The following is a 72089-nucleotide window of genomic DNA, read 5'->3' on the forward strand; positions in this document are numbered from 1 at the left end:
CCTTTGAAAACCGAATAGGAAAGCAATTGGAAAAAGAGACAGGGGTTCTTCTTTACTTTCCTCTCATCCTTCCTGTTTGATATCTTTCCCTCATGACTTAGATTTATTTTGGTCTTGGTTTGTGATCACACACTAATTTGCACAGCTCAATTCACCCAGATGGAAAATATAGCTACCTATGGGGTAACAGGACATTTTAGACATCACTTTTTTCAAGGTCTAATGGTTTATATATCCCCAGGACTAACTTTCTTAAACAGCAGGCACTCAGTATCTTCCCTGATTGACAAGTAGTAAAAGTGTTTTCTAAACTCTTTGTCTTAACATCTTGTACCCCTTATTGTATGCCCTAATAATTTCTAGTAATATCATTAGAGAACAAAAACTCACAAAAATCACTTTTTAGAGGAGAATATATTTGTGCAGAAGTTTGTAGAATGTATGGCACTTATGTATTCTGCACATCTCAGGTTCTGTGTGTAGTCTAATATTCATCTATCTTGTTGACAAAAGGTTAGCTACTTTGGGAACTAGTTTTTGATTAATAACTTCTGGAAAGATAAAAATTTCCTTTTACATGAACTGAATGTGTTTATGAGTGTATCTAATACTGCATTCATTCCCTCTCCCCCATGTTTGCAAGTAAATGCAAAAGAAAAATCAGTTTGCAACAAAAATCATTTAAACTTTAATTTAGGAGGAAGGGATATTCATTTAGGGAAAATATATTTTAATTTATTATTAGAGATAAATTTTGCAAGAATATACTGAATAGTTCTGTCAGCATAAGCAGGTCTATATCCTTTCAATGAACGAGAATTCATTTATGGTGGGGAAAGCTTTACAGTTTCACTCTGCAATCTCACTTACTTCAGTGGAAGTACTTTAGCACCTTTACTCTCATCAGCCCCCACCCCATGTTATAACATACTCACCTAGATCAAAAGCAGAAATAGAAACATCAAAGTTACCCAGGGTCATCTGATTTTGTATTGGGAAATCACACTTTGAAATGTCTTTTGTATTTTATCTTTATTGTTAGTTGCTACCTTAACAGAAACTAGTATAAATGCAATTAAAAAAATAGAAAATGCTATCTTCCTCATGTAGGTAGCTGAATTCATGTGCTGTCTTTTCCATTTTTCCATCATGTTTCAGACAATTACACATTTTTTTCCTCTGGGATCTTAGAAAATAGTGATTTGCGTGATTTGTTGCCAAATGCATTAACTAGCAGGGGGTAGAACACAATGATATGATTCTTTGATGTTAGGCTCTCTTTATGTACTACCTCTAAGGCTTCATTTCTTACTCAGTGAGATCTTCGTATTCATAGGAACATCTGGAGTAGGTTTTTATATAAAGTGAAGCTTCACAAGAAATATTAGCTGTTTTAAGTAATGGTCAATCATTTAATGATTAAAGAAACTTGATCAACTGTGAAACTATTTTCTCAAGATTTCACATTAAGAAAGTGAAAAAACCTGGACTAGATAATAGTTTTGCTGATACGCACTATCGATGTTTTTTTTCCTATACATGCTACTTTGATCACTTTATCTGCCACTGAAAATCTACATTCATATGATATAGTATTTTACACACTGCAATTAAATGATAATTTTATTCTAATGTCTTCCCCTATAGGTTGTACTAGTACTAAAAAAAAAAAAAAAGAGATAACATGTCATTCATTTTACAATCTTTAGTGCTTATCACATGATCACAGTTCTCAAACGTCACTCAGTAAATATTTGGTGATCTGAATGAAAGTGCTATATTATATTAATGCTTTTTATAGAATGCAGGTATTGAAATGAAATAAATGAAATAATTTAATTAAATTCCACATGTAATCAGAGTATATTAATCTGGAGTCTCACAAAAAATATTGTAATTTAAATCATGCGAATTCTGTTCCTCCCACTACTTAACATTTGTTATTTTTATAACAGTAATGCTACTCTAAAAAACAATAACACATTCTCAAAGCCTCCATTCTAAAGGCCATCTTACAGGCAAAATCTCACCATAATTATTTTTTTATTCTTGTATTAGAAACCAAAAAACACTCATTCTTTATTAAATTCTGTTCTGTGGAGATCTATGGTGTATTGACTTAGAGGTTATCGTGTTTACAGTTCAGACATATAGGGAACAACCAGTGAATGATACTTCAGGTAAAACACTGTTCATAAATAAAATGCTTAGGTAAAAGTTTTCCCATAATTCAATTCCCAGCATCATATCCAGTAAAAATTTAAACTTAGGGATATAGAAGTTTACTTCAGTAGAGAGAGCATTGTTTATCTTTGAGCTGGGAGCTGAGAAAGCTAGTTATATTTTGGGCTAAACATTTGAGTTCAAGCAACTTTACTGGATGTGGTGCAATATGGTGGGCAGGAGACAGTTTCCTGTGGACAGTAGGAAGTAGGATTTTGGACATACAGTCACAGCGTAAGAATTACCTCTAAAACTTTCTGTTTTTAACATCAATATATGTCAATCTTTTCAGATGTTTTAAAATGGAGATAAGTATAAATTTATAAAACTAACTATAATTTTGGAAAATTGTATTTAAATCCATATCTACATATTTTACTAAAGTGAATTTATTTACAATTGATTTTCAATTGCTTTAATATGAAAGCATAATAAATTTACTTTTATTTTTTTAACTTTTACAGCATTATATTCATTTTTAAATTTATGAGCATGTTATTACCTATTTTGTGTTGGCTATAGGATACAGAAAGAAATTCATATGCTTCAGAATTATTATTATTATTTTAAAGGACTTTTAAAAATCAGTTTTAGATTCACAGCAAAATTGAGAGGAAAATGCAGAGATTTCCCACATATCCCCTGTCTCCACACATGTATAGTCCCCCCCATTACCAACTTCCCCCACCAGAGTGGTACATTTATTACAATTTATATACTTACCTTGACACACCATAATTACCCAAAGTCCATAGTTTACATTAGGGTTCACTCTTGATGTACATGCTATGGGTTTGGACCAACGTATACTGACATGTATTCATCATTCTAACATCATACAGTGTATTTTCACTGCCCTAAATATGATCTGTGCTCAGCCCATTCATCCTTTATCACTCCCTGCCCCCCACTCTTGACAAGCACTGATCTTTTTCTGGCTTCATAATTTTGCTTTTACAGAATGTCATATAGTATGTAGTTTTTTTAGATTGGCTTCTTTAGATCAGTAATATGCATTTAAGGTTCCTCCTTGACTTTTCATGGTTTGAAAGCTCATTCCTTTTTAGCACTGAATAATATTCCTTTGTCTATATGTACCACAATTTATTTTTACATTCACCACTGAAGGACACCTTGGTTGCTTCTAGATTTTGGCAATTGTGAATAAAGCTGTTGTAAACATCCATATGCAGGTTTTACGTGGACATAAGTTTTCACATCCTTTGGATAAATACCAAAGAGCACAATTGCTGAATCGTATGATAAGAGTGTGTTTACTTTTGTAAGAAACTGTCAAACTCTCTTCCAAAGTGGCTGTACCATTTTGCATTCCCATGAGCAATGAGTTCCTGTTTCTTCACATCCTCCCCAGCATTTGCTTTTGCCAGCGTTCCAGATTTTAGCCATTTTAATAAATGTTGTTTAATTTACATTTCCCTGATGACAAAGGATGTGGAGCATCTTTTCATATGCTTATTTGACATCTCTATATCATCTTAGGTGAGATGTCTGTTAAGGTCTTTGGGTCATTATCTTTGATTGTTTATGATTTGAAAATTGCATGCCTACATGTAGGTTTTTTTGGCATTTATCATGCTTGATGTTCTCAGAGCTTTCTGAATCTATGGTTTAGTATTTGACATTATATTACAGAAATTATTGGTCATTATTCTTTTAAATATCTATTATTTCTCTCTTTTTCTGTCCTGACATTTCCATCATGCATATGTTATACGTTTTATTATTGTCCCACAGTACTTGAATATTCTGTTCTATTTTTTTAAGTCTTTATTCTCTTTGCTTTCCAGTTTGGGAGGTTTATATTGAGATACCCTGAGCTCAGAGATTCTTTCCTCAACCATGACCAGTCTACTAGTAAGCTCATCAAAGGCCTTTCTCATTTCTATTATACTGAGTTTTATTTCTAACATTTCTTTTTGGTTCATTCTTAGGATTTCCATCTCTCTGTTTACCTTGCCCATCTATTCTTTTTTTTTTTTTTTTTTTTTTTTGTATCCACACAAGGTTTATTGAATTGTGTCTCTAAGTTGTTATGGCTCAGATATCTAGAGTTCCAGGTATTTTATTTTTATTTTTTATTTTTTTCCTTTTTTTTTTTTTCACACACACACACTGTATTTTATTTTTACAAGAGATAAATAGACTGACACCAAGCATTGTACATGGATGACCACAACAAAAGCAACAATGATTGCAATTACCAAACATGAAACACACTCATACTATGTCATAATATTGACATTCAGTCCAGTAATCCTCCACTGTAACAGCTCCTTTACTTTGCAGTGAAAATTGATTTCTATATTCTTTGCCTCTGAGTCCTTGTGGGATTTTTTTTTTTTTTAATTCAGACAGAAAGTCACAAAAATTATACTCATCCTCATCAGTTCACTCAGTCCCGTGTAATTAATTTTTTTTTCATCTTGATCTTTTGTTAGCACTTTTATGAGTTCATCAGTTTTTCATTAGAGTTCTGAAAATGCTTATTCATTCAGTTCAGCAGTACAGTCAGTTACCAGAAACCTGTACTTGTCAGAGTCTTTTCCATGAATTTCTTGAAGATGAAAGCCTTTTATAGGAACATATTTGCAAAAGCATCAGAGTACACCCAGAACTGTCTGTACATGACAAAAGACTTAAAAATGACCACTGTTAAAGATTTGATGAAAGTTCATAATAATGCAGTTGACAAGAAAATTAGTTATTTTTGAGATATACATTTTAAAGTAATAACTAGGATTATTACTTATAACATTATACCAGAACATATAAGATTTTTAGAAATTTCATGTAATGTCTGAAACATTTATATTAACATATTTCCATACATATTTCCATACAAATACAAATATAAGATTTTTAGAAATTTCATATAATGTCTGAAACTTTTATATTAACATATTTCCATACATATTTCCATACAAATACAAATATAAGATTTTTAGAAATTTCATGTAATGTCTGAAACATTTATATTAACATATTTCCATACAAATAACCCAATGAAAGTTTAGTATTAGTTGTTTTGTTTGTTTGTTTTTTTATACTGCAGGTTCTTATTAGGCATCAATTTTATACACATCAGTGTATACATGTCAATCCCAATCGCCCAATTCAGCACACCACCATCCCCACGCACCGCAGTTTTCCCCCCTTGGTGTCCATATGTCAATTCCCTACATCTGTGTCTCAACTTCTGCCCTGCAAACTGGCTCATCTGTACCATTTTTCTAGGTTCCACATACATGCATTAATATGCGATATTTGTTTTTCTCTTTCTGACTTACTTCACTCTGTATGACAGTCTCTAGATCCATCCACTTCTCAACAAATGACTCAATTTCTTTCCTTTTCATGGCTAATATTCCATTGTATATATGTACCACAACTTCTTTATCCATTCGTCTGTTGATGGGCATTTAGGTTGCTTCCATGACCTGGCTATTGTAAATAGTGCTGCAATGAACATTCGGGTGCATGTGTCTTTTTGAATTACGGTTTTCTCTGGGTATATGCCCAGTAGAGGGATTGCTGGGTCATATGGTAAATCTATTTTTAGTTTTTTAAGGAACCTCCATATTGTTCTCCATAGTGGCTGTATCAATTTACATTCCCACCAACAGTGCAAGAGGGTTCCCTTTTCTCCACACCCTCTCCAGCATCATCTACTCTTGTATGACATCTATTTTATCCATGAGAGCCCTTAGCATATTAATCATAGTTGTCTTAAATTCTCCTTCTCATAATTCCAACATCCTTGCCATGTCTGGTTCTGACTTGCTCTGTCCCTTCAAGTTGTGTTTTTCACCTTTTGATATACCATATAATTTTTCTTGATAGCCAGACAGGATGGACTGGATAAAGGAACTGATGTAAATTGTCCTTCGCTAATGTGGTGTTGAGGGCTCAGGGGAAACATTTTTATTCCTGTGATTAGGGCTCAGTATTTTAGTGAGCCTATGCCTGCCTCTGGACTGTGATATTCACAAGTGTTTAAATTTTTTTCTACTCCCCTTAGGTGGGAGAGGTTGGCTACAGTGGTCTTGGGTGTTTCTTTGTTTTTTGGAGTTTTTTTCCCCTTCTCCCAGTCAGTTAGGATTTGATAACATGCCAGCAGGTTAGGTTCCACTGAACTAGTTTCTGCTCAGGGCAGGCTTTGCTAAAACAGAGTGCTCTGGTGTATTTCCAAATGATTTGTTTTCCCCAGCCTCTGCCTGTTGTAGGAGGGGATTTTCCTCTGATATTTAGGGTGGGGACCTGGTTGAACTCCTGGAGGTAAATATCACGTTGTGCTCCCCAAGCCAGGACTCATTCCCTATGGAGTTTTAACTCTCAGAATTGCCCACATTGAACCTCCAGCAATTTGACAATTGCAGTTCTGGTTTTCCTACTTGGGCACTGGCTCCCATGGCAGTTTCTGCTTATGTCTCTGCTTTGGTTAAGTTGTTATTCTCTGTATTTTTTTGTCCATCCGATCTCTTTTGGGAGCAGTGATTTGCCTTCTGTCCTCACCTCTATTGGGGATTCTAGAAGAATTGAAGAAGATTTTTCAGTCTTTCAGCTTTCACTTGTGTTGGGACAAAGTGGTGGCTTCTATACTTCTTACATGCAGAACTGGAAACCTCACAATTATTATTTATTTAGTAAATGTTCATTGAAATTTTACTGTGTGCCAGAAATCTACTAGAAAGGGATTCAACACAAATAAGACAGACAAAATTTATTTATTTTCTAGGTGTTTATGATTTACTAATGGACAATTAAAAAGACTTTTAATATTAACTGATTCAATTTTAGAGCTAAAAAAGGAAGCACACATTGTTAAAGAGAGACAAAACCTGATCTTGCTGTAGAAGAATACATTCTTTCTATATGGCTGAAATTCTGGTGCTTATATAATCTAACTGATCTCATAACAACCTTGCCATAAAAAATTTATTGTAGTATACTAGGTTAAGATACTGAAAAGAAAATCAAAGAAGTAGAACGACTTTCCTATAGGCAACCAAGTATAAGACAAATGAGAATTCAAATCACCAAACTTCTAGCTGTTTTAAGTATAAATAGATGCTATGGTCTGAATGTTTATGTGCCACAAAAATTCATCTGTTGAAGTCTTAACCCCTAAGGTGATGGTATTAGGCCCTCTAGGAGGTGCTTAAGTCATTATTGTGGAACTCTGGTGAATGGAATTAGAGCCTTATAAAAGAGGTTGTGAAGAGATCCTGGGACATTTCTGCCATGTGAGGACACAAGAAAAGTTTCACTTGACACGCTGTCCCCCTGATCTCAGACTTCCAGCCTCCATAACTGTGAGAAATAAATATTTATTTTGTATAAGCTACCTAGTCTGTGGTATTTTGTTATAGCACCGAATGGACTTAGAGAGTATATAACCTACATAAACTTCAGTAAATTGTCTTAATAATATGTTTTTTTTTTTCAGGCTGGCATATAATTCATGAATACTGAGAATCTAAAACAATTGTTTATCAATATTAAAGGAAAGTGAGTGCTTAACAGAAAGGTTAGAAAATAAATATAATTCTTAATACATTTGCAACTGGCATTCAGACTTTCTGGCTGACATCAGACAAGTTATTAGCATGTTAAAATTGTGAGTTCACTAACTGTATAATAAATTGGATATTAATACTGACTCCACTGTGTAGACAGTTTATGTGATTCAGCCAATACATTTCTGTTAACTGCTCATAAGACAGAAAAATCACATAAAGGTAGTAGAAATAATACTTAAATTTTATTTTCTCACCAAGAATAGGGATTTTGTGGTGTATATGCTATAAGAATCTATTATAAAGACACTAAATGGTCATCAGAGCTCAAATGTCAAAGATTTTTATTATGAAGACAAATTTATTATCATATCACTACTGGCAAAAAGAAGAAAGAGGAAGAAAGGAAGGAGAGAGGGAAGGAGGGAAGGAAGGAAGGAAAGAAGGAAGGAATTAAAGACCAAACAATGTGACAGCAGATTACCTCACTTTATAGAAATATAGAAATAAATGAAAAGATTAACAAGGCAGCCAAGTTAAGGGAGGTGTCTATGATGTAACAGACTTATAGTCAGAAAGTCTGGAGCTAAACCCTCATCTAGGATTTATTGTGTTTTACTTTGACCACCACTCTTTATTTCTCTAAATTTCAAATTCTTCACTTTAAATGTTGGATGATTACACAGTCCATGGAACTGATGTTTGGAAAAGCCATTGACATATTGTGTAGCACACAGTTGAGGCTCTATAAATGCTTGATCATTTCTTAATCAATCAAACAGTTAGTGACCGTCAAAGGAGCTAGAACTTGAAAAAAAATGAAAAGGATGACAAGAACAAGGAGATATAGAAATGAAGAGAAAACTTAAAACCCTACATCACTTTATTGTTTTTGACAACTAAACTCAATGAAACTCACTGAATATTATAGCTCAGAGTGGGAGTCAACTGATGGATGTGACTGTGCCCTGGGTAAGATACTTGCTGGAATCACTTATGTTGAGGAGTTCTTCAGCATAGATGAATCTGTTATATCTTAATAATGTTAATATAATAATCATCATCTTCATAATAATAATAATAATAATCTAAGTAACTCTGTAAAGTCATTATCTAAGAAATCAGATAGTTTCCTTTTATTTATCTGTGGGAGGGACAAATTAAAGGGATTGAAAAATTATTATTAAAAAATATGGATCTAGTGGCATAGCTTTCAATCCTGGGGCTGTGAAGAAAATATTTTTAACAGTTTGTCAATATGCAGATTTTTACAAGACTTCCTCACTGATCCACCTCCACCTCAGTGATAATATGGGGACGAGTTACCTAATTATCCATTAGATTAGAAACACAAGTATTTGTAGACATATATTGTCTCTGCTAATTTTTTTTACGGCTAGTATAGGGAATAGCTTAGCTTGTTTGGGGAATATTATAATTTAAATAATAAAAGATTGAGGACCTATAAATAAATTTAATCTTTCTCAGTTTAGGAGAACGAACTAGTCAATTCAAGAGACCAAGGGAACACTAATCTCTTCCAAATAAACCCCACACTATACAGCTTTGAGAATGTTTGCTATCCATTTAAATAACCATAAAGATGAATGTTTTGATATTTCACTTGGGGGCTTAGGGTTCAGAATGCAAACTTAAGCTAAAGTATATATTGAAGGTTATCTCATTTGAGCTTCTCTCCTAAAATTATATAAATATAGTTTGTTAATCTACCAATTTCTGTAGTTACCAATTAGGGTACATTTTTCTTTTCTTCTTTTTTAATTTGACCTAGTGGTCATCATGGATTCCCGATAATCTCTTTGGCATTCTTTTTTTTTTTTTTTAATTAATTAATTAATTAATTAATTTATGGCTGTGTTGAGTCTTCGTTTCTGCACGAGGGCTTTCTCTAGTTGTGGCAAGCGGAGGCCACTCTTCATCGCGGTGCGTGGGTTTCTCACTATCACGGCCTCTCTTGTTGCGGTACACAGGCTCCAGACGCGCAGGCTCAGCAATTGTGGCTCACGGGCCCAGCCGCTCCACGGCATGTGGGATCTTCCCAGACCAGGGCTCGAACCAGGGTTCGAGCAGGGTTCCCTGCATTGGCAGGCAGATTCTCAACCACTGCGCCACCAGGGAAGCCCGGGTACATTTTTCTTATTCAAATATTTTGATTATTTATTTTTAATCATGCTGTAATCATGCTGTATTGAAGCATATATAAAATCAGAAAAAAATAGTCTCTCTAGCATGTACCACCATATTTACTTCACTTTATTTTTTTAAATTAATTTTTATTGAAGTATAGGTGGTTTACAATGTTGTGATAGTTTCTGCTGTACAGCAAAGTGAATCCTTTATACATATACATATATCCACTCTTTTTTTAGATTCTATTCCCATGTGGGTCATTACAGAGTTTTGAATAGAGTTCCCTGTACTATAGAGCAGGTTCTTATTAGTTATCTGTTTTATATATAGTAGTCTGGATATGTCAATCCCAATCTCCCAATTTATCTCTCCCCCTACTTTTCCCCTTGGTAACCATAAATTTGGTTACCAAGGGGAAACCAAACTGTATCCTACATCTGTGACTCTATTTCTGTCTTGTAAATAGGTTCATTTGTACCATATTTTAAGATTCCACATATAAGCAATATTATATGATATTTGTCTTTGTCTGTCTGACATACTTCACTCAGCATGACAATCTCTAGGTCCATCCATGTATGCTGCAAATGTCATTATTTCATTCTTTTTTTATGGCTGAGTAATATTCCATTGCATATATGTACCACATCTTCTTTATCTATTCTTCCATCGATGGACATTTAAGTTGTTCGATGTCCTGGCTATTGTAAATAGTGCTGCAATGAATATCCGGGTGCATCTATCCTTTCAAATTATGGTTTTCTCCAGATATATGTCCAGGAGTGGGATTGCTGGATTATATGGTAGCTCTATTTTCAGTTTTTTGAGGAACCTCCATACTGTTCTCCATAGTGGCTGTAACAATTTACATTCCCACCAAAAGTGTAGGAGCGTTGCCTTTTCTCCACACCTTGTCCAACATTTATTGCTTGTAGATTTTTTGATGATGGTCATTCTGAACAGTGTGAGGTGATACCACATTGTAGTTTTGATTTGCATTTCTCTAATAATTAGTGATATTGAGCATCTTTTCATATGCCTCTTGTACATCTTCCTTGGAGAAATGATTTTTTAGATCTTCCACCCATTTTTTGATTGGGTTGTTTGTTTATTTGATATTGAGCTGCATGAGCTATTTGTATATTTTAGAGATTAATCCCTTGTTGGTCACTTCATTCTCAAATATTTTGTCCCATTTTGTGAGTTTTCTTTTCATGGTTTCCGTTGCTATTGAAAAGCTTTTAAGTTCAATTAGGTCCCATTTGTTTATTTATTTTTTTTATTTTCATTACTCTCGGAGGTGGATCAAAACAGATCTTGCTGTGATTTATGTCAGAGAGTGTTCTGCCTATGTTTTCCTCTAAGAGTTTTATAGTATCTGGTCTTACATTTAGGTCTTTAATCCATTTTGAGTTTATTTTTGTGTCCGCATGAAATTAGGACATTCTCTAACACCATACGGATTATAATTTTAAAACTAGGGAAAAAGAAAAGAAGGAAGAGAAAGAAAGCAGGAGGGTTTGGGAGAGGGAGAAAAAGAAGGAAGGACAGAAAGAGCTTCATGTATAGAACTAAAACTTGATCTTCCTTGTCCCCTCCAGTTCTACTTCCTCAGAGGAAATCTGTATGTTGAAATAGTGTATATCATTCCCATACTTAAACATTCTTTACCAAGAATGCTTAAATTCCTGTCAAACACAAAATTTCTCAGCATATGGCTTATATTCTCCTGGAGATTTTTGTTGTAATTATTTCTGGGAAATTTCTGAATACCTGGGAAAGAGAAGAAATTCATGTTGTTATTCATTGGGTTTTGGTAGAGGTAGAAAATTTCACATAAGGTGGAGTTTGGGAAAACTGTGTACTCAGAATAAAAAGAAGAAATCTGATAGTTATTTTTCCAGTTAATCCAGAAGGCATGATCACTGTAAAGCAGAGAAGGCTGCATTAAAGGAATAATAGTATCTATGTAAAACATCCATTTATTATGCATTAGTGTTAATTTAAAAGGAAGGGTGGCATCTCGTACAGAATATTTCATTGACAAAGTAATCAAGTATCTTGACTTATTCTCTCAAATCTGTCACTAGATAGCAAGCTTGACATCAACAAGTCAGTTAACTTCTTCATCCCCATTTCTTTATCTATAAGGTAATGAAAGGCTGGATATGTATTTTTATAAGTATTTTACAGCTTGAAAATCATATTATTCTAAAAATTAGATGGTATTATACTTTATCAATTTCAAAGGAACAAAAATCACAAAGAAGTATTGATTATACTTCATCTGTGCATAATCCAGGAAAGATCAATAATAAAATAATTTATTTTGTATTGGACATTGGATTATCTGCATTGCATCTTGAGACCTGAAAAATTCTATTTATAGAATTAGGATTATGGAAATCTATTAACCTGTTGCATTTACACATGTTGTATTTTACTTGCAGTATTTAAAATGGGAGGGTGAAGAGTTTGCATTGCACTTGTCAACATTTAACCTTGAATATGTCAAGAAGTATTAGCCATGAATTTGTTTGTTTGTATAATATACTCCCAAATCCACAGAGTTATAGTGATTCTAACTGCACATAGTATTTGATATAAACTCACTTGTGGTCAAAAATGAAATTCAAAGCAACCTCTAAAATGATAGTTTTCACTTGCACTATTACATTGTGGCATTGTGATACTTGCAAACCATTAAGAGAATTCACAGTTCTTTGCTTAGTACCCAAAAACTTAACTCCTTTTCACAGAGAAAAGTATAGACCATTAAGTTACACTGTAACTCAGAATAGAATAAACAAGGAAAAAACAAATTATAAAATCTCAATCAGTCTTTCTGGCTGAAATATATACAGTAACGTTTAACCTGGTATGCTAGTCTGATTAGAGAAGTGTTAATTAAACACATCTGAAGAGGTGGTTTTTAAATAATTAAATAATTTAAAATTTATTTAGAAAACATTTAAACCATTAAAATACACATTTATCAAATATTTTTCTTAGCCATACTTATAATCATTGGGTGATAATGTCATAAAGCTTTTTATTTGAATTGTAAATTGTTCAAAGACATTTCTTTCAAACATGGTTATATATCTGGAGACCTCAGTTTTTGGAACAAAATTCTATATGTGTTAGAGAGCCACAGTTCTTCAGTGAGAGGCATTTACTGTTCATCCAACATACTCAGCAGCAGAGGGAGATTCCAAGTTCTCTGTGTTCTTCACGGATGGATCCTGTGTCAGTAGAAAATGCCCTTGGGCTGGACCAGCAACATGAATTCTCCAGATAATCAGAGTCAAGGAAGGACAGCCCGCAAAGGGTACTATATTCCTTTTCATTCAAGGAACAAAGAAATTACTAAACAAGTCTACGATAAAGACAGTTCAGGGTGGAGTTCTAGTAAAGATAAGGATACATGTAGCATTTTGAGTCTCATAATGATTCAAGAGGAAAGTCTAGTTTCTTCAGTGATGGTGGAAGTGACTAAAGGGAAGGTTTGATGATAGTGAGGAGAGTGACTATAACAACACTGGCTGCCATGGTGACAGATGTGGCTTTAGAAAATTTGAACGTGGTAGAAACTGTCATTGGTGTGACAAATAGATAAAGATGTTTGGTCAAAACCATTTCCAAGTGACTGCTTGGAACAGGAACTTTTTTCTGAAGATAACACTGGGATTAACTTTGAGAAATATGACATTTCAATTGAGGCAAAAGGCAATAGCTATCTCCCACACATTGAAAGTTTTATTGATGTTAAGATGGGAGAAACTATTATGGGAAACATCACGCTTACTTGTTATACTCACTTGGCTCCACTGCAAACCTGTGCTATTCTTTTTATGAAAGAGAAAAGACACTTGATGTCTTGTACCCAAACAGCATCTGTAAAAATTGCAGCATTTCTCTTGCCGATCTTGAGTCAGATTTATTCAGATGGTCAAGGAGAGACTTTGAGGGCCATGAAGGAAAACAGATGGTAAGGGAAGTATCCAATATCCAGTCTCTTTGGTATTAGCACCAACAAGAGAGATTTGGCAGTACCAATCTATAAGGAAGCCAGAAAATTTTCATACTGGCCTGGAGATAGTCCTTACATCATTTATGGTGATGCTGATATTGGTTAGCAGATTCGATACTTAGAATGTGGATGGCACATGTTAGTTGCTACTCCTGGAGCCCTGGTAGACATGACGGAAAGAGAAAATATTAGCGTTCCACAAATACTTGTGTTGGATAAAGTGGATCTGATATTGATATGGGATTTGAACCTCGGATATATGGAATACTTGAACAAGATAGTATGCCACCAAAGGGAGTTTACCATAACATGTTTAGTGCTCCTTTCCCTAAGGAAATACAGATACTTGCTCATGATTTCTTGGATGAATACGTCTTTTTGTCTGCAAGAATATTGACTCTACCTCTGAGAACCTCACATGAAAAGAGTAAAGACAAACAGTTATTTCTGCTTAACCTTTTAAATGCAACAGGAAAGAATTCATTGACCTTAGTGTTTGTGGAGTCCAAAAGGGTGCGGATAGTCTGGAGGACTTTTTACACCATGAAGGATATGCTTGTACCAGTATCCATGGAGAATGACCTTGGAGAGATGATGAAGAAGTCTTCACCAGTTCCTCTCAGGAAAAACCCCAATTCTAGTGGCTAGAGCAGGAACAGCAAGAGGACTGCACATTTCAAATGGGAAACAAGTTGTCAATTTTGACTTGCCAAAGGTATTGAAGAAAATGTACATTGCATTGACTGCACAGGATGTGCAGGAAACCTTGGCCTTGCCACCTTGTTCTTTAACAAGAGGAACATAAATATGATCAAGGGTTTGTTGGATCTTCTTGTGTAAGCTAAATAATATGTGCCATCTTAGTTTGAAAATATGGCATATCAACACCAGTACAAGGGTAGCTGTCGTGGACATTCTAAGAGTAACAGATTCTGTGGAGGATTTGTGCCAGACGTTATCCACATAGTAGTGTTTTTAGCAATTCCAGCTTCAGTAGCAGCTGTACTGGCAACAGCAGAGGTGATGGAAGCAGCTGCAGAGAGTTTGGTGGATGTGGCTATGGAAGCTTTTATAACAGTGATGGATATAGAGGAAATTTTAACTACTAGGGGATTGACTAGTGGGGCAACTAGCCTACTTTGTAGTAGATCATCCTGCCAAACAAGCTAATATGGAAACCACATGTAATTTAGCCAGATTATACCTTGTATAGTCTCAAGAATTTGTAGCAAATTACCAACTGTGATATTCCATTGATTCTTTTTTTCTTAAAGGGAACTCAATGTCGCAAAAAGAGATGAAAGGAAAAATCAGTGGTCTTGTTCAGAAGATAGTTTGAAGACTTCCATTGCTGTAGTTTGGATTAACTGACCTCCACCTACGCCCAACCCAAACTGCATTTATAATTTTGTGACTGCAAATCATTTGTTTGTTAATGTAATATGCTTTTAACTTTAGAAAATTTTTATTTTGATGTCCTATTGGCTCAGTAATGCTCAAGATGTCAATTGTTTTGACAAAATAAATTTACTGAACTTCGGCATTTTTTTTTTTTTTTTGTAAATCTATACATTTTAAACTTAAGCACACATTTACACACAAAACTCTACTCATTACTTAAGTTTTTAAAGAGTAGACTGACTTTATTATAGTAAATGTCCTTTTAAGGATATTTGACTTCCCAAATATGTCATTATAGAGAATAGCAGATATATGTTTTCCAGATTAAAATATTGAGATAGTAACGCCATCCTTTCTCCCTAATATAAAAATGTGCTTTGCCTTATGATTGTAAGGAGATCTGATTCTAATGAAGAAAATGTCAGACATATGGGGCATACGGAAAGTTACCAGAGAGACTCAGTGGGTCCTGATGAATCTATCTAGTACAGGAAAATTAAACAGTACTTGATTACAGTTTGCTAATACTAGGCTCATCTGTGTACACATTTAATTTATGGTTTTAATTTACCTTTAATGTAAAATATAACTTCCAAGGATTTAATATATCACTTGTCCTTAATAAATCTGTCATGAATGTGAGTTAGTCTTATATGATTTTTAGAAGCAGTCTTGGAGTCTAAGAAAAATTCAACTAAATCACAGTTTTTAATGTTTACTATATGAATAAAATATGCCTGCAATAATACTTTAGTAGTTGGTGGTGACATTTGCCTTGAATGGAAAGAGCAAATGATTAAAAAAAAAAAAAAAAAAAAAAAAAAGAACAAAAAAAGGGACATCCCTTAGAATTTTCTATATTAGCCTAGTTTAGTAAAGTAGGACATATGACTTGAAAGGGCTGATCTTCTGGATATTCAGTTTCAAGTGATTGGTGTTTACAGAAAAGAGTTCAAGGAATAAAATCTAGAAGAATGAAAAGAAATGAGATTTATTGTGAGACTTAAAGTCAGAAGTTAAAAACTCTTAATCATGAACTAAAAGTTCACCAATGTCTTTATTCTAATCACATATATCCTGTTAACCACATTTACATCTGTTGCTTTAATTAAAAAAAATTCTCTCCTAAACAGCACTTCAAAAATATATCAGCTTTAATTTTTCATTTTAAGTATTTAAGAAAATATTCTACAAAGCAGAAGTTAAAAGAAAGAAAGATGAGAAAAATAATAAGAAAGCCTCACACACTGTGATTAATATGCTTCACTGGTTTATCTTGCTTCCGTATCATGAATCAGGTTAAAAATGTGATTTTTTACTCAGCTTTTATTTTTATTTATTGGTCTAACACGTCTGGAATATACACCACATCACTATTCTATTGAAATTTGTCCTTTTCTATGTTCATATTAGAAAACAAAACATAATTTCCGTTATAATTAAAGCTGGGGACTGAGAAATCTAAAATTGAAAACTCTTTTTATACTCATTTCCTTTTTAGTTAGAATATAAAATGTGTCTAAAGAGCCTTAACTTAATTTGAGTCCTGGAAGAAAAAGGGATATTTCTGAAGGGCTCAGGAGGTTGTAAATCAATTCCACTGCCTGACTGAGAGCAGAGGGCCATCCAGAACCAGCATTTGTCACAGGTTCAAGCTAAAATGGCCCAGTGCATTACAAGTTACAAACACTTTAGTAAGTTCAGCATTCTTTTTCCAAGAGACTAAATAAACAAACAAGTAAACAAATAAAGGCTATAAACTATATTTGTCAAGATTTCATTGTCATTTGATCCTCTAATCTCACTATAGTGAAAAACAAACTTTTTACTAAAATAAAATAATAATAAAAAGATATAGTTTTGCAATGAGCTCCCAAAGATATAGTTTTGCAATGAGCTTCCTCCTGCAATTCCTACAGCAGGAATTACAAACCTGCTGTATAGCAAAATAAAATAAAATAAAATAAAAAAATGGAATTACTAAAAGTTAAATAATTGTCTAGTATTTAGCATCAGTTTGGTAAGCTTTGTTACATTAAATTGAGACATAACTATTTCCCTAACAATTATAGTGAAATGTTAGGTAAACCCAACAAAGTAGTAGTAGACAGGAAAATAATTTTTCCCAATTGCATGTGTTTATATTAATAGATATTCTGCCAACGTCATGAGCTTCTTCTATGCATCTGAAAGATCAATAGACTTGACTTGTTGAATTGTGGCTGAACTAATTACATAACTTCAAGCTTGAGAACATATTTTTCACTTACCAAGAAACAATTTAAAAAGGAATAGGTACACATAAAGAATAACATGTACTTGGGCACCTCATGAAAGAACAGTATAGAGCAATGGTTCAGGATACAGAACAACTGGGTGTGAAACTCAGCTCTTTTTTCCTTATATGCAAACTTGGACAAGTTACATATTATTTTGTATTTGTTTCCTCATTTATAAAAGGAAAATGGTAATATCTACTTCACTAGATTTTTGTAAAAATTAAATGAATTGATGCATATGAAGAGCTGAAAATAGAGCCAGCTATATTACAAATGCTTGGAATTGAGATATGACAGACTTATCTTATGGTAGCATATATAAATATAATATTTCCCTAAGTATTGGTCACTAACTGGTTGATTATATTCTTCGTTTCTAAGTTATTGACTTTAGTTTTTATCTTATTTATCATAATTTTAGTTTGTTTCCCTTTCTATGGTGAGAAATTATTTTTTAACTATAGACTTAGTATTACTTGTGCATCATATATAGAAAATGCTACAATTCAATGTGATGATTAAGATATTCTTTTCAAAGAGTATTCAAATAAAAGTAAATAATGTCCTCAAGTAAAGGTGACTATTCTACAATGTAAAATAACTGAATGGATAAAGTGTACTGAAGATTGTTAGGCCAAAAGGAAAAAAAAAAAGGAAATATATGGTCTTATATCTCTAACCTGTGTCTATAAGTTTTAAATATAATGATAGGGAGCAGAGTTAAGATGGAAGAATAGGAGGATGCAGAATTTGTCTCTCCTACAAGTACATCAAGAATACATCTACAAATGGAACAATTCTTGCTGAACATCAGTGGAAGATTTCAGACACCTACAAGGACAAGAAAAATCTCCTCACAGCTGGGTAGGATGAAAGAAAGAAAAAAAGAAAAGAGGAATCAAAAAAAAGGACCAGCAATCCTGGTGGGAAGCTGAAAGTGAGGACAGGTTTCCACAATCAGAAAAACCTCCTCATGGTGGGCAAATTGGCTGGGACAGAAAGGGACTTTCAGGGAATCAAAGGAGAATGCAGCAGACAGTCTGTGGAAGGCAAGACAAAGTAAGAACTGTGCACTTGGTCTATACTGCCACCCTGCACACTCCAGCCTGAGTTGTGTGTCTCCTATTGTGGAAGTGGGCAGGATGCTGGAAAGTGAGGTTTGGAACGTGGACCCAGGGAGGGGACAGCTGTTGTCTGTGAAAAGACAGCCTGAAGGGACAGGAGTAAGGAGCTCCCCAAACAGGAAAGTTTGTGGAAAAATCCCGGGACACCATAGAAGCAAGGCATCATTGTTGAGTAGCATGCAAGGGATGGGGCTGTCAATGTAACCTCCTTCCCCCCCTGCTGGCTTCAGCATCCATGGGCACTGGGAAGGTCACTCATCTGAGCAGGCTCACCCTTCCCTCAAGCCAAGGTCTCTTCCACCCTCATAGGCTCTGGGTTCCTGAGCACCACCAATCACAAAGCTTCCTCAGGAATCAGCCCTGGGCACCCCTGCCTGAGATGGGAATCCACCACTGCTGGCAGGGGCTGAGTGCTAAAGTGTGGGGTTAAGAGAGTGGATCGGGGAGAGGAGCACTGTTGGCTGTGCAGATATAACAGAAGGGACGGGAGTGAAGGGCTCTGTGGCTGGGAGTACCCATAAAAGAAGCATGGTCTGCCTAGGAAATTAGGTGCCATTGCTGAGTTGTTTGCAAGGGGAGGGGCTGTCACCACCCCCACATGCCAGCCCTTGCCCCCATGGGCACTGGGAGGGATTCCCACCAGAGAAAGTGTGCCACTGTCTGGTGCAGCTGCCTGCCAGTTTCTGCTGCAGGCACTTCATGCACACCCCAGTTGTGGCTGCCATACCCCTCCATGGCCTGAATGAGTAAGTGTGCCCCAATCAGTCACTACTTTCACTCCTCTTGCCTGTGTGGGGAACAGAAGCCTGAGGGTGGCACACATGCAGAGGTGGGGTCAAAAACAAAGCTGAGCACCAGGGGTGGTGCAACCAAGGAAGAGGGTCGGAAAGCTCTCCATGCAGCTTCACAAGCCTACAATTTGAATGTTAGTTCATTTAATGTTGTCCCAGAAGTCTCTGAGACTGTACTCATTTCATTCTTTTTTTCTTTATTCTGCACTGCAGAATTGTTTTCGACCATTCTGTCTTCCAGCTCACTTATTTGTTCTTCTACCTCAGTTATTCTGCTATTGAGTCCTTCTAGTATATTTTTCATTTTAGTTATTGTGTTGTTCATCACTGGTTGTTTGTTCTTTAGTTCTTCTAGGTACTTGTTAAATATTTCTTGTATCTTCTTGATCTGTGCCTCCATTCTATTTACAAGATCTTGGATGATCTTTACTATAATTACTCTGAATTCTTTTTCAGGTAGATTGCCTATTTCCTCTTCATTTGTTTGGTGTTATTTGTTTTTACCTTGCTCTTTTGTCTGTAACATATTTCTCTGTCATCTCATTTTGTCTAACTTACTCTGTTTATGTTCTCCTTCTGGCAGGCTGCCGGGTCATAGTTCCTCTTGCTTCTTTTATCTGCTCACTGGTGTGTGAGGTCAGTCCAGGGGTTTGTGTGGGCTTCTTAGTGAGAGAGACTGGTGTCTGTGCACTGGTGGGGGGAACTGAATCTTTTCCCTTTGATGGGCAAGGCCACATCATGTGGTGTGTTTTGGGGTGTCTGTAAGCTTCATACCACTTTAGGCAGCCTGTTTGCATATGGGTGGGGCTGTGTTCCTGTCTTGCTGGTTGTTTGGTGTGTGGTGTCCAGCTCTGGATCCAGCAGCCAGTTGGATGGAGCTGGGTCTTGGTGTCAAGACGGATACTTCTGGGAGAGTGCACGCTGATTAATATTCCCTTGTCTTGGGAATTCTCTGGCAGTCCAGCATCCTGGACTCAACACTCCCACCCTGGAGGCTCAGGTGTGACCCCTGGCTGGGGACCCAAGAGACCACAAGCTTCACAGCAGTGCCAGAGTAAAAAGAAAGAAAAAAAAAAAAGGAAAAGAAAACAAAGAGACAAATGAAACTCAAGACAAACAGTAAAAACAAAAACAAACAGGAACAATACACACACACACACACACACACACACACACACACACACACACATAAAAAAGAAGAAAGAAAACAAACAGACAAACCATACCCAAGACAAATGATAAAAACAAAACCAAACAAAAACAAAGAAGCAGACAGAAAAGAAAAAAAAAAAAAAAAGAAGAAGAAATCAAATAACAACAGAACAAACAAAAAAACTCAAAAATAAAAGCTATCCATAAGGTCTAAACTAACAAAAACAAAAAATGAAAAAAAAAACCCACAAAAACAAAGTACAAACTAAAAAATAAAAAGAAAAAAGAAAGCAAACATTAAACACATAAAAGAGACCAAGAAAAAGAAAAACAAGAAAAACAAACCCCACAAAAGAACAAAAAAGTAAAGTACAAATACAAAAATTAAAAAAAATATATTAAAAAGTAAAAAAATAAAAATAATAAATAAAAAAAAAACACCACCAACAATGGAACAATACAAAACACACAAAAAAAGAATACTAGTACTAAGCATATTTTCCCAGACCTCCTCTGTTTGTGTCCTTGCTCCCACAGTGAGCCATAGCCAACATCTGCCTCCCAAGGAGGCCGTCAAATACCTCTAGGTAGGCCTCTGGACCTCCTGTGGGCCCTGTGGGGCCAGCTCAGTCTCTGACCTGGCCCAATTCCTGTGTGTACTTTCTCCCAAAGTCCGTTGTTGCTATAGCTAAACTGGTCTCAGTTGTGGGAACACTCGTTTTCTATTCAGATATTCCAGGGTTTACCAAGGCAATTGTAGGGATTTAATTCATGGTTTGTGCAGCTTCATGGAGAGCTTTCTGATCCTCTTCCTTCGTTGCACCACCCCTGGTGCTCAGCTTTGTTTCTGGCCCCACCTCTGTATGTGTGCCACCCTCAGGTTTCTGTTCCCCACACAGGCAAGAGGAGTGAAAGCAGTGACTGATTGGGGCACACTTACTCATTCAGGCCATGGAGGGGTATGGCAGCCACAACTGGGGTGTGCATGAAGTGCCTGCAGCAGAAACTGGCAGGCAGCTGCACCAGACAGTGGCACACTTTCTCTGGTGGGAATCCCTCCCAGTGCCTATGGAGGCAAGGGCTGGCATGTGGGGGCAGTGGCAACACCACCCCTTGCAAACAACTCAGCAATGACACCTCATTTCCTAGGTAGACCATGCTTCTTTTAGAAGAAGAGAAAGAGAAATGGTCTGAGAAAATATGTGAAGAGATTATAGTTGAAAACTTCACTAACATGGGAAAGGAAATTGGCCTACACGTCCAGAAAGTGCAGAGTCCCATACAGGATAAACCCAAAGAGAAACATGCTGAGACATATTAATCAAACTAACAAAAATTAAATACAAAGAAAAAATATTAAAAGCAACAAATAACATACAAGGGAATCCCCATAAGGTTATCAGCTGATTTTTCAGCAGAAACTCTGCAGAACAGAAGGGAGTGGCAGGATAGATTTAAAGTGATGAAAGGGAAAAACCTACAAACAACATTATTCTACCCAGCAAGAATCTCATTCAGATTCAATGGAGAAATCAAAAACTTTACAGACAAGCAAAAGGTAAGCAAATTCAGCACCACCAAACCAGCTCTACAACAAATGCTAAAGGAACTTCTCTAGGCAAGAAACACAAGAGAAGAAAAACACAAAGGCAAACCCAAAACAATTAAGAAAATGGTAATAGGAACATACATATTGATAATTACATTAAATGTAAATGGATTAAATACTCCAACCAAAACACACAGACTGGTTGAATGGGTACAAAACCAAGACCCATATATATGCTGTCTACAAGGGACCCACATCAGACCTAGGGACACCTACAGACTGAAAGTGAGAGGATGAAAAAGGTATTCCATGCAAATGGAAATCAAAAGAAAGCTGGAGTAGCAATACTCACATCAGACAAAATAGACTTTAAAATAAAGACTATTACAAAAGACAAGGAAGGACACACATAATGATCATGAAATCAACCCAAGAAGAAAATATAACAATTGTAAATATGTATGTAACCAACATAGAAGCACTGCAATACAGAATGCAAGTGCTAACAGCCATAACAGGGTAAATCGACAGTAACACAATAATAGCGGGGAACTTTAACACTCTACTTACACGAATGGATAGATCATGGGGACAGAAAATTAAAAAGGAAATACAAAACTTAAATGACAAACTTAATTGATGTTTATCGGACATTCCATAGGAAAGCAGAATAATACACCTTCTTCTCAAGTACACATGGAACGTTCTTCAGGATAGATCACAGCTTGGGTCACAAATCAAGCCTCAGTAAATTTAAGAAAATTTAAGTCATATCAAGTATCTTTTCTGACCACAACATTGAGATAAGAATCAATTACAGGAAAAAAACTGTAAAAAAAAAAAAAAAAAACACAAACAAAAGGAAGCTAAATAATGTGCTACTAAAAATCCAAGGGATAACTGAAGAAATTAAAGAGAAAATCAAAAATTATCTAGAAACAAATGACAACAAAATCATTACAACCCAAAACCTATGGGATGCTGCAAAAGCAGTACTAAGAGGAAGATTATAACAGTACAAGCCTACCTCAAGAAACAAGAAAAATTTCAAATAAACAACCTAACCTTACACCTAAAGCAGCAAGAGAAATAACAACAACAACAAAAACACACCTCAAAGTTAATAGAAGGAAATAGATCATAAAGATTAGGGCAGAAATAAATGAAATATAAACAAAGAAAACAGTAGTAAAGATCAATGAAACTAAACGCTGGTTCTTTGAGAAGATAATTAAAATTGGTAAACCTTTAGCCAGACACATCAAGAAAAAATGGGAGAGAACTCAAATCAATAAAGTTAGAAATGAAAAAGTAGAAGTTACAACTGACACTGAGAAAATACAAAGGATCAGAAGCAATTACTACAAGCAACTGATATGCCAATAAAATGGACAACCATGAAGAAATGGACAAATTCTTAGAAAAGCACAACCTTCCAAGACTGAACCAGGAAGAAAGAGAAAATATGAACAGACCAATCACAAGCAATGAAATTGAAACTGTGATTAAAAATCTTCCAGCAAACAAAAGTCCAGTGCCAGATGGCTTAACAGATGAATTCCACCAAACATTTAGAGAAGTGGTAATACCTAAGCTTCTCAGATGCTTCCAAAAATTGCAGATGGAGGAACACTCCCAAACTCATTCTATGAGGCCACCATCACCCTGATACCAAAACCAGACAAAGATACTACAAAGAAAGAAAATTACAGACCAATACCACTGATGAATACAGATGGAAAAATCCTCAACAAAATACTAGCAAACAGAATCTAACAACACTTTAAAAGGATCATACACCATGATCAAGTCGGATTTATCCCAGGGATGCAAGGATTCTTCAATATATGCAAATCAATCAATGTGATACACCATATTAAAAAATTGAAGAATAAAAACTATATGATCATCTCAATAGATTTAGAAAAAGTTTTTGACAAAATTCAGCACCCATTTATGATATAAACTCTGCACTAGTGGCCATAGAGGGAACCTACCTCAAAATAATAAAAGCCATATACAACAAACAACAAACCCACAGCAAACATCATTCTCAATGGTGAAAAATATAACACATTTCCTCTAATATCAGGAAAAAGACAAGGATATCCACTCTCACCACTATTACTTAACATAGTTATGGAAGTTTTAGCCACAGCAATCAGAGAAGAAAAAGAAATAAAAGGAAACCAAATCAGAAAAAATGTAGTAAAGCTGTCACTGTTTGCAGATGACATGATGCTATATATATATAGAAAAATCTGAAGATGCCACCAGAAAACTACTAGAGCTAATCAATGAATTTGTTAAAGTAGAAGCATACAAAATTAATGCACAGAAATCCCTTGCACTCCTATACACTAACAACGAAAGATCAGAAAGAGAAATTAAGGAAACAATCCCATTTATCATCACAACAAAAAGAATGAAATACCTAGGAATAAACCTACTTAAGGAGGTAAAAGAACTGTATGCCGAAAACTATAAGATACTGATGAAAGAAATCAAAGACGACACAAACAGCTGGAGTGATATACCATGTTCTTGGATTGGAAGAATCAATATTGTGAAAATGACTATACTACCCAAGCAATTTACAGATTCAATGCAACACCTATCAAATTTCCAATGGTATTTTTCACAGAAATAGATCAAAAATTTTTACAATTTATTTGGAAACACAAAAGACCCCAAATAGCCAAAGCAGACTTGAGAAAGAAAAACGAAGCTGAAGGAATCAGACTCCCTGACTTCAGACTGTACTAGAAAGCTTCAGGAATCAAGACAGCATGGTACTGGTACAATAACAGCAATATAGATCAATGGAACAGGATAGAAAGTGCAGAGATAAACCTACCCACTTATGGTCACCTAAGCTATGACAAAGGAGACAAGGATATACAATGGAGAAAAGACACTCATTTCAATAAGTGTTGCTGGCAAAATTGGACAGCTATATGTAAAAGAATGAAATTAAAACACTCCTTAACACCATACACAATAAACTCAAAATGGATTAAAGACCTAAATTTAAGCCCAGACACTATAAGACTCTTAGAAGAAAATATAGGCAGAACACTCTTTGACATAAATCACAGCAAGATCTTTTTGACCCACCTCCTGAGTAATGGAAATAAAAACAAAAATAAACAAATGGGAACTAACAAAACTTAAAAGCTTTTGCACAGCAAGAGAAACCATAAACAAGATGAAAAGACAGCCCTCAGATGGGAGAAAATATTTATAAAAATTCAAGGGACCAAGGATTATCCTACCTAATATACCAAAAGCCCATGGAGCTCAATATCAAAAAAAACCAAACAGCACAATCCAAAAATGGGTGGAAGATCTAAATAGACTTTTCTCCAAAGAAGACATACAGATGGCCAAGAGACACATGAAAGTTGCGGAACGTCACTAATTATTAGAGAAATGCAAATCAAAACTACAATGAGGTATCACGTTACACAGGTTAGAATGGGCATCAACAGAAGCCGACAAACAATAAATGCTGGAGAGGGTGTGGAGAAATGGGAACCCTCTTGTGCTGTTGGTGGGAATGTTAATTGATACAGCTGCTATGGAGAACAGCATGGAGGTTCCTTAAGAAACTAAAAATAGAATTACCATATGACCCAGCAATCCCACTACTGGGCATATACCCAGAGAAATCCATAATTCAAAAAGATACATGCACCACAATGTTCATTGCTGCACTATTTACAATAGCCAGGTCATGGAAGCAACCTAAATGTCCATCCACAGATGAATGGATACAGAAGATGTGGTACAGATATACAGTGGAATATTAGCCATAAAAAGGAACAAAATTGGGTCATTTGTGGAGACATGGGTGGGCCTAGAGACTGTCATACTGAGTGAAGTAGGTCAGAAAGATAAAAACAGATATCGTATATTAACGTATATATTTGGAATCTAGAAAAATGGTACAGATGAACTGGTTTGCAAGGTAGAAATAGAGACACAGTTATAGAGAACAAACCTATGGACACCAAGGGGGGAAAGCGGGGAGTGGGGGATGGGATGAACTGGGAGATTGGAATTGATATATATACCCTAATATGTATAAAGTAGATAACTAATGAGAACCTGCTGTATAGCACAAGGAGCTCCATTCTCTGTACAGTAAAAACTATCACAATATTGTAAAACAATTATACCCCAATAAAAAAAAAATTAATACACAGAAATCTCTTTCATTCTCATACACTAACAATAAAAGATCAGAAAGAGAAATTAAGGAAACACTCCCATTTATCATCACAACAAAAAGAATAAAATACCTAGAAATAAACCTACCTAAGGAGGCAAAAGAACTGTATGCAGAAAACTATAAGATACTGATGAAAGAAATCAAAGACGACACAAACAGCTGGAGTGATATACCATGTTCTTGGATTGGAAGAATCAATATTGTGAAAATGACTATACTACCCAAGCAATTTACAGATTCAATGCAACACCTATCAAATTTCCAATGGTATTTTTCACAGAAATAGATCAAAAAATTTTACAATTTATTTGGAAACACAAAAAACCCCAAATAGCCAAAGCAGACTTGAGAAAGAAAAACGAAGCTGAAGGAATCAGACTCCCTGACTTCAGACTGTACTACAAAGCCACAGTAATCAAGACAGTATGGTACTGGCACAAAAACAGAAATAGAGAACATAATAGAAAGCCCAGAGATAAATCCACACACCTATGATCACCTAATCCATGACAAAGAAGGCAAGATATACAATGGAGAAAAGACAGTCTCTATAATAATTGATGCTGGGAAAACTGGACAGCTATACGTAAAAGAATGAAATTAGGACACTCCCTAACACCATACACAAAAATAAACTCAAAACGGATTAAAGACCTACCAGACACTATAAAACTCTTAGAGGAAAACATAAGCAGAATACTCTTTGACATAAATTGCAACAAGACCTTTTCTGACCTACCTCCTAGATTAATGAAAATAAAAACAGGGACTTCCCTGGCAGTCCAGGGGTTAAGACATTGCCTTCCAATGCAGGGGGTGCGGGTTTGATCGCTGGTTGGGGACCTATGATCCCACATGCATCGCAGCCAAAAAACCGAAATATAAAACAGCAGCAATATTGTAACAAATTCAATAAAAACTTTAAAAAATGGTCTACATCAAAAAAAAAAGAGAGAGAGAAAAGAAAAACAAAAATAAACAAATGGGACCTAATTAAAAGTTTTGCACATCAAAGGAAACCATAAACAAGACGAAAAGACAACCCTCACAATGGGAGAAAATATTTGCAAATGAAGCAACTTACAAAGGATTAATCTCCAAAATTGACAAACAACTCATGCAGCTCAATGTCAAATAAACAAACAACTCAATCAAAAAATGGTGGAATACCTAAACAGACATTTCTCCAAAGAAGACATACAGATGGGCAACAAACACATGAAAAGATGGTGAACATCACAAATTATTAGAGAAATGCAAATCAAAACTACAATGAAGTGGGCTTCCCTGGTGGCGCAGTGGTTGAAAATCTGCCTGCCAATGCGGGGGACATGGGTTTGAGCCCTGGTCTGGGATGATCCCACATGCCGTGGAGCAACTAGGCCCGTGAGCCACAATTACTGAGCCTGCGCTTCTGGAGCCTGTGCTCCACAACAAGAGAGACCACTATAGTGAGAGACCCACGCACCACGATGAAGAGTGGCCCCGGCTTGCCACAACTAGAGAAAGCCCTCGCACAGAAACGAAGACTCAACACAGCCAAAAATAAATTAAAAATAAATAAATAAATTAAAAAAAAAAAACTACAATGAAGTGTCACCTCACCACAGTCAGAATGACCATCATCAAAAAATCTACAAACAATAAGTGCTGGAGAGGGTATGGAGGAAAGGAAACCCCCTTACACTGCTAGTGGGAATGTAAATTGATCCAGCCACTATGGAGAACATTATGGTAGTTCCTTAAAAAACTAAAATAGAACTATCATATGACCCAGAAATCCCACTACTGGGAATATACCCAGAAAACCATAATTCAAAAAGATACATGCACCCCAATGTTCATTGCAACACTATTTACAATAGCCAGAACATAGAAGCAACCAGAATGTCCATCAACTGAGGAATGGATAAAGATGTGGTACATATATACAAAGGAATATTACTCAGACATAAAAAGGAACAAAATTTTGTCATTTGCAGAGAAATGGATGACCTAGAGACTGTCATACAGAGTGGAGTAAGTCAGAAAAAGAAAAATAAATATCATATATTAACACATTTATGTGGAGTCTAGAAAAATGGCATAGATGATCTTATTTGCAAAGCAGAAATAGAGACACAGACGTAGACAAGAAACTTATGGATACCAAGGGGGAAAGGGGGTTGGTGGGATGAACTGGGAGATCGGGATTGACATATATACACTGCTATGCACAAAATAGATAACTAATGAGAACCTATTGTGTGGCTCAGGGAACTCTATTCAGTGCTCTGTGGTGACCTAAATGGGAAGGAAATCCTAAAAAGAGGTGATATATCTATATATATAGCTGATTCACTTTGTTGTGCAGCAGAAACTGACACAGCAGCATAAAGCAACTATTCTCCAATAAAAATTTTTTTTTTAATTAAAAAAAAAAAGAATAACATTTGGGAGACAATACAGGTAGACATGAATTAAGGCAGTGGGAATGGAGAGGAGGGGACTTATTTGGGGAACATTAAGGTATGGAATTTTAGAATGACAGGGGATAAGGGAGTGGGAAAGTAAAGGAAAACTGACAGATGTGTGGAAAACTGATGGGATGGTGATACCATTAGTTGAAAAAATAAATCCAGTTTTGAGTGAGTATAAATTTGAAGATACAGAGTTTGAGATTTTTATGGGATATTCAGGTGGGAATCTCTGCTTGTCAATTAGAAGTATATTTCTGGGCCTGATATGAGATGTCCATGCCAGAGATAGAGATTTGGGGGTTAATCAGCTTATAGACAGCAGCTAAAGCCATGGGAATAAATGCAATCCACTGATGGTTTATAGAAAAGCGAAGGAGGGCACTTCTGGTTCTGAAATATGGCAGACCAGGAACTTGAGAACCTATCTAATGTAAACACACAAACATGTAAGATACAATGCAGTAAAGCTTATTAGAGCAGAGCTGCACTCAGAAAGTAGTGGATGGACTGGGAGTTTGGGGTTAGTAGATGCAAACTATTACATTTATAATGGATAAACAACAAGGTCCTACTGTATATCACAGGGAACTATATCCTGTCTCCTAGGATAAACAATAATGAAAAAGAATATAAAAAAGAATGTATATATGTATATAACTGAGTTACTTCTCTTTATAGAAGAAATTAATACAACATTGTAAGTCAACAATATTTCAATAAAAATTTAAAAAATAAATATAATGATAAAGTTGATATAGTTATATTTATAAGATTAAGAAAGTAGAAATACTAAAAATGTTACTCAGAATTTTACTACACTACAAAACTGTTACTTCTGATTACAAAGGAAAGTATCTTATAGACAGGTAAATAAATGATTGATTTTGAAAATATTTCAAATATCAGAATATGAACAGAATAAAATTTAGGAACTACATCCTAAAAACAAAAAATAAAAAACAGTATGACATACGAACATGCCATCTCTCTATAGGAGTAGATAATATAGTCAGATATTTAAGTCTACTGTTGCACTGGAAATAATTAGCTGAAATACATGTGTGGCCTATACCAGTTTCTTATACTGAGAAAATATAAAACCCCATCACGAGTAATACAAAATCATTTGTTAATCAAATTTCATTGAAATATTCTATTTTATGGTAAAATTTTAATTTTGTGAGGAAAATAGTTTAGAAGAAATTTTTAAACATTGTCAGTTTTAGCATCTTCACTCATAGAAATAATCATCATTTCATTCCTGCAAGGATACTGGTATTCTGAAGGGATGCAGAATATTGCAGAATATAGTTAAATTGCTAAATTCACAAGATTCACTGGATTTTTGGCTCAAGTATCACTGAGTGATGGTTCCATTTCATATCTATAGTTAAGAAAGCTTAAGCTTTATTACCTTAAAGTAATATTTGATCTGGGCATTATTAAAGTGAGGTTATAAGCTGATATACAGGTATACTTTTTTTTACTGTGCTTCACTTCATTGAGCATCTCAGATATTGCATTTTATACAAATTGAAGTTTTGTGGCAACCCTGCATAAAGCAAGCCTGTAGGCACCATTTTTCTAACAGCATTTGCTCCTATGTGTTTCTTGGTTACAGTTTGGTGATTCTCACACTATTTCAAACTTTCATTATTATTATATTTGTTATGGTGGTCTGTCGTCAGTGATTTTTGATGCTACTCTTCTAATTGTTTTGGCATGCCACAAACCATACCATAAAAGACAGCAAACTTAGTCAATAAATGTTGTGTGTGACAATCTGCTCCACTGACCAGCCATTCCCCCATCTTTCTCCCTATCTTGGGACCTCCCTCTTCCTGAGATACAACAATATGGAAATTAGACCAATTAATAACCCTCCAGTGACTTCTAAGAGAAAGAAAGAGTCACACATCTCTCACTTTAAATCAAAAGCTAGAAATGATTTAGCTTAATGAGGAAGGCATGTAGAAAGCTGAGATAGGCCAAAAGCTAGGCCTCTTGCACCCAACAGTTAGCCAAGTTGTGAATGCAAAGGAAAAGTTCTTGAAGGAAATTAAAAGTGCTATTCCAGTGAACACATGAATGATAAGAAAGAAAAACAGCCTTCTTGGTGACATGAAGAAAGTTTTAGTGGTCTGGATAGAGGATCAAACCAAATGCAACATTCCCTTAAACCAAAGCCAATCCAGAGGAAGGCCCTAACTATCTTCAATTCTGGCAAAGCTGAGAGAGATGAGGAATATGCAGAAGAAAAGTCTGAAGTTAGCAGAGGCTGGTTCATGAGGTTGAAGGAAAGAAGCCATCTCCATAACAGAGAAGTACAAGGTGAAGAAATAAGTGCTGATGTAGAAGCTTCAGCAAGTTATTCAGACACTCTAGTCAAGATAATGAAGGTGGATACACTAAACAACATAGTTTCAATGTAGACAAAATTACTTTATATTAGAAAAAGATGTTATCTAGGACTTTCATAGCTAGAGAGGATAAGGCAAAGCCTAGCTTCAATTCTTCAAATGACAGCCTGACTCTCTTTTTAGGGATTAATATAGTTGGTGACTTTTAAGTTAAAGACAACACTCATTTATTACAATTCCAAAAATGGTACGGCTCTTAAAAATTATACTAAATCTAGTTTTCCTGTGCTCTATAAATTGAATAACAAAGTCTGGATGATAGTACATCTGTTGACAACATGGTTTAGTGAATGTTTTAAGCCCAAAGTTGAAACCTACTGCTCAGAAAAAAAAAAAAAAAAAAAAATTCTTTAAAATATTCCTGTTCATTGACAAGGTACCTGGTCATCCAAGAGCTCTAATAGAGATGTACAAGGAAATTAATGTTATTTTCACACTTGCTAATACAACATCTATTCTGCAGCCCATGAATTAAGGAGTAATTAGACTTTCAAGTCTTATCATGTAAGAAATGAATTTCATAAGCCTATAGCTGTCATAGATAGTGATTCCTCAGATGGATCTGGGCAAAGTAAATTGAAAACCTTCTGGAAAGGATTCTCCCTTCTAGGTGACATTAAGAACATTTATAATTCATGAGAAGAGGTTACAGTATCAACATTAATAGGAATTAAGAAGAAATCGATCCCAACTCTCATGGATGACCTTGAAGAATTCAAGACTTCAGTGGAGGAAGTAACTGCAGATGTGGTGGAAGAAGCAAAAGAACTAGAATTAGAAGTGGAGACTGAAGAAGTGACTGAATTACTGCAATCTCATGATAAAACTTTAATGTATGACGAGTCGCCTTTTATGGATGAATGAGGAAAGTGGTTTCTTGAGATGGAATATACTCCTAGTGAAGATGCTGTGAAGATTGTTGAAATCACAACAAAGGATTTAGAATATTACATGAACTTAGCTGATAAAGCAGCAGCAGGTTTTGATAAGCAGCAGGTTTTGTAATTTTGAAAGAAGTTCTACTGTGGGTTAAACGCTATCAAACAACACTGCATGCTACAGAGAAATCATTCGCGAAAGGAAGGGTCAATTGATGAGGAAAACTTCACTGTTGTCTTATTTTAAGAAATTGCCACGGCCACCCCAACCTTCAGCAACCACCACCCTGATCAATCAGCAGCCATCAACATCGAGGCAAGACCCTCCACCAGCAAAAAAATTACGACTTTCTGAAGGCTCAGATGAAGGTTAGCATGTTAGACCAATAAAGGTTTTTAAATTAAGGTATGTATATGTTTTTTAGACAAAATGCTATTGTATACTTAATAAACTATGGTATAGTGTAAACATAAATTTTATATACACTGGGAAACCAAAAATTTGTGTGACTCTATTGTGATATTCACTTTATTGTGATATTTGGAATTGAACTTACAATATCTCTGAGGTATGCCTGTAGTTATAATTCTAAAATATCAGCTAATTGGAAATATGTATGACTAGGATATTTTGATAGTCTATCAACTTTCTGTCCTTTTCATATAAACATTAAGGCCATAAATGTGATTATTATTTATCAGAAATAAATCAATTTTTTCAAATTAAAATACATGTTATCTCTTCCACATTATCAAATGCAATTAAGTTATTCTCAAAAACAAAATTTTCAAGGGGAGGGGGTTGATAATAACAACAACAAAGTGAAAATACAATTCTCTATGTTGTTACCTAAAAAGTAAACTAAAAGTTAAAATTATTTATAATAAGAGAAAATTAACTATATCTATGTATATATGTATATGCTTTCTATGTAGGGATAATTTGTATCATATAAATATATATAATATATATACTTATATATATATATATATATAATTTCTGGGAACTAAATATATAATGTTTACTTATCAAAATAACAGATAACTCCTTACATGATAGAGAGAAATTATACCAAAGTTTCTTAAAAGATCTATGTTTGTGTCAAGTACAGTTTAAGAGAAGGGAAGACTAAACAGTTTATGTGCTATAATAATTCTAGTAACAAGGAGGAAGAAAAAATACCAGCATATTAAATTATGTATTATAAATTCAACCTGATAATCTAGAATCCAGTGATAATGACAATAATACATTCATAAATTATACTTAACATTCATGGTTACATGAAACACAAACTTTCAAGAGAAAACAAATACTCAATATATTATAATTAATTGGGATACAAGAAACTTAGAAATTTAGAATATAAATTCAAATTAGAATAGTCCAGAGTAAAAGAAAGAATACCTATTGATCATTATAAGAAAACAGGATATTTATTAGTGCTTTTCACGTTGAATCAGAATTGGAGCCAAAGAACTGTCCAAACTAACCCACATTTATAATGAGAGAGTCAGCTTTGCACAGTGTCAGTGTCGTAGCCAATGAGGTTTACCAGATGCGCGATTATTGTTAATTGAAAAATTTTCCCAATAATGAGAGAGTCAGTCAGAGTCAGAAGATTTCATTAAGACTAAGAGGTGATCATGACATATTCCTTAAATTTTCAGGCTCCATAAAAAATACCGGGCAGGAAAAAAGTCAGAGTGAGTGTGGAAGAGAGGGAAACACAACTGCACTGTCAGTGTAGTCAAACAGTGTCCAAGCTTTGGAGAAGAGTGTGGTTTACTCTCCCATTAGCCAAGTGTATGTATGTGTGTGGATATGTGTGTTTTCTAAAAGGAGAGATTGAAAGTTTGTCACCTGGATTTTAGGCAAAAGGAAAGAAACCTTTCTAAAAGGTTTAAAGAAAACCTTTACTTGAAGACTTGACTCTATAAAATATATGGAATTTGTGTGATGTTGTCTTGAAAAATGACAAAGAAAAAGTTGATGAAATGGTGACTTCTTTAGGATTAAAAATTGGAGCTCAGGTGGCATGATATTCAGATCCTTAAGTTCAAATTAATGCCATCTGTAGTCAGTGACTACCCATATCCCATGCTGTTCTTGCTACAGTGTGTGAGAAACTTCCTAGTCCCCTGGATATTACAGCTGAGAGAGAAAAGAAACAAGATGATGTGCACAGCTTAACTCTCTTTCACCAAAACCCAGGCACTAAAACAGCTTTTATGAAATATGGAAATGAATATACTGCTCTAGTTATTATCTTTGTTTCCAAAATGTTTGCAATCGATGCTAAGGCTTTGCCTTAGGATAAGCCAAGATTGTCCGTTCAAAAAGAAATCGCTCAGAGTCGTGAGCATGCAAGGCTAAGGCACATGAAGAAGCTTGTAGCAGCACAGGGGCAGGCACCCTTGGAGCCCATCCAGTATGGGCGTGCTCTTGAAACAAGTCCAAAGGTAGAAGAGCCAAAAGGTGATGAGTAGCAGGTGGAGAGTATGACCTCTAAAACCTGTGCTCCAGGAAAGAAACAACTAAGGGTCTTTTATTGAATTTGCTCGAGTATTCAGTGGCATGGCTCAAAGGTGAAAGAAAATTTTGTCTTGAGGCCCAAATACAGTTCTGTTGAGTTTTTGTAGTGTATAGCTTTAGGTTTCCCAACTCCGGTAGATGACCTTCCCCGAGTTCCCCACATGGCATGCTGTAATCTGGAGAACCTGTATCTTCTGCTAGGAAGGGAGATGGGAGACCTAGAGGAGGTACTTCTAGGAAATGTGCTAATAAGATGCCAACAAGAATTTGTGCTGAAATCTGCAACACTGTGCAACTTGTCATCCTGCCTGCCATTTATATCACTCAACTTTGAAGCACCCCTATTGTGAAGGTTGCTGTTGGACCAAAATACCCAAGTGAAATGACTCAGTCTGTCAAAGAAATTAAGCTGTTGAACCAAGCTGATCCCTGTGTCCAGATCTTAATTCAGGAAATGGAAGAGCACATCTTTATATGGAAGAAAAGATTGTGGAGCAGGCAGAAAAGCAGAGAACCCTCAACAAAAATAAATAACTACTACTATAAACAGATTATTTTCTTCATAAAAAATTAAAAAGAATTGCCTAGCGTTTGATATTGGGAAGATATTGCATGCTGCAATATCTCTGTGCATTCACTTTCAATAAAGTTGATCCATATAAGTATCTTCTAAAAATGCCAAAATTCTCCTGTCCATCTCTGAGCAATGGAGAATAGAATTGAAGAGATATAGAGCAAGGATAAAAACGATAGGAAAGCCAACATTCCACACTGTGCTTCCAGGACAGAAGGAGTGAGTTTTTTCATAGGTCAAGTGGACACCCCAGAAATGAATAGAGCTTGAACTGCTGTGATTTCTCCCAAGAGGATTGTCTGCAGATAATGAATACAAAGAGCATGAACTGTGGATCCATGGGTGGCAGGAGGTAAGGGGATTCCTATAAAAGGACTAGGTCAAACTAAGTCTACATAGGTAGAATCTTTCCCGGGTCCTTCAAAGAACTCACACATAAATCCTGTGAAAGAACAAGTCCTTGGAATATGCCACATAGAGGACATGAATGACCAATCAGGGCCAACCAGAGTGTCAAAAACAGCAAAGTAGAATAAAGCAAGTGTCAGTTAGGTAAAAAATGCTTCCTTTCCCACCTTTCTTCAATCTCCTCATGAATTTGGAAAAATCTAGCCTCGAAAAGGAAATTTGAAAAAGTGAATTAAAGCTAACCATAAACTTCCTTTTTTATTCCCACCATTTACAGTCCCAGAAAAAAACATGAAATGGGCTCTGTACTTGAAGGAGGAGAAAAATTAAAATCAATTCATCCTTAACTTGATTGATCTTTAAAACTTCTAAGTCACCAGAGAATTTTGGTATCTGCTCAAGATATAACAGAGATAAACATGGAGATTTGACAGAGCCTGATTAAATTCAGTGAATTTACAAAAATGTCATTTATACTCCTCTGTTTTGAGACTCCTCGATATACTAGCTGCTACATTTATAACATTCTTCAATAGCTATGTTCCTTTTAATAGAGCTGTATTACTTTCAATGCACTGCAAAGACTCTTTAAATATGTACGTGACTTAAAATTGTTTATAACTAAAAGAAAGGCTCTATTAATTTAAAGGAAATAGTACATTAGAAGCATATATGGAAAGAGACTCAATTAATACTTATGCTTCCTCCTGGTGCCCTAGATATTTCAGAGGTGGCAATGTCATAACTGATATCATTTCCCTATATTATTTTAGAAATGGATAGGAGGAGACTAAATAAGATTTAACTCTGTCTTTATATTGAACAGAAAACATGGTAATGGAAGCAACAAGAGTCTCCAAAAATTTTTCTTCCTCCTTCTCTATTCAAGAAATATTTATTGGCAAAGGAAAATGTTTCACATTTTTTAGAAGTGACTCTTAAGCAATATTTATCTTATCAATAAATGTTTTTTTCTCTTCAAACAAGCACCCTCAATGCAAATACAAAAATTTATATCTCTAATCCACATAGCTTGCTTTCTTAAATTAGTCACCTAGAGGATAAGTAATAGTCCTGTACTTGAATACATCATTTACTCTGGTAACCTATTTTTTTTCAGAAAATTCATTGAATTCAAAGCTAATTACTCAAAGGTAAGATTTTGTTCTCTGATTTATATGAAGTGTACTATTCAGCAAAAGCCGTGGTTAAGCTTGACACGTGATAGATAGATACATAGATACATAGTTTTTAGTGACATATATTGAATTTGAAATCAAGACTATTTTATTCAGTTAAATTTTAAGCATCAAAGTTTCTGAATACCAGTCCTAAACTAATTTCATTCTAATGTAATGTTTTATGAATAATGTCTAATTTTGCACAGTGATTTTTTTAAAAAAACTATTTATTAGAAATAATACCTGAGAAGTTATAAAAGGGGAAAGCTAGCTGCATGTGATAAAAATATTGATCAAGTTTTGAGTGGGACAGAATATTTGAAAATCATTTTTTGAAAATCTATCAATACTTTGTTTTGTGTCATCAATTCAAGCAATTTGCTAGCCTAGTGTTATTTCTCTGAGGGAAGATATATAAGAGGTGGTCTGCCTTTTGTTTATAAAAGCCTACTCCCTGTGAATAGTCTACAAAGGTGGATTTCTAAAGCTATTACAAAGAGTTGAGAGACATGTTGGTGCAGGGAAATAAAGGAAAATTCTAGAGAGAGAAAGAAACTATTTGAAGCTTAATTCTATGAAAGAGTCTAAGGGTGATGGAGAAACCTCAAGTATTTTTTGGGACATGATAATAGAATGTGTATCCGTGTATGAATACACATGGCTCTTATTCATTATTCAGTTTGACAAGATATTCATTGGGCTCTTTCCATATGAAGAGATGCATACCAATTTTATTGAACTTAATCAATGCAGTATTAAGTAAATCATTTAATTTTAGGAAGGTCAACAGTCCAATTAAATGTAAATATTAAGTATAAATTTTAACTGATGGGAAATAGTATTTGCTTAGGTCAACACCAGATATTAGTGTATTTTGACAAGTAGCATTCAATTATTGAAGTCCATACCTCTGTCTCAGTATTGAAAAAGGGTACCATCTAACCAATATTTTAAACTATATCATACCACCCTACTCTACACATAGTCCCATAATTGGTAATTTCAGCTATCAAGAGATTATCAATAACTAGAAAGGAACATCAGTGATCATAACAGTCCTTGAATAAAGCCTTTATTTATAGATTATTTACTCATAGCCCATTTTCACACAATTTTCATTTGCTTGGTTAGCTTGTTTCCAGTATTATAAAAATTAAAACTCACAAGTGAGTAGGCTGATAAATACAGGCACAGTAAGAACTTTTTAATTATGAAAGACTGACCATAACAGCAAGATACCCAAATGTGTAAATACACATGATATTATTAAGTTTATAAAATAAGCACGAGTATAAAAATCTACATAAATGAAACAAAACAAATCAATTAAATCCTAATGAAAATTTTATTTTAGTTATTTTATATGCTGGTCTTTTTACTGTAAAAAGACAATTCCCACCTCTCCATCACCTTACACACACACACTCCTAACAGCACATCCTAATGATCCGATTCCTGCCACATTTATGCATCAGAATTCCTCTTGTGTATGTTCATTAAAGAAAAAAAACCTTGGAGACAAGTTCTGGAAAAAGAAGAAGTATATAGTCGTGAAAATCTCTTATTCCTATTGGATATCACCCCTGTTACTATGATAGAAGGAAATGAAAATAAGAAGATATTCTGATAGTCTGAATAGAGGCAGAACTGCTTCCAGCCCAAAAAGAGGAGGCCATTTTGTACACTTCAGGCAGCACATGTTTGGATTCTCTGGGAACATCAGGACACAGCAGTCATAACCAAATATACTTGGCAAGCCTGTGTAAGAGAGTGGAAAAATGGAGGCTACTCTAAGTAGCTTGCTAAAGTAAGAGAAAAAGAAGGATGGAAATTCTGAAGGATAACTGCAGACTTACTGTGCAACAAATATACTACATGGATGATCCTCAGGAATGACTAATAGACCCTTCGGGTAGTTCTGAGATTCTGTTTTAACTTATTTAATAATTAGCACTGCAGTAGATATTTAAGATATGAACATTTTGGTTCCTGGTAATGAAATAAGTTCTTCAGAAGTTTCATTTATGTACAATTATTCATGCCCAGGTAAAGTTGGTAGTTCCCTACTGTCTTGCACTCTGATTGCTATTCTCAGGAGTTCTACAAATTTCAACTGAAGGTGGTTGAGGCAAAGATCCATATCTTACACTTTTAAGAGAACTTTACTCTGAAATCCTGACTCAATGCCTACTTGGTGATTCCAACTGGACCACTTTTCACTTGAAATCTAGCCTTGAGCTCTAAGCAGTTTGCTCCTTGATGATTCTCCTGCGTCCTCTGGCTGCCCCTTTAGTCTTCTTGAATCAACAGTATTCAACATTCTTCCAATGATTGCTGGTCTATTTCATTAATACATATTTGTGGTGGTTTTATTATGCTGTAATCTTTCTCAGTACTCCTTTTGTATGTCCATCATACTAAGTGGTCTCCCCTACCACCTTAAAGGGACAGGGATGCTTTCAGTAAATTTGGGGCCAACTTGTATTTTGCCTTCTCTCTTTTTATTTCATTTCCATGATAATTTTTATATTTTAGTAATATCTAATGGATTATTTGCTATAAATAAGTAAAATATCTGTCCTAAGTACATCATATGGTAGACAATATACTTCACTTAAAATGTGATATATCTTAGAATTATTATGTATTTTTTAATGTACAATTATGATATGATAGACTATTGAAAGACAGTCATGGTGGTGTCTTGGTTTAACATAATGGCAATAGAGTTTGAAGAAAGAAAATGGCTTTACATCACTAGTAGAATGAATACCTTTTGGCAATAGATTAAGTATGAGTTCTGAACATAAGTAAAAATTTAATTCTATCTTAAGTAATTAGTTTCTTAAGGATGAAGAAATCAAGTTGTTTGTGCTAGTATTGAATTAGATACTCAAGTACCTGGGAAAAAAAGACAATCAGTACATACACATTTAAAGCTTGCAAAAATCTTAAGTGAGAAACACGTTTGCCAAATTTTGGTATAGAGGTGACATTTAAAATCACAAAGATAGATGAGCTTGCCTAAGAAGAGAGAAGGGGCAGATATTAGTAGATGCTCAGAACTTGGGTTCAGCAACTGAACAATTAGTGATCTGGTGGATGCTGCCTGCTAATATATAGTCTTTTTAATATGATTCTAGTCTGGAGGGTTTTCAGGTCGTATCATCTTAAAGAATTAGAACTCTGAGTTTTTCCTATTTTAGGGAGTGTATTTATTTTTGAATATTGTTATTTTTCAAAAGAATGGTCAGGTTTATTTTACATTATAACAATTAACATTTATTTCATCTTTGCTTAATTTTCAGTTTATCAGCTACCATGAAACAATTTGCACTATTTGATGCTTTTTATACTTTTACAGCATGCAATTATGAAGAAAAGATACTACTTTATTTGTATTTATGAAATGTTAGATTTTTAGATATTTAAACTGTACTTAATTTAATATAAAATAGTGACTTAATATAAATATATTTAATGATAAAAATCATTTAAACTTTAAAAAAAATTATTGCAGTATAGTTGATTTACAATGTTGTGTTAGTTTCAGATGCACAGCAAAGAGAATCAGTTATACATATACATATATCCATTCTTTTTTTTGTTTTTTTAGATTCTTTTCCCATATAGGTCATTACATAGTATTGAGTTGAGTTCCCTGTGCTATACAGCAGGTTCTTATTAGTTATCTATTTTATGTATAGTAGTGTGTATAAGTTAGTCTCAATCTCCCAATTTATCCCTCCCCCCCATCCCCTGGTAACCACAAGTTTGTTTTCTACATCCATGACTCTACTTCTGTTTTGTAAATAAGTTCATTTGTACCCTTTTTTTTCAGATTCCACATATAAGCAATATCATATATTTGTTTTTCCTGTGTCTGACTTATTTCACTCAGTATGACAATCTCAAGGTCCATTCATGTTGCTGCAGATGGCATTATTTTATTCTTTTTTATGGCTGAGTAATATTCCATTGCATATATGTACAACAACTTCTTTATGCATTCCTCTGTTGATGGATATTTAGGTTGCTTCCATGTCCTGGCTATTGTAAATAGTGCTACAATGAACATTGGGGTGCATGTATCTTTTTGAATTAGGCTTTTCTCTGGGTATGTGTCCAGGAGTGGGATTGCTCAATCATCATCAAAAAACCTATAAACAATAAATGCTGGAGAGGGTGTGGAGAAAAGGGAACCCTCATACACTGTTTGTGGGGTTGAAAATTGGTACAGCCACTATAAAGAACAGTATGGAGGTTCCTTAAAAAGATAAAAATAGAACTACCAAAGCATTTAAACTTAAATATCAGCAGCAATTAGGTAACTTAATACAGTTTTATCTGGATGTTGAAGATATTTATTTTAAAAATCTACATGATATGTTTGGAAAGAAATTTCCAGGAAAATTCCATAGTCTCCTTACAATTGTGCTGAGAGATACTGGGAGATTATGAATAGTAAGTAAGAAGGAAAATATATCCTTAACAATTGAGGGGATGGTAACAACAGAAGGCAGACCTGAAATAAAGAATATATTTATGTTATGGGGTAGGTTATTAAACAGTGTCCTTTGGAATGCCATGAATAATTATTCCAGAAATTCCCTAGCCAGGTCCATTTCACTCTTGGAAACTTGAAGCCCTCAGTTCTTACTAGGAGTTCTGGTTAACTTGCAAAGAATCATCCAAAATAAATATTTATTACAACCAGGGTTAAAAAAAGAAGATAAGATATTTCCAAGGTAATAATAGTGCAGGGACAGGAATGGGAATTGGGTTTCAATTCTTTGTGTGTCCTCCATTTCCTGTCATGGGAAAGGAGACTTTTTATAAATGGGGCTTCTCTATGTAGCAAAAGTAGGGGGTCACATAATTCAGCACTTCTTGTACAAATCTTTTATATTTAGCTTGTTATAGTGTCTCTACAGTTAATTTCAGAAAGGCCAAAATATAGATGAGTCAAATCTAAATTAAAATTCTAAAACTGAAAAAAAAAATCTTTTATTCCTCTTGTCTTACCTGCTTGATTTATCCCATTGGATTTCCCATTGGCCTTTATGCTTTGATTCTTGCTATTAGAGAGGGGAACTAATTCATAAGTTTTTTTATCCAGAAGACAAACTCTCCCAGATAGGACAAATCATATGTTTGCTGATATTTACCCTTTAGACCATTTTTGACATTTAATATTTAAGGATTTCTCTATTTCATACACATCTGAGTGACAACTCCTAACCTTTTTTTTATTTGGAAATCTATAATTATTGTACATACTGCCCCCATGCGGGACATTCTGGAATACGATAAAATGAGAGTTGGTTACTCGGTTAATGTTTTATCAATATGTCCCATTTTATTTTTATAGCAAATAACTCTTTATGATTTTAGTTGGGAAAAAAGCAACAATACACAAAACACTGAAAATCAGTACTGAGTTGTAAAATAGATGAATATTTTACTCACCTTTCATCCTGTGAAAATGCATAAGATCGCATGATTAATAGAAGACTTCAGCAAAATTCCTCAAAACATTTCAGTCAAGGGTATCAATTCACAAAAGATAGCCACACTAACTAAAAATATGAGCTTAGCTATTTTGAATGTGGGTGCATATGTCTTTGTGTAAGTGTTTTTTAAATTTTGGTAGGCAATTCAATTGTAACAAATGTACTACTAAAGAAATAAAACACGTGCTCAACAAAAATTGGAACTGAGTGCTGTGCTTAATAACTAAATCATAAATTTTATTTCTGTGAAATGTATTGACACATGCGATACAAATTTAACTCTTAAGTAACCATGCTATTTAAAGATATACAAGTCATGTTATTTTTATGTTGATACAAAGTTTTAAGAAAATATGCTGTTGGTTAATGAAATTATGAAGGAATAAATCAAAGAGCAATAATCTTGTGATAAAGTCATTTTAACTTCATTTTTCTCACAATAATATAGTATAGTCTCGTAAAAATTTCACACAAGGTAGGAACATAATGAATGTGAAATTTGGTCATACTCTAAAGTTAATCCCCAAGAAAATTCAATTTATTAAAATCTTGTTACATGTGTTTACTGCTATATATGTTTACATATATTTGTCTGTTTAGCTCTACACTAATTGGGTAACTATACCACATTATTTTGTACACTTCCTTTTTCACTAACTAGTTTGTGGTTATTATGGTCAACACAAATAGAGTTAGGTAGCTATATAGTGATTGCAAAATATACTAGAGCAATTTCTTTGGGGAAAAATATCTATCACTGCAAAAATGTCTGTTATTTAATTTGTAAAATAGGTTTTATTCTATTATGGATCATATCAGAGTGTTTAATGAAATAAGTCATAGTGTGAACTTAAGAGAGGAACCTATGTTTGCCAAATTTATTTTTGGCTTGAGATTCTTCTTTCTTTCTTTCTTTCTTTCTTTCTTTTTTTTTTTTTTTTTCTATTCCCACTTATTTTTGGCTCTTGGGGCAATGTCATCTTTTCTATATGAAAAAAAAGCAACAAGTTCAGCACAAAACAGAAATCTGAAGTGTAGAATAGGACAAAACCAGGGTAGGGGGGAAAAGGCAATAGTAAAAGCAAGAGATGAGAGGTTGCCAAAAGATTAAGCGTGTCCTGTCACCTATCTGGGGAATGATATTTAGATGGCAGCACATACCTTTCCATATATGTACAGAAGGACTGATTTTTTTTTTTTTTTTTTCTGTAAGAAAAGATAGGGTTGTGGAGGGGCTTTCTTGAGGTTTAGGGACCAAGGCTAGTCTCTCTCTTGCTCCTCTTGACCCCTTTTTCCCGCCAGGGTAAAGGAAGGAATTCAACATTATGAAGAAGGTAATGTGGAAGAGGGAAGGATCCCCCTTGACAAGGTGGGGGTCAGACCCCTGCAAAGGAAACCACCCAGGACAGAGTTTGGAGGAGACTGAAAATGGAGATAATACTGTTAACACCTCTCCAGAAGCTGAGAGAGGAGTGGGGAGATATCTGGAAACTAGGATTTCTATAGCCTGGATGCCCCTCTTCAAAACCCCACCCCTTCCTTGTAGGGACTTTTACCTGCTGCTTGGTTTCCTTTCCCCTGGGCTACCACACAGGCCTAGGGTGGTGGTCATCTGTCTGGGTTGTCAGGCCACGGTTCTAAATGAGATTTGATGAGACCTAGGTTCTTGATGAGTTATCTTGAAAACGAAGTGGGAAATGTTAACTGGACAGATGGGAGGAATGGGCACCAGAAGGAAATACAAGGTTACCCAGAATGGCAGAAATGGTTCTGCCAGAAGTGGAAAGAGAGAGGAGACATTCAACAAACAACAAATATTTATTGAGTACCTATTATGTGCCAGGCACTGTTTTAGAACCTCTACCCACCTCCCAAAAAAAGAAAAAAAAAAAAAATTGAGTCAGAAAATGCAAATTCTGAGGGAGAGGAAAGGGATGATTGAGGAAGAAGGCTGAGGGGACTGAGAAGCCGTAGGTGATAGGGTTCGGCCTTAGGCCTCCTCTTCAGCCTCCTCACCGAAAAACTCTTCTTCTGCAGTGGCATCTTGCTACTGGTGGTATTCAGAGACGAGGTCATTCATGTTGCTCTCAGCCTCCGTGAACTCCATCTCGTCCCTGCACTCGCCTGTGTACAGTGGAAGAAGGTGTTCCAGCAGAACATGGCAGAGAACTGCACTCAGGTGAGCTTGAACAACTCCTGTATGCCGTGCTCTTGCTGATGAAGGTGACCACAATCCTGAGGCCACAGAGTGGGATGTTGCAGACAGCCATATTGAAGTTGCTGGGGATTGATTCCAGGAAGTGGCTACTGCTCTTGTTCTGCACATTGAGCTTCTGCTCATCCACCTCCTTCATGGACATTCACCCATGGAAGATAGGAGCCAAGGTGAGGTGCCAACCATGGTGGGAGTCACAGGCAGCCATTGTGTTCTTGGCATAGAAGATCTGCTGGGTGAGCTCGGGCACAGTGAGTGTCCGATACTGCTGGTTTCCACCTCTGGTTAGAGGGGAAAATTCAGGCATGAAGAAGTGAAGACATGGGAAGGACACCATGTTGACCACCAGCTTGCAGAGGTCAGCATTGAGCTGGCCAAGGAAGTGGAGGCAGGTGGTGACACCACTCTTGGTGGCCAGGATGAGGTGTTTCAAGTCCCCTTAGGTTGGCATGGTCAGCTTGAGGTTGCGGAAGCAGATGTTGTAAACGGCCTGGTTGTGGATGCAGTAGGTCTCATCAGTGTTCTCCACCAGTTGATGGACAGGGAGGGTGGCATTATAGGGCTCAACTACAGTGTCAGACACTTTGAGTGAGGGCACCACACTGAAGACTTCATGATGCCATTGGGATACTCTTCACGGATCTTGCTGATGATCAAGGTTCCCATTCCAGAATCCATGCCCCTACCCAGCGAGTGGGTCAGCTGGAAGCCCTACAGGCAGTCACAGCTCTCGGCCTCCTTCAGAACGACATCCATGACTGAGTTAACCAGCTCGGCCTCCTCTGTGTAGTGGTCCTTGGCCGAATTGTTGCCTGCCCCAGACTGACCAAAAACAAAGTTGTCTGGTCTGAAGGTCTGACCAAAATGACCTAAGTGAACAGAGTCCATTGTCCCAGGTTCTAGATCCACCAAGATGGCATGAGGAACATATTTGCCACCTGTGGCTTCATTGTAGTTCATGGAGATGTGGTCTAACTGCAGGTCTCTATCCCCAAGATAGGTGTCGGTGGGGTCTATGCCATGTTCATCACTTATCACCTCCCAGAACTTGGCACCAATTAGGTTGCCACACTGACGGGCCAGGATGTGCACAATTTCCCTCATTGTTAGAATTTATTCTAATTTTTTTGCTTGCCTCAAGGTGTGTATGGGGCAAGAAAATGATATGTAATTAGTTTTTCTCTGCTGTTTGTCACAGGCTGGAAGGATGGAACGGGCCCCGGAGGCTGGAGAAGCAAGATACGAAAGCGGCATCAGGAAGGTTCTGAGAGGATTTTTCTTTCTAATATCACAATTACTACCTATAAGAACTGTAATTCCATTTTCTAGAAATACATTTTATTATTGAAATTATTTTCACATTTTAAAATGTGTTATATATTTTGAAATAGTGTCTATAAAAGTTCCTATCTTTAAAAATTCTTGCTATTGATGTCACCATATATATTTAATATTTGAAAGAGATAGTAGAAATATTATAACTTGTTATAATATTTTATTTGTAATCATTATAGCACTATTTAACCTTTCAATATATTTATTTTCTATTATTTTGTCTTTATTTGTAACAAAACTTTCTTTGTAGTAACACAATTTTGAAATTGTCCATTGTTATAGCTTGACTACACACCAATTTTTCATAGATATGTTTCTCATTATCTTTACTTTTCAAATATGTATTAATCGTAATTTTTACTAGACCCTTAAATTGGGTTCATTTAAGAGTGTATATTGTAATACCCATATAATTTAGGCGAATATTGGGTTTTTTTTTTTTTTGCTTTTTTAAGTCATTTATACTTTAATTTCTAAATTAATTTCATTAAGATAATATTTGTTGGAATTCCTGAATGTTATTTCTAGGCATAAAATATAGTTAGGCTTTGTAAAAATTTCATGGAAGCTTACATGCATGATTTATTCTCTATAAGGTGTAGATTTTAGTACAAAACAATATTAAAATTAATATATATTGAAATTTTATTAAATATTGTTTATTTTTATCTCTTTGATATGTCAAGGGCTGGAAGGAATAAGTTAAAATACATTAACAAACATAAAATGTTTCTTCTGTTATCTTTGTACTCCCTATACTTTTTTTACTGAGTATATATGTGATGTGTATATGTCTGTGTTTATTTTCCTTATACAAGTTTCAAGGAAATTAAAAGTTTTTGTAATTGCACATTTTAAATAATGACACTTTTTTCTGTGAAAAATTGTTTTTTATATTTTAATTCAAATATCTCAGATATTAATATGACAACCAATTAAAAATTATCCTGTTCTACAGTTGTCAATTTTTAATTTTTTCTTTGTTTTAGTCATTGCTCTTGTGGACATCAAATAGATTTGACTTTTACTTGGTCTTATATTACCCATATGAGAAAAATCTTCTTTAAATACATATTATTATGTAAAAATTTAAATTGGTGTTAATTCTAAGTGGTTTTTAATTTTTAAAATATTGTTGCTTCTGCTGGTAATGTTGTTTTATGGTTCCTTGCTTTGGTTTTTTTTTTATTATTATTATTTTACTTTTTAGGAAGTTATATTTTCTTTGTCAAATTATATCCTACATATCTTGTTTTTATTCATAGTGTTTTTAACTCCAAATAAGTTTATTATTTTCCTAGATATCTCAACAACTCCAAATCAGAAATAAAACTGTTTATTGATTTCTAGTGATTAAAAGGAAAAATTAATACATACAACAAATCCTCACAAACCATCCCTTTCTTTTTCTATTTTTCCAAAGGTTAAAAAACTTTTTCCAGCCTATTTTAATCACACGCCTAGAAAATTTAATTACCTTTTAAAAAATTCCTTAAGTTTTATTTGTTTTTAAGCAGAATTATTTTTGTTTCCTTCTATGAATAAATTAAATTTATACTTATCCATTGTTCTTTTGCTATCATAAATTTCAAGGCCGTTAAATCTTATCTCAAATCATTTATTAGTTGTGTTCTGTTTAGTATACTATTTTGCTGTACTGGGATTTTGATCTTGACACATTTTTTTAAAGTTACACTGCAAGTCTTTGAATATCTCAAAAAAAAATATTCTATTGGAATTATGTGAAAATGCTATTGCTGTTATTATAGAATTCTCAATTTTATCCTGGGGGAGTAATTGACAGTGAGGGACAAAGGGGCTTAGACCTGAGGTTGTGTCTGAGCAGAGCAAGGGGAGCAATTGCTGACAGCTGCACAGGCAGCTCACTGGTGCATCAAAGACAGCTCCAAACTCTGTGTGCAGCCAACATGAGCTGACAGCCCACATGGATCCCACTCGCATCAGCACTCCTTCCCACTGGAGTAAGGGTCCCGGTACTGGGAGAGGGGAAAAAAAACACTTCAAGGGAACAAAGCCAGCTCAAGCCTGACCCTCATGTCTTCTGCTCCAGCAACTTGGAATCAGACCCTGCCACTAATAGGGTGGTGATGGCCACTGAGAAGAGGGGAAATCCACCTTACACCTGGCTCCAGCTCTAGCCCCTTCATCTCCAGCCCCACTCCCTACCAAGTGATAGCTGCCAGCACACACTGAGGATGTGCCTGGTATCCATGTCAAATCCAGCTCTCCCACCAAAGGCAGGATGTTGCCACATAAGAACAGTGCTTGCTTCAAGACTTAATAGGTAATCATTTCACCTAAATTCATAGGGGCAGAGAAAGTTAAGCAAAATGAAATGGCAAAGGAACTGGTCTCAATTAAAAGAACTGAAAAAATAAATAATGAAACAAATAAGCAATAAACTACATAAAGAATTCAAAGCATGCTAATAAGAATGTTAAATGAATTAGAGAAAAAAAGCAGATGAAAACAGTGAGAATTTTAAAAAGGAAATAGAAAGCATAAAAATGAACCAGTCAGAACTAAAGAATACAATAGTTGAAATGAAAAACATACTAGAAGACATTAATAGCAGACTAGGTGATAAACAGAAGTGCTCTGGAAAACAGAGTAAAGGAAATCACCCAATTATAACAGCAAAAAGGAAAAAAAAAAAAATGAAGACATTTCTGAAATAAGATGAAGCATACCAACATTTGCATTATAGGAGTCCCAGAAGGAGAAGAAAGAGACAAGGGGATCAAAAATGTATTTGAAGAAATTATAGCTGAAATTTTCCCAAACATGATGGAGGAAACAGATATCCAGATACAGAAAGCACAGAGGGTCCCCAAAGAAGAATAACCCAAACAACCCACGCAAAGACATATCATAATTAAAATGGAAAAAGTTTAAAAAGAGAATTCTAAAGGAAGCAAGAAAAAAGCAAATAATCTTATACAAAGGAACCCCCATAAAGTTATCAGCTGATTTTTCTGCAGAAACTTTGCAGGCCAGAAGGAGTGGAATGATATATACAAACTGCTAGAAAGGAAAATCTGCAACCCAGGATACCCAGCGAGAGTATCATTACCATATCAAACATGGTTTGAAAGTATACATGAACCTCAATGTTCATTGCTGAACTGTTTACAAGAGCCAAGACATGGAAGCAATCAACAGATGAATGGATGAAGAAAATGTGGTACATATATACAATGGAATATTACTCAGCCACTAAAAAGAATGAAATAATGTCATTTGCAGCAATATGGATGGACCTGGAGATTATGAGGCTAAGTGAAGTAAGTCAGACAGAGAAAGCTAAATATCACATGATATTGCTTACATGTGGAATATTTTTTAAAAAATGATACAAATGAATTTATTTACAAAACTCACAGTCTTGAAGAACAGACTTATGGTTACCATAGGGGATGGGGAAGGGAGGAGAGGAGGGATAGATTGGGAGTTTGGGATTGACCTGTACACATTGCTATATTTAAAATAAAATGCCTTTCCATAAAAAAGATTATCATTTAGAATAGAAGGAAAGATAAAGAACTCTTCAGACAAGCACAAAGTAAAAGATTTTATCAACACTAAACCTACCCTAAAATAAGTTTTAAAGTGTTTTCTCTAAGTGGAAAATAAGTAAAAATCTATAGGAAAGAGAAAAATCTCACTAGGAAAGGCAAATATATATAAGGACTAAGGATCAAGCACTTAAATAAGCCAGTACAAAGATTAAAAGACAAAAAACAACAACAACAATGACAAAAAAACAAAACTGTAAAAACAACTATAACTACAATAAACAGTTAAGAGATAAACATAAATATGTGAAATATGACACCAAAAAGACAAAACATGGTGGAGGAGGATAAAAATGTTGATCTATTAGAATATGTTTGAATTTAATAACTCTCAGTTTAAAACAAGTATACATAGTTATAGGTAAATATATATGAACCCCGTGGTAACCACAAATTAAAAACCTACAATAGATACACAAAAACTAAAAAGAACACAAGCATAATACTAAAGAAATCGTCAAACAAAAAGGAAAGAAGCCAAAAGAAGAAAAAAGAACATAGAACTACAAAAACATCCAGAAAACTAGTAATAAAATGGCAATACGCACATACCTATCAATAACTACTTTAAATATCAATGGACTAAATGCTCCAACCAAAAGATATAGGGTGGCTGACTGGATTTAAAAAAATAAAATAAAATAAAATAAGACCCAGCTATATGGTGCCTACAAGAGACTAATTTTAGAGCTAAAGACACCCACAAACTGAGAATTAGGGGATGGATAAATACATTTCATGCAAAAGGAAACAACAAGAAAGCTGAAGTAGCAATACTCATATCAGGCAGAATGCCTTCAAAACAAGGGCCCTAACCAAAGACAAGGAAAGGCATTATATAATGATAAAGGGATCAATACAAGAAAAGGATATTACACCCATTAACATATATGGACCCAATACAGGAGCCCCTAAATATATAAAGCAAATACTAACAGTCATAAAGGGAGAAATTAGCAATAAAATAATAACAGTAGGAGATTTTAACAACACACTTACAACAATAGACAGTTCATCCAGACAGAAAATCAATAAGGCAATACTGGTTTTATGACACAATAGACCATTTGGACTTAATAGAAATCCATAGGACTTTACATCCCAAAGCATCAGAATACATATTCTTTTCAAGTGCACATGGAATGTTCTCTAAGGTAGATCATATGCTAGACCACAAAACAAGTCTCAACGAATTTAAGAGGATAGAAATTATCAAGTATTTTTTCAGATCACAATGGTATGAAACTAGAATCAATCACAGGAAGAAAAATGGGAAAAGAAAAAAAAGTTGGTGAGTAAACAACATGCTACTAAAAAACAAATGGCTTAATGAAGAAATCAAAAAAGAGATCAGAAAATACATGAAGACAAATGAAAATGGAAACACAACTCTCCAAAATCTATGGAATGCAGCAAAACTAGTTCTAAGAGGGAAGTTTATACCAAGTTTATACAAGCCTTCCTCTAGAAACAAAAAAAGACTCAAAAACAACCTAAGCTACCTCCTAAAGTAATTAGGAAAAAAAAGAGCCAAAATTCAGTAGAAGGAAGGAAATAAAATATTAGAGAGGAAATAAATAAAATAAGGAATAAAAAGAAAAAGGAATAGAAAAGATCCATGAAAAAATGAGTTTTTTTAAGATAAACAAAATTGATAAACTTTTAGCCAGACTCACTAAGAAGAAAATAGTGAGGACCCAAATAAACAAAATATGAAATGAAAGAGGAGAAATATATAACAACATTCCACAGAGCTACAAAAAAAAGCATAAGAGAATACCCCAAATAGGTATATGCCAAAAAATTGGAAAACCTAAGATAAATGGACAAATTTCTAGAAACATATAACTTGCAAAGACAGAATCAAGAAGAAATAGACAATTTGAACAGACATATTACTAGTAGTGCAATTGAATTTGTAATAAAAAAAAAAAAAATCCAACAAACAAAAGGCCAAGTCCAAGACAGCTTCACAGGGGAATTTTACGAAACATATAAAGAAGAGTTAATTCTTATCCTTCACAAACTATTCCAAAAAGTTGAAGACAGAACACACCCAAATTAATTCTATGAAGCCATGATTACCCTGATATCAAAACCAGACAATGAGATTACAACAATAAATGACAGACCAATATCTTGGATGAATATAGATGCAAAATTTCTCAACAAAATATTAGCAAACTGAAACCAACAATATATAAAAAGGATCATACACCATGATCAAGTTGGATTTATTCCAGAGACACAAGGATTTTCAATATTTGCAAACCAATCAGTGTGATACACCACATTAACAAAAGAAAGAATAAAAATCTCATGATCATTTCAATAGAGGCAGAAAAAGCATTTGACACCAATTCATGATAAAAACTCTCATCAACGTTTATATGGAGAGAACATATTTCAACATAATAAAGGCAAAGGCAATTTATGACAAACCCACAGTTAACATCATACTCAACAATAAAAATCTGAAAGTCTTTCTTTTAAACTCAGTAACAAGACAAGGATGTCCACTTTTGCCACTTCTATTACACATAGTATGAGAAGTCCTTGTCAGAGCAATTAGATGAGAAAAAGAAATAAAAAGAATCCATATTGGAAGCTAAGAATTTAAACTTTCAGGTGGCAGGGTACTCTATATAGAAAACCCTTAACTGTTGAGCAGAAAACTCTTAGTCCTAATAAATGAAATCAGTAAAGTTCTAGGATACAAGATTAATATACAGAAAACTGTTGCTTGTCTATACACTAATAATAAATTATCTGAAAGAGAAAGAAAAAAAATTAAAATCATATCAAAAAGAATAAAATACCTAGGAATAAACTTAACTAAGGAGGTGACAGACCAAACTCTGAAAACTATAAAATATTAATGAAGGAGGTTGAAGATGATAATAAAGACATGGAAAGATATCCTGTGCTCTTGAATTTGAAGAATTGATATTGTTACAATGGCCATACTACAATCTGCAGATTCAATGCAATTTCTTACAAAATACCCATGACATTTTTCACAGAACTAGAACAAATAATCTTAAAATTTAGATGGAGCTATAAAAGACCCAGAATTTCCAAAGCAATCTTGAGAAAAAAAGAAGAAAGCTGGAGGTATCACCCTCCCTGACTTCAGACTATACTTCAAAGCTAAAGTAATCCAAACAGTATAATACTGGCACAAAAAACAGATGTATAGATCAGTGGAAAGTAATAGACAGCCCAGAAATAAACCCACACACCTGTGGTCAGTTAATCTACAACAACAAAGTTAATCTACAAGAATATATAATGGAGAAAAGATAGTCTCACCAATATCTTGTGCTGGGAAATCTGGACACATACATGTAAAGGAATGAGGTTAGAACATTTACTCACACCATATACAAAAGACAATTCAAAATAGATTAAAGACCTACATGTAAGACATTAAACCATAAAACTCCTACAAGAGAACATACGTAGAGCACTCTTTGACATTAATTGTAGAAATAATTTTTTTGGATCTATCTCCTAAGGAAAAAGAACCAAAAGTACAAATTAACAAATGGGACTTAATTAAACTTAATAGCTTTTGCACAGCAAAGGAAAACATCCAGAAAACTATAAGACAACCTACAGTATGGGGGAAAATATTTGCAAACTATATGACTGACAAAATGTTGAGATCCAAAATATAAAAATAGCTTATACAACTCAATATCAAAAAAATAAACAGTCCAATCAAAAAATGGGAAGAAGACCTGAATAGACATCTTTCCAAAGAAGACATACAGATAGCTAACAAGCACATGAAAAGATACTCAAAATCACTAATTACTAGAGAATGCAACTCAAAATAAAAATAGGTATCACCTCACACCTGTCAGATGGCTATCAGCAAAAAGACCACAAATAGCAAATGTTGGTGAGGATGTGGAGAAAAGGAAACCCTTCTATACTGTTGGTGGGAATGTGAATTGGTGCAGCCACCATGGAAAACAGTATGGAGGTTCCTCAAAAAAATTAAAAATGGAACTACCACATGATCCATCCAGCAATTCCACTCCTGGGTATATATTTGGAAAAAAAGGAAAGCATAAATTTGAAAAGCTACATGCACCCCAACATTCATAGCAGCTCTATTTACAATAGCTAAGATATGTAAGTAACCCAAGTGTATATCAACAAACAGATAAAGAAGATGTGCTATCTATCTATCTATCTATCTATCTATCTATCTATCTATCTATCTATCTACCTACCTACCTACATAGATAAGATGGAATATTACTCAGCCATAAAAAAAAGAAATTCTGCCATTTGCAGCCATGTGGCTGTTCCTAGACAATATGCTTAGTGAAATAAATCAGACAGAAAAAGAATAATATTCTATGTTATCACTTATATCTGGAATCTAAAAATAAAACAAACGAATGTATAGCAAAATAGAAACAGACATAGAAAACCAACTAATGGTTACCAGAAGGGAGAGGGAAGGAGGGAGGGGCAAGATAGGGGTATGGGATTAAGAGACACAAATTACTATGTATAAAATAGATAAACAACAAGGATATATTGTATAGCACCAGGAAGTATAGCCATTATTCTGTAATTATTTTTAATAGATTATAATCTATAAAAATACTAAATCACTATGTTGTACACATGAAACTAATATAATATTGTAAATCAACTATACTTCAATTAAAAAAAAAAAAAAAGAAACATGACCTTTGAGTTAAAACATGATAAAAACTACAAAACTTTTTTAAAAGTAAAAGATATTTTTATATTTGAGGATACAAAACAGTAGGAATTTCTCAGTTGTTTTTCAAACATGTGGGTCTCAATGGTTATGTGATCCATCTGTTCCTGACTTATTTACACTTAACTCACTGTAGTGCTATTTTTTTAAAAAAATTACTTGTCTAAGAAAAAAAGTAATGTAATATCTTTGTATGTTGAAGAATGTGGCCCAAAGGTACAAACTTCCAGTTATAAGATAAATAGGTACTAAAGATATAAATAATATACAACATGATAAGCATAATTAGCACTGCTGTAAGCTATATATGAAGATTGTTATGGTAAATCACAAGGAAAATATTTTTTTCTTTTTTTTTTGTCTATATAAGAAAATGGATGTTCACTAAACTTGTAGTGGTAATCATTTAATGATGCATGTATGTCAAATCATTATACTGTATAACTTAAAGGTATACTGTGTTGTATGTCAATTATATCTCAATGAAAGTGATGAAAATAAAATTTTAAAGCCATCACAGAAAAATGATTAAACAAAGTAAAGCAAAAGGTACAAAACAGCAGGATAAATAAAGCACAAGCACACATCGGAGATGTCCAAGAATTCCAGGTACAAGTGTCAAGATTCTTTATGTTACAGGACATGTGTCATCTTTGGATCATAACACGTATAAAGTATTTTAGAGTCAGGAAATCCTCAGGCTCATCTGAGGAGAGGTCTTTTATATTTCTTTGGTCATGTAACCTGTATCAGGCTGCTAGATTAGGATCAATAGCAGAAACCAAGAGAATATAATAGAAACCACATGCAAACTGTCAATCTATATATTTTCTGTAAACAATGTTGATAAGTTGGTACAGGTTGTCCCTTTGTTTTGGACAGTGGAATATATATATATATATATATATATATATATATATATATATATTATTGAAGTATAGTTGATTTAAAATTTGATTTAAAATGTTGTTAGTTTCTGCTGTATAACAAAGTGATTCAGATATATATATATAATATATATATATATATATAAATATATACATTCTTTTTTATATTCTTTTCTATTATGGTTTATCACAGGATATTGAATATAGTTCCCTTTGCCATAGAGTAGGGCCTTGTTGTTTATCTATTCTATGTATAATAGTTTGCATCTTCTAACCTCAAACTCCCACTCCACCTCTCCCCCTCCCCCTTGGCAACCACAAGTCTGTTCTCTATGTCTGTGAGTCTGTTTCTGTTTCATGGATAAAGTTCATTTGTGTCATATTTTAGATTCCACACTAAGTGATATCATATGGTATTTGTCTTTCTCTTTCTGACTTACTTCACTTAGTATGATAATCTCTAGTTCCATTCATGTTTCTGCAAATGACTTTACTTCATTCATTTTTTATGGCTGACTAATATTCCATTGTATATATGTACCATATCTTCTTTATCTATTCATCTGTTGATGGACATTTAGGTTGTTTCCATGTCTTTGCTATTGTGAATAGTGCTGCTATGAATGTAGGGGTACATGTATTTTTTGAGTTATAGTTTTGTCCAGATATATGCCTAGGAGTGGGATTGCTGGATCATATGGCAACTCTATTTTTAGTTTTTTTGAGGAACCTCCATACGGTTTACTTTAGTGGCTTCACCAACTTACATTCCCACCAACAGTGTAGGAGGATTCCCTTTTCTCCACACCCTTTCCAGCATTTGTTATTTGTAGACTTTTTAATGATGGCCATTCTAACTGCTGTGAGGTGATGCCTCACTGTAGTTTTGATTTGCATTTCTCTAATAATTAGTGATGCTGAGCATCTTTTCATGACCATCTGCATGTCTTCTTTGGAGACATGTCTATTTATGTCTTCTGCCCATTTTCGATTGGGCTGTTTGCTTTTTGTTGTTGAGTTGTATGAGCTGTTTGTATTTGGAAATTAAACCTTTTTTGTGGATGCTGGAATATATTAATCAATATTTAGTGATTCAACTTTGGCTAAGCATCTGTTAGTGTTATGACTTCAAGCATCCCTGCATATAAACACATGTTTTATCAGACCAGCTGAGTCTTACCCTGTACTTACAGAGAAAAGAATTATGTGAACATATTGGCAACATGACATCTCTCAAGTGGGGGACATAGGCATATCCACTCAAAGCTCACAGGATGTGTTCTGATGTTGTCTTGTCTAGGAGTTTTAATTCTGTATTATTACAAATAAGCCATAACTTCATCATCACTTTTAATTAAATCAAATATTATATATTTTCTAGATTACAAATGTCATATGGAATGGAAAATATATGTTCTTCTTCTATCCTAATCTTCATTTGTTTATGGAATTCTACTATAACTGACTTTAAACAAACGGGCTTAAATATTTAACAGAGGTCTCATAAGGAAATAATTGGTAAATGAAACAGCAAAATGCTAGGTATCTACAACTATTCTAAATACAAAAGAATCTGTATAAAAGGAAGGAAAGGACACTTGAAAACGCCTGTATGTTTGCTGATATTCTAAACCTGAATTATTGGCATGATTAAATAATGATATCAATGAACAAATAGAAGTCCGGTACTAATTATACAGCGACTTAATAATTAATCCAAAAATCCTCAATAGGAAAGCAGAATGGGTTACAGGCTTAATCACTATTTTTTGACACTGTTGTATAGGATTTAAGGATCATATGAGATAATGTAGATATGTACTACAAGTTTTGCTTACCACATAGTACATTTAAATAAATGGTAACTATTATTAAAATATTGGAGAAAAAATTCCAAATTCAGAAGATATTCCTGCATTGGGAATATAGAAAGCATGCCTTTATGCAAAGATGTTCTATAGTGTATTAAGTCGCCAAGTGTGTATAGCAATTAAAAGAACATGAAAATAAAGATTTAATCCTGAGAAGTCCTCAATATGGTAGGGAAAGTATAACAATTAAACAAAGGAGTTATTGTAGAAGTTAGAAAGCTGAAAAATGATCAGTAGTGTGAAATTACACACAGATTAAAGGCAGGTATTTTTAAGAATGACATAGTAATCTGCAAGTTCAAATCTGGCCAGGAATCACAGAAAGTTAGGGTGTTCTATTACTTACAATTTATTTGACTATTCTTGGTTTTCTTTCCAACTCAAGAAATCACACTGAAAAAATATATTATTGTGTTATACAGTATTTTCAGTGAAGATATCTAAAAATAATTAAAAACTTAATATTTGGTTTAAAAACATAGTTCTGGGTGCTTTAATATAGAAAAATAGTTTGTGATAATTTTTATCCATTAAATTTCTGCTTAATAAATGTCAGCCTTGGTATTTTCATATCATATGCCTGTGCTGTACTCTTTTTCACTTATTAAACTCAAAGAGCTGTGGCATGCTTATCAGGAACAAAATGGTCTACCTACAAATATCATTGGTTTTGGCTTCCTGAAGAAACTCCTATCCATTCATAATTACTGGGGAATTTCCCCTCTCAAATGGGAAATCTTTCCTGAAAATACCATTACTAACACATATAAAGAAAAATTACTTTTGCCTAATTATATCAATTTTTGAAAATGAAAGTCAAAGCCTCACAGAAGTAGCAAATAAAAGTTATTTCAGTTTAAGAACAAAATATAAGTTGTTAACTTTTAAAAAAGAAAGGAGAAGTGTAGCAGACCAATCAAGTTTAGGAAATTTTATGACATGTCAGCTTATTAGTTATTTTAAAATTGCATTTTATTGCAATTATTGATGTGATCAGACTTTTAAAAATATACAAATGTTTCCAGAAAGTTTGAAAATAGAGTTATATATATCTACTTAATCCATATTGGTGTTAACCATATATCAATATTTGTATTTTATAGCCATAGAGTGTAAAGGACATATCATGTCCTTAAATCCTTAAGTTCTTCAAGTGTTAGATAATAAGTATATAGTGAACTTTGTAAGACATCAATATTTAGTAACAGTATATAGAATTTCAAATATGTTAACATGCTTGGAAAACAGTGAGGAGTTAATATGTGAGAACAAGGACTAATCATATGTGACAAAGTTCTTTCTAATTTTGTTTTTACTATGTTAAATGTAATAATTCTGTCAGAAATGGAATGATGTATGTACACATCAGCACATAAAGTGGCCTTTCGGCAATATCATTGATTTGAAATTTATCAGAAGTATGAATCATGATCTCCAGTTACTTTCCTTATAGCATAATACAGCAACAATGTGTGGTTTTTATTTTTTTATCACTAACTGTAGGAGCAGACACAATAACACCGGATGACATACTCTGCTGTTGGTATTGCTGCTTTCAGTGGCAGAGGTGCATTATGAGTACTGAGTGTGACCATTTAAAAAGTTGTATCTGAATTAAATATCTTTACATTATCTTAACTATATCTTTACACTATCTTATCCATCTTGACAATGGGAGGAAGCATTTAAGCAAATGTCTTCATTAAGACAGCTACACATTTTTGCCTTCTACTTATTAAAAATAAACTACCAGAAGATAAAATATGTTTTCATTGTCTTCTAAGATTATGGCTTATTAAGTAAAATGAAATTAAGTATATGTAGACATGTTACTGAACTTGATGCACTCTACCTATTTTATTTAAATAAAGAAATTACAGGAATAGAAATAACTCTCTAACTGATCCTAGTATTATTATTGTCTGTTTTGATCTTAGAAAAACTTAAGCTATGAATTATTTTCATAATAACCATTTTGACAAGTACCTGGACTTATTCTAAGAAGGAAAATGCATCATTTTGGGTATATGATTGTTTGTTTAAAATGTACAAGAGAGGAGAAAACTAGTACATACTGAGTAGTTCTTATATGTCAGGAATTCTAAAATCTTTTAAAGAGACCAGGTATTCTTAACTTTACTGTGTGCATTGGCAAATGTAATTCACGATGACATTCTGGGGAACTGGAAATGACATGTTGAAGAACTAAGAAAATCTCACCAGCTTTGCAAGCTTCCTTACTCTTAGCCATCATTTCTTTTTAAATAATGAAATAACCATTATCAATCAAATATTTTATAAAATATATTTTTTCATAAAATATTTTGATAAGAATTTTTACAGAAATAAACAAATAACTCTGTTTATCTAAAATTCAATTGAGATAAATCCCAAATTTAGGGTTAATGATATAGACCTTTTTGCTTCACACAGCAAGATCCTTCATTTAAAGTACATAGGTTAGATTTTTCTGATTTTTCTATTATTGATTTTCAAAAAGATAAAGGCAAACTTCCTTTTTCTTCAAAAATGTAATTGCTACTCTTAGCTAAATGTGTTTCTATGTAAAATAATGACAAAATTTTCACATTTATTCTAAAATTATCTTCAAATGGTATTTTAATTTTTTTTGATATAGATAGATTTTTAAGGAGACAATTTACTCTTTCGAAGTTACCTTGATAAACAAAGTTCAATGAATGATATAATATTTCCAGGTAAAGAGAAGATAATTCTATCAGTTTCTTTCAATAGGACTTCAGAATTAGCCTTGTATATGTTTTCTTAGAAATACAATCAAGAACTGATAATATAATCCTCAACCAAATATTAGCAACTTGAATCGAACAATGTTCAAAAGAGAATTATGCATCATGATCAAGTGGAATCGCTCCCATGTAGGCAAGACTGGTTCAACATTTGAAAATTAATGTAATCCATCACATCAACAAACTAAAAAAAATCACATGATCATAGCAAAAGATGCAGAAAAAAACATTTGACAAAATTCAACACCAATTGATGATAAAATTTATTGGTAGACTAGGAATAGAGGGAGTAATTCTCAAATTGATAAAGAATATCTACAAAAAATTACAGCCATCATTATAATTAATGGTGAGAACTGTGAAGCTTTCCCACTAAGATCACACACAAGGCAAGAATGCCTCCTCTTGCCACTTCTTTTCAATATTTTACTGGAAATTCTAGCTTATGCAATAATACAAGAGGAAATAAAGAGTATACAGGTTGGAAAGAAGTCTTTGTTCACAGATGACATGATCATCTCTGTAGAAAAATTTTAAAAATCACCAAAAAATTCCTGAAACAAATATATATTTATAACAAGGTGCAAGACACCAGGTTAAAATATAAAAGTCTTTCCTATATACCAACAATAAACAAATGGATCTTGAAATTAAAAACACAATACTAATACTATTTACTTTAACACCCTCATTACAGAAATGTTAAAGTGTAAATCTGACAAAATATGTGCACAATCTATATGAGAAAATCTACAAACCCCAGATGAATAAAATCAAAGAACTAAACAAATGAAGAGATATTCCATGTTCATTGAAGACTAGTACTGTATCATCAAGATGTCAGTTCTTCCCAAACTGATCTATAGATTCAAGGCAATTCCAATCAAAATGCCAGGAAGTTATTTGATGTAGTTTGACAAATTTATCCTAAAGTTTCTGTAGGGAGGCAAAAGACCCATTATAGCCAACACAATATTGAAGGAGAAGAACAATATTGGAGCTCTTATGCTACCTGACTTCAAATCTTACTATAAAAGCTACAATAACCAAGATAGTGAGGTATTGGTAAAAGAATAAATAACTAGATCAATGGAACAGAAAAGAGTGCCCAGATATAGACCCACACAAACTGGTATTTGACCAAGTAGTAAAGGCAATACAATGGAGCATTGTAGTGGAGTATTTTCAATAATTGGTGCTGTAATAACTAAATATCCACATACAAAAAAAATGAATGTAGATACAGACCATTCACCCTTTTCAAAAACAAATTTAAAGTGGGTCACACACCTAAATGTAAAATATAAACTATAAAACTCCTTGAAAATACATAGGACAAAGCCTAGATGATCTTGAGTATGGTGATGACTTTTCAAATACAACACCAAAGGCACAATCCATGAAGGAAATAATTAATAAGCTGATCCTCATTAAAGTTAAAAACTTCTACTCTGAAAAAGACAGGGTCAAGAGAATTAGAAGAAAAGCCACATTGGGAAAAATATTTCTAAATAACACACCTGATAAAGGACTGTTACATAAAATATACAAAGAACTTTTAAAACCCAACAAGAAAACCAACGACCTGATTTAAAAATGGGTGAAATACCTTAACAGACACCTTACTCATGAAGAAAAGCAGATGATAAATAAGCATATGAAAAGATGCTCCATATTATATGTCATCAAGGAAATACAAATTACAATGAGATACCACTCACTCCTATTAAAATGTCCAAAATTTGGAACACTGACAACACCAAACACTGGAAAGGATGTGAAGCAGCAGGAAATTTCACTCATTGGTGGGCATGTAAAATGGTACACCAACTCTGGAAGAATGTTTGGTGGTTTCTTACAAAATTAAATATCCCCTTACTATATAATTCAGCAACTGAGTTCCTTGGTATCTAACCAAAGGATGTGAAAATTTATGTTCACACAAAAACCTGCACATGGTTTTTATTTTTGCTTTATTTATAATTGACAAAATTTGGAAGAACCAAGATGTTCTTTTAGGTGAACATCCAGTAAGTGAAAGGTTAAACTATGGTATACACAGTTAATAGATATAGCACTAAAAATAGATGAGTTATCAAGCCCTGAAAAGAATGGAGGAATCTTAAATGTATATTACAAGTGAAATAAGCCAATCTGAAAAGGCTACCTACTATATGATTCCAACTATAGTCCAACTAAATTCTGTAAAAGCAAAATTATGGAGAAAGGAGAAAGATCAGTGGTTCACACGGGTGGGTGGGGGAGTGGTAAGGAGGGACAAATAGGCAGAGCAAAAAAGTATTTTGTGTGATACTATAATGGTGGATTCATATCACGGTACATTTGTCCACAACCATAGAATGTAAAATGCCAAGAGTGAACCCTAATGTAAGCTATGGACTTTGGAAGATAATGATGTTTCAATGTAGGTTCATCAATTGTAATGAATGTACCACTCTGATGGGAGATGCTGATAATGGGGGAGGCTATGCATTATGTGAGCAAGGGTTATATGGGAATTCTTTATACTTTCTATGAATTTTGCTATAAACCTAAAAATGCTCTACAAAAATAGAGTGTTAAAAAAAAAAGAATTTCTCTAGGAGGTATGTCAAAAAAGATCTTGCTGTGATTTATGTCATAGAGTGTTCTGGCTATGTTTTCCTCTAAGAGTTTGATGGTGTCTGGCCTTACATTTAGGTCTTGAATCCATTTTGAGTTTATTTTTGTGTATGGTGTTAGGGAGTTTTCTAATTTCATTCTTTTACATGTAGCTGTCCAGTTTTCCCAGCACAACTTATTGAAGAGACTGTCTTTTCTCCACTGCATATTCCTGGCTCCATTATCAAAGATAAGGTGACCATATGTGCATGGGTTTATCTCTGGGCTTTCTATCCTGTTCCATTGATCTATATTTCTGTTTTTGAGACAGTACCATACTGTCTTGATTACTGTAGCTTTGTAGTATAGTCTGAAGTAGGGAGCCTGATTCATCCAGCTCCGTTTTTCTTTCTCAAGATTGCTTTAGCTATTATTTTGTGTTTCCATACAAATTGTGGACTTTTTTGTTCTAGTTCTGTGAAAACTGCCAGTGGCAGTTTGATAGGGATTGCATTGAATCTGTAGATTGCTTTGGGTAGTATAGTCATTTTCACAATGTTGATTCTTCCAATCCAAGAACATGGTATATCTCTCTATCTATTTGTATCATCTTTAATTTATTTCATCAGTGTCTTATAATTTTCTGTATACAGGTCTTTTGTCTCCTTAGGTAGGTTTATTCTTAGATATTTTATTCTTTTTGTTGCAATGGTAAACGGGAGTGTTTTCTTAATTTCACTTTCAGGTGTTTCATCATTAGTGTATAGGAATGCAAGAGATTTCTGTGCATTAATTTTGTATCCTGCTACTTTACCAAATTCATTGATTAGCTCTAGTAGTTTTTTGGTAGCAACTTTAGGATTCTCTATGTATACTATCATGTTATCTGCAAACAGTGACAGATTTTCTTCTTCTTTTCCTATTTGGATTCCTTTTTTTCTTTTTCTTCTGTGATTGTTGTGGCTAAAACTTCCAAAACTATGTTGAATAATAGCGGTGAGAGTGGGCAACCTTGTCTTGTTCCTGATCTTAGTGGAAATGCTTTCAGTTTTTCAGCACTGGGGACGATGTTGGCTGTGGGTTTGTCATATATGGCCTTTATTATGTTGAAGAAAGTTCCCTCTATGCCTACTTTCTGGAGGGTTTTTAATCATAAATCTGTGGTGAATTTTGTCAAAAGCTTTCTCTGCATCTATTGAGATGATCATATCATGATCAGGAGATGTTTTTTCTCCTTCAATTTTTTAATATGGTGTATCATATTGATTGATAAAAACAAAAATAAACAAATGTGACCAAATGAAGCTTAAAAGCTTTTGCAAAGCCAAGGAAACCATAAACAAGATGAAAAGACCACCCTTCGAATGGGGGAAAATAATTGCAAATGAAGCAATTGGCAAAAGCTTAATCTCCAAAATTTACAAGGAGCTCAGGCAGCTCAATATCAAAAAAACCCCAAAAAACCCAATCCAAAAATGGGCAGAAGACCTAAATAGACATTTCTCCAAAGAAGATATACAGATTGCCAACAAACACATGAATGAATGCTCAACATCATTAATCATTACAGACATGCAAATCAAAACTACAATGAAATATCATCTCACGCCGGGCAGAATGGCCATCATCCAAAAATCTAGAAACAATAAATGCTGGAGAGGGTCTGGAGAAAAAGGAACCCTCTTGCACTCTTGGTTGGAATGTAAATTGATACAGCCGCTATGGAGAACAGTATGGAGGTTCCTTTACAAAGTGAAAATAGAACTACCATATGACCCAGCAATCCCACTACTGGGCATATACCCTGAGAAAACCATCATTCAAAAAGAGTCATGTACCAAAATGTTCATTGCAGCTCTATTTACAATAGCCAGGACATGGAAGCAACCTAAGTGTCCATCGACAGATGAATGGATAAAGAAGATGTGGCACATATATACAATGGAATATCACTCAGCCATAAAAAGAAACGAAATTGAGTTATTTGTACTGAGGTGGATGGACCTAGAGTCTGTCCTACAGAGTGAAGTAAGTCAGAAAGAGAAAAACAAAAAACATATGCTAACACATATATATGGAATCTAAAAAAAAAAAGGAAAATGGTCATGAAGAACCTAGGGGCAAGACGGGAATAAAGACAAAGACCTACTAGAGAATGGACTTGAGGATACAGGGAGGGGGAAGGGTAAGCTGTGACAAAGTGAGAGAGTGGCATGGACATATATACACTACCAAATGTAAAATAGATAGCTAGTGGGAAGCAAACACATAGCACAGGGAGATCAGCTTGGTGCTTTGTGACCAGCTAGAAGGGTGGGATAGGGAGAGTGAGAGGGAGGGAGACGCAAGAGGGAAGAGATATGCGGACATATGTATATGTATAACTGATTCACTTTGTTATAAATTAGAAACTAACACACCATTGTAAAGCAATTATACTCCAATAAAGATGTTAAAAAAAATTCTAAAGAAAAAAAGAAAAGAATTGAGGATACATTCTGAGGGCTTCTCCATGAGATCATGCCTAAAGTTATGGAAAGAGAAGGTAAAATTACTAGCATTTATTGAAGATCAGTTCTCATATAGTGAATATAAATTAATTATAATACTTATATAAAATTAGGCTTTTTAATTGTATCATTCATTTGTTTAATTATGTTGTCTTCTTATGAGAATACCATTTCTGAACAGGAACACCTTTAGATAAACAGAATTGGAAAAAGGATAATACCTTATTTTTAATCTCTGATAAGGTTTTTATTTCCCCTTTTCCTATGCAGAATCTATGATTCTTAAGGAGTTTATCTAATGGGTGTGGGGAGAACATGTTTTTAAAATAAACTTTCTATTGTATATGTCAATAAATGCAACTAACAAATATTCAGCTTAAGGTTTTCTGTATTATAGTTTTATAGATTGCTGGTCTTATTTCCTCTGCCTCTGAACATGAGAAGGTGCTTAAAACGTTATAAAGAGACAAAAAATATGACAGCTAATAATCAAGACCAAACAGGAAGAATGATCAGCATCATTGAAAGCTAAATGTCTAAAGCAACCATCATGTAAATGGAAGTATGATTTTTCCCCATTCTGTTGATAAAGGATTTTTTTCTAACTCTGCCAGAATGTAAGGGTAAAATGTGTGTAGGCAAAAGACCTATAAATGAAATTAAAGCTGTGTAAAAAAAAATCTTTCTTCTTAGATAGACTTATTCTCATATGATATGCTAATATGTAACTCTAGTGTCATACAATAGCTTGTATTACAGAGAATAACATATAAGTTGTCATTTTCATTTTCACGTGGAGGGGTGTTATACTCTAATAATATAAAAATATGATAAGGGTACCTAGTCTCTTTTATTCATATGTTTTAATGCACCTAATTTCTCAATCCACATGATGTATATTTAAGAGATGTATTTTCATTTAAGAGAAAATAATTTTTATGTAATTACATTCAAAGAAAGTTAAAACTCTGCTCTAGCCTTAGATCATCATATGAGTGATGTTATGTAGCAATTTTTATTAATGAATAGATATATTCTTGAACTACTAAGCAAAGCAAAGAAGTTCAAATGGTAAATTAAACATGTGTTTCCTCTGATGTTCATAAGTTGTCCATATCCATGTAATTTGATGGAACAATGTATAAGAAAAAGGTAAGAGTGTAGCCTAGTTTATCTGTTGCTTGAAAAATGAACAAATCATAGGCAAGTGTCTTTCCAGTTTAAGTCTGAAATATGAGTGTTATTGGGTCTAAGAGCAAGTTGACAGGCAGAATCTTCTCCCTCGGAGCTCACTAGTAGAGCTCTAACAGGATGAAAAAATGTGCAAGAACGAACTAAAATAAAACTCCAATGGTGCCTAGAGTATAGGAGAAATAAATTTAAATATGCATTTGAAGTTGAAGAATGCAACCAAATCACGCACAGCATGATCTTCTTCACTGGGCTGAAATGCTTTGTGAAACTAAGATCAAAGGATGCCAGATCATATTGTGAAATTATTTCGTGAAAGCTAGTAAAGAGAAACTAAGTAAATTAAAAATAGGAACATCCTAATGATCACAGTGATATTTTGAATGTGGATATATAAATCTACATATGACATGAATCAGTGAAAGGGAATATTTTCTATTTGCTTAACAAGATTTCATATTTTTTTTAATGTAGGACACTATATTACCATTTGAGTGGTGTTGTCCATTTGTCAAAATTATCTCTGGTTCTATCAATAAATATAGTCTCCCAGTGATTGCTCTCTTATCATATTCACTTTTTAAAACCTTTAAGTTTTTCTGGTCACAGTCACTTCACTTAGTGCTGTGTAGTTGCCTATGACGAGGTGAGAAAAATGATGAACAGGGTCACTCAGGTATTTGTGGAGGCAATTCTGAACACCTGTTGAGAAAACTAGCATATTCTCACATAAAAGGTTTACTAGAGCTGTAACAAAACAGTGGAAGACTAAAGTAAGTCAGTGTACTGTCTAGTGGGGAAGTAATTGAGAAACTACTAATGATGCAGGCTGGTCCTGAAAAATTAGCTGGGTAGTCTCATTCACAGAGCCATAGGGGATTTGCTGTATAATTTGACACACTCAGGTAACAGAATGGGTTCAGTGTGACAAGCAGCCCTCCTGTGGTACTAAACAATCAGTTCACTCACAAATTGACCCAGCTTTCATTTGGAAATACAGAGATCAAATCCCACTTCTGAGGGAAGACTGTGACAAGGGTTAAGACAGATTAGAGGGTTACAATTAAACTATCTGACTATCCACTCAGGGATCAAAAGTCACAGGAGTGATGGTGGCATGGCATTGACAATGCAGAAGAATTGCAGCTCTTCAGATTCGTTAAAATGCAAGCAATATGGGAACCCTGAAATACAATGGTGATATATTTTCCAGAGCACTAATGCCAAATACATAATCACTGTGATATCAGTTTAAATGTAACACATTGTCCTTCACTGGCTGATGTAGCCCGAAGCCTTCTGGTTACACATGTACTTCAGAAAAATTGTTTATGGAATTATGCTTCTTAGAGTGAAGAGTCTGTCTTCTACCAAGATTGTGGGTGAGCTGGATGATGTTGATACCGTACACATACATGGGAACTTACTATAATTGTTTGACTATAGGGATCAACTAGAGTTGTATTGAAAGCTTACAATATAGAAAACTCTGGCCCAGCACTGTGTGAAACAACGATACAAATGATAGAGCTATTCTCTATCTGTGCTGTGTATTACAATAACCACTAGCCCCACGGTGCTATTGAACACTTGAAATGTTGCTAGTTTGTCAAAACTGAATTTTTAACGGAGCTTAATTTAATTTTAAATATCTATAAATAGCTAGTGACTACCTCTTTGTACACTGTAGCTCTAGACCATAAAATTAAAACAGCTAGAAATGAGAAACTTATCCGATGGGGAGTCAAACAACAACCATTTAGCAGGAACTTTAAATATAAATATAAATTTCCATCCTGACCAGAAGCTCAAATTTATTATTATCCAAGTGTTATTTCAGGAGTTCATAAATTCAATCAGAAGCCTAAATACTTCTCATCTTTTGAATGTACCACCCTTAAGGTATCCAAGTGTGGCTCTTTATGGACACATGTTTTCTGAAGCTCGAAGAATCAGATCTACATTCACAACATCTAAGGATGAAGGGAATTGATGAGGTTCTCTTATTTCTTGGCCTTTATATTGGAAAGGAAAATCTTTCTTAGAAGACACTGCACAAACTTGATTTACATTTTATTTATTTTAACAGTCCCCATGGGCACAACTAGCTGCAGAGGTTAAAGGGAACATGACTATCTGACAATTTCAGACTGATTTGTGGGAGATAGGCTCACCCAACAAGGAAACAGAGGAAGAATTGTTAAGCAGGGCACCAACGATGGTTTCTAGACATCCTATTAGTCTTGAAGAAAATATCAGCTGGATAGGGGAAATGAAAAAAGAAAACAAAAGAATACAATGTAATATATGCTTCAATAGAAATATAGAAATATACCAGAGGCCTTTAAAGGTAGGCAATGATGAACATCAGCTTTTCAGTATTTAAGTAAAGAATTTTAAAAGTCAGAGAGCATGGCTTCTTTACACTGAAGCGTATGGTATGTAGTGAGAAGTAGAAAGATATGAATGTGAGGGCTTACTAAGAGTTAGAGTGTCTGAAATATGCATGCCAAGATAAAAATTTGCACATCAAACCAGAAATGGTGAGGAAGTGCAGAAAAGTTTTCAGTAGAGAATGATATTATTAGATTACTTATTGATCACCATATTTAATGTATACCAAAGGGTATAATATGGCAAAGTCTTCTCATGTCCACAGATACCAATAACCCCAACCTGGCACCTTATTCTCCTTCCCAGCCATATTTTACTCCATAGCAATTATCACCTCCTAATATATAATGAGCCATATGCAACATGCTTAAGCCCCCACCCCCTCTGCCAAAACCTCCCTGGCTATTTGTTTTACTCTTTTCTCCCTCACTACTCTACTCAGGACACACTAATCTCCTTTATGATCAATACACATGCCAGCCATCTCCCTCCTTAGAGCATTTGCAGCTGCTGTCCATTCTATTTGAAATGCTCTTTCCCTGGATATTGTATCACTTAATTCTTTTCAGGTATTTATCAAGTTTGGCCTGAAGAAAAAACATCTTTAAACAATATATTAAGTGTTATAGCCACTACCCGCCCTGCTTAGCAAATTCTATATACATTCCTAGATTGCTTTTTACGTAGTAGTTTTTCTCATTGAACATATATACTTTGGATAATATTCTAGATGTTATACTATATGAAAATTCCATGAGTGCAGGTATTTTGTCTGTTTTGCTCACTGCTAACAAGTGATGCTAACAGTACCCATGTTAAGCATATAGCAGATTCTCTGTAAATATTACTTGAAGGAATATATTCTCATTTCATAACAGCTGTATGCCCGTAACTATCTTTCTCTCACTAATAAGGTCCTTCAGATAGGGAGGTATTTTATTTGTTTATTTCAGGCTTAGCTTTCTGTTATATAAGACCCACACAAATAATTAATATGCAAGTTGTATTGGCAGACACTGCAAACTAGTAATATGTGGGATTATACATGGTACAGCTATGAGCTTCATTTCGCTCTGATAATATGGACTTAAAAGTGAATTATTAACCAATATTTTAAACAAGTATATTTAAGTTTGAACTCTATATATTACATAGTAAATCTAGACCTTCTTTCGCTCATGGTAATAATCAAGTAATGTCAACTATTAGTTGCCTAATCTAGAGAAGGCCTATGCTCACTGGTTAAAAATAGCCCCCCTCACCTACTCACTTTATTCGTTTACATTCTTTATCTTGCTTTCTCAATATTTTAGTTTGTAACCTCTTATATAAGTACTGGAAAACTTGAGAAGAATGCAAAAATATTCTTTTCACTAAGTATTAGAATCTCTTCAGGAAAATTGGTTTTAATTATTTCTATTTTAAAATGAAATATAATTATTTATTGATAGTAGAACTTTATTCACTGTATTAATGTGCATATTTTGATAATATTTATAATTATTTTCTGTTTGTTAATTTAACATATTAGCTAATTCAATACATTAATTAACTTCAGCTCTCTAAATTAATTAAATCTAAAACATCACAAAGAGTCCTGTTGTCTTTGATTAGTGAACAGCCTTAAGAAAACCTGGAAAGGAAACACAGGAGCAGAGCAACAAGATTGGGAGGCTGGAAAACATGAACAGAGGTTAATTAGCTTGAAATATTCTTCAATATTGGTATTGTTTCAACCCATTTTAGAGGGAACATAATGCTATGACAGTTTTTCAGAGTAAGCTGAAGGAGTTCGAAAGTGTGATGAGAAGGTATCTATATGTTTACTAATCCAATGAACTTGAAGGTAGGCTAATCTTTTTCCTGGCTCCATTTCAGATTTAGTCTCTATATTAGAAAACTTCTCAGACCCTGACTATACCTCCAGAAAGTTGGAACCATTCAAAGGAGTGATTTAAATTTTACTGTGCATCTGCATGTTTAGATGCATGCACAATGTTTGAAATTTGTTGATGCCATTAGTCGAAGAAAGAGTATAAAAGAGTGATTCAGAAGAGGTGATTATATTTATAGGATCAAATGTCCTTGAGAAGGTAAAAGTACATGATTCTAAAGCTTGAGAATGAAGATAGCTTCGGATATGAGTTAGGAGACACAAGAAGGAAAACAGAGGATGTGGATTAGATGCAGGTGGTTTGATACAATTGGTTCAAGGAAGAGGAGGTCATTACTAAGCAATCAAGTTTATATTTGTTATTAGTATCTATGTACATAGATACCTATTGTGACATCTATATTTTAGAGAAATATAAGGCTACATCATCCACTCAGAGTGAGTAGTGAGAAAAAGTGTTGGAGGTTTGAGGGGAAAAGAGGTAGTGTGAAAATAGATGTAGAGTGTGAGCAAGTGCACATTATAATCAAGGACGATAGGATTTATGGGCAGTGTTAAGTTACTATTTGATATTTTTGGTGTGAATTAGAGGAGGTCACTCAAAATGAATGTGTGATTTCTCCAAGCTATAATCAGTTTTGCAGGTGCCAGTGAAGACTAGGCTAACTTTAATATTAATAATCACTAATGATTATTGTACTATGTGTACTAAATACTTAAAATATATAAATTATTTTACAACATCAAATTCACAGATAGGTATGAATAATCGATCCAATATCACACATGAGATATAGAGATTGAACTTGGAAAAATATTTCGGTTTATCCAGTGTGAGAGATGGAGTGAAGGAGAAGCAAGATATTAAGAATGTGGGGAATGGAGTGATTCCAAGAGCAAGTGAATGATGGAATTTAAGTAGAGAGTGGGATACTACATATCTAGATATCAGATATAGCACAGTTATTAAGAAGATTTTTTCCCTTCAAGTAAGTATCTAATGTGAAATACCAAAATGTTTTTTGGAGGTGATCCAGTCAAAGGGCAGTGAGACCAGGAATACCACGAAACAAAGAAAAGAGTGGGAAAAGGGCCATTATCTTCACTCCACAGTGGAAAGAGAGGAAAATGGTGGGAAAAGAGAGGTGATCTTGAATGCGGAGGAATAATTGAGAAATCATCACTAAGTGTTGCATAACAGGTTTCTATTGATTTAAATTTATAATCGCACATCAAATAAGCTATATTTAAAATGAAGTATTTAAAAACGTCTCAGTGGGCTTCCCTGGTGGCGCAGTGGTTGAGAATCTGCCTGCCAATGCAGGGGACACGGGTTCGAGCCCTGGTCTGGGAAGATCCCACATGCCACGGAGCAACTGGGCCCGTGAGCCACAATTACTGAGCCTGCGCGTCTGGAGCCTGTGCTCCGCAACAAGAGAGGCCGCGATGGTGAGAGGCCCGCGCACCGCGATGAAGAGTGGTCCCCGCTTGCCGCAACTAGAGAAAGCCCTCTCACAGAAACGAAGACTCAACACAGTCATAAAAAAAAAAAAAAAAAAAAAAAGCATCATTCAATAGACATTTGGCATAAACATTTAAAAAAAAAAAAAAGTCTCAGTAGTTTTGGAGAGTCATTC

General features: G+C 34.3%; 2 pseudogenes across 2 annotated transcripts; one reads left to right on the plus strand and one right to left on the minus strand.

The window, feature by feature from the left end:
- The first annotated feature begins 5912 nt into the window (after positions 1–5912).
- LOC309647928 (ATP-dependent RNA helicase DDX3X pseudogene) lies at positions 5913–20708 on the plus strand (annotated as a pseudogene). The gene has a single exon. The product of its transcript is annotated as an ATP-dependent RNA helicase DDX3X pseudogene (transcript).
- A 19817-nt stretch (positions 20709–40525) lies between these two features.
- LOC309647931 (tubulin beta-5 chain pseudogene) lies at positions 40526–58730 on the minus strand (annotated as a pseudogene). The gene has a single exon. The product of its transcript is annotated as a tubulin beta-5 chain pseudogene (transcript).
- Between the last annotated feature and the right edge of the window lie 13359 nt (positions 58731–72089).

This window comes from Balaenoptera physalus, assembly GCF_965194825.1.
Source record: "Balaenoptera physalus genome assembly, chromosome: 18".
NCBI lineage: Eukaryota > Metazoa > Chordata > Mammalia > Artiodactyla > Balaenopteridae > Balaenoptera > Balaenoptera physalus.